General features: G+C 30.0%; 2 protein-coding genes across 2 annotated transcripts; both read right to left on the bottom strand.

Annotated features, from left to right (window-relative positions):
* Nucleotides 1-7,399: 7,399 nt before the first annotated feature.
* LOC142231193 (uncharacterized) lies at nt 7,400-8,080 on the bottom strand. Its single transcript, XM_075301811.1, has 3 exons — nt 8,024-8,080; nt 7,624-7,962; nt 7,400-7,552 (listed from the first exon to the last, which is right to left on the bottom strand). Exons 1-3 carry the CDS (start codon nt 8,078-8,080, stop codon nt 7,400-7,402), a joined length of 549 nt encoding a protein of 182 aa, XP_075157926.1.
* Nucleotides 8,081-23,695: 15,615 nt separating this feature from the next.
* Nucleotides 23,696-55,349, bottom strand: LOC142228003 (putative cytochrome P450 313a4). Its single transcript, XM_075298272.1, has 8 exons — nt 55,146-55,349; nt 45,861-46,061; nt 45,607-45,795; nt 37,538-37,607; nt 31,044-31,176; nt 24,607-24,759; nt 24,111-24,546; nt 23,696-24,046 (listed from the first exon to the last, which is right to left on the bottom strand). The coding sequence occupies exons 1-8, from the start codon at nt 55,297-55,299 to the stop codon at nt 23,871-23,873; spliced, it is 1,512 nt and encodes a 503-aa protein (XP_075154387.1). The 5' UTR covers nt 55,300-55,349; the 3' UTR covers nt 23,696-23,870.
* Nucleotides 55,350-72,089: the final 16,740 nt, after the last annotated feature.

Here is a 72,089-nt window from a genome sequence, read left to right as displayed (position 1 = left end):
ATTTTCTATAGAAAAAAAAAATCACAAAATATTCTATAGAAATACAATGTGACAAAATTTTCTATAGAAATAAAACTTAGAAAAAACATTTTTATAAATAAAATTTTGCCAAATTTTCTATAGAAGTAAAATTTTGGCAAAATTTACTATGAAAATAAATTTTTGACAAAATTTTCTATAAAAATAAAATGTTGACAAAAATTTTCTATAGAAATAAAATTTTGACAAAATTTTCTGTAGAAATGAAATTTTTATAGAAATAACATTTTGGCAAAATTTTCAATAGAAATAAAATGTTAACAAAATTTTCTATAGAAATAAAATTGTGACAATATTTTCTACAGAAATAAAATTTTGAGAACATTTTTTTCTGCAGAAATAAAATTTCGACGAAATTTTCTTTAGAAATAAAATTGTGAGAAAAATTTTTCTGCAGAAATAAAATTTTAATAAAAACTTCTATAGATATATATTTTTTTTAGAAAAAAATTATGAAAAAAATAAGACTGTGTTGTGTGTGATGGTAGTGTTTTCGTAAAATGTTCTCAAAATTTCCACCAACATTTTATGCTCAGAGGCCAGGAATAAAATGTTTCTAAAATCCATAGGAATAAAATGTTTCTAAAATTTTCCATATATATAAAATTTTGAAACAAAAAAAAAAAATTATAGAAATAAAATTTTGTCAAATTTTTATAGAAGTAAAATTTTTGACAAAATTTTCTGTAGAAATTAATTTTTTATAGAAATAACATTTTGACAAAATTATGGAAATAAAATTAAAAAAAATATATAGAAACAAAGTTTTGAAAACATTTTCTATAGAAATAAAATTTTCACTAAATTTTCTATAGAGAATTTTGATAAAATTTTTTTATAGAAATAAAATGTTAGCAAAACTTTTTATAGAAAAAAAATTTGACAAAATTTTCTATGAAAATAAATTTTTGGCAAATTTTTCTATAAATATAAAATTTTGACAAAATTTTCTATAGAAATAAAATGTTGACAAAATTTTCTATAGCAAAAAAATGTTGACAAAATTTTCTATAGAAATAAAATTTTGAGAACATTTTTTCTGCAGAAATAAAATTTCGACGAAATTTTCTTTAGAAATAAAATTGTGAGAAAATTTTTTCTGCAGAAATAAAATTTTAATAAAATCTTCTATAGATATAATTTTTTTTAGAAAAAAAATTATGACAAAATAAGATTTTTCTTGTATGGTAGAATTTTGGTAAAATTTTCTCAAAATTACAACCAACATTTTATGCTCGCAGGCCAGAGTTTCTTATTGATTTGCTTTTAATTTAGCACAATGAATACAATCGAATATCTTCAAGGATGCCAAATGTGATTGAAATTGGTTTGGATTAAAAAATAGCTCCCATACAACAGGGTTGATAAAGGTTAATTTTTACTTTTTTGTCGGATAGAAAGAATAGAAGCATCGTCTATATGCTCAGACAGACAGACGGTCATCGTTATATCATCCTAGAATTCCTCCCTGATCAAGAATATATATCTACACCGAAAGAATTCTATTCGTTAATTTTACGAAGAATTCTTCATTAACTATTCTTCCTGAATTCTTCATTAAAATAACGAAATTTTCATTCATTTTCGTAAATTTTACGAAGAACATTTTACGAATATACGAAACTTCTACGAAATATTCTACATTAACTTTTCTTCGTAAAAAGTTCGTACTTTTAACGAAACTTTCTTCATATGTCATGAATTTTGTGAAGAATTTTTTACGAAACATTCTGCGTTAAAATTTCTTCATAAAAAGTACGAAACATTTTCTTTGAAATAACGAAGAAGTTTCATTGAAGTTGTAAAATTTCGCGTTCGCGCCATTAAATTGTCTTTTATAATGTGCTTGAATGTATTCCTTTATTCTATTTTTTATGCAAGTCTATGCTACTTCTCATTTGGGTGATAGCGCGCTATGAATAAAAGTGAAGCAATAAAACTAAAAATTATTCAAAAACTTAAGATGTAAAGTAGTGATGTCATTTTTCACACTTGCAACTACAACCAAATGCACTTTCAACTATAAATTTTTTTCTAAAAGTTCGAACATTTTTCAGAAAAAAGTACGAAAGTTTTTCATAAAAAGTACGAACATTTTTCATAAAAACTACGAAAATTTTTCATAAAAAGTACGAAACATTTTCATAAAAAGAACGAAATTGTTTCATAAAAAGTACGAAGATTTTTCATAAAAAATACGAAGATTCTTCATAAAAAGTACGAATTTTTTTCTTACAAACTACGAAAATTTTGGAAGAACTTTTCTTCGTAAAAAGTACGAAATATTTCGTACTTTTAACGAAAAGTTTCTTTGGTTGTAAAACAATGACAAATTTCGTACTTTTAACGAAATTGTTCGTTCTTTTTACGAAGAAAATTCTTTCGGTGTAATTAATATAGCCGGAAATCGATATTTCTATATGTGACAAACGGAATGAAAAAATTATTATACCCGCATAACTATCGTATTGTGATTTTTATAATAAAAGAAATTGTTTTTCACTTTCAATGAAAGGTTAACACTAAGTTGGCATTTTACGCCTAAAAATGCCGGTCCCTGGAAATTCGTTATAAACAAGTTTGACTGTATTTCCATGCATTTGTATATTTTAATATATTTTAATTAATTTCAATAATGCATAAACATATAATGAGTTGCTGGTTGTTTTAAAAAATGGGGTGGAAAAGGTTGGGTTTGCTTAACCTTGGTTGAAAGTGAGATCACCGAAAGTAATATGATATATTCGTATAGCTTACATAGCATAAGGATATAAATACAAAGCGAATGGCCCCAGCAAAAAATATTTCACAAATATTTGTTTTAAGGGCATTCCGGGATTCCCTATTGATTTTTCCCACTTCCATGACTAAAACTATCAAATCATTTTTATTATAGATCTACTCCTGATGAAGCAATTCAATGTTATTGAGAAATATTGAAGAATAAAGAAACCAATCCATACGATCTTAAGCTTGGTTAATTATTTTCTACTGAATAAAAGAAAAATCGAATAAAATCCAAAATTTCTGAAATAAAATTTTGACAAAATTTTTTATAAAATGAAATTTTGACAAAATGTTCTATAAAAATAAAATGTTGACAATATCTTCTATAGAAATGAAATTTTGACAAAGTTTTCTATAAAAATAAAATTTTGACAAATTTTTCTATAGAAATAAAATTTTGGCAAAATTTTCTATAGAAATAAAATTTTGACAAAATTTTCTATAAAAATAAAATTTTGAGAAAATTTTCTATAGAAATAAAATTTTGAGAAAATTTTCTATAAAAATAAAATTTTGAGAAAATTTTCTATAGAAATAAAATTTTGAGAAAATTTTCTATAAAAATAAAACTTTGACAAAATTTTCTATAGAAATAAAATGTTGGCAACATTTTTTATAGAAATAAAATTTTGAGAAAATTTTCTATAGAAATAAAATTTTGGCAAAATTTTGTATAATTTTCTATAAAAATAAAATCTTTATCGTATAAAAAATTTTTATAGAAAGTTTTGATAAAATTTTCTATAGAAATGAATTTTCCTTGGGAATGAATTTTTTAAAATTTTCCTATAGAAAATAATATTTTGACAAAATTTTCTATAGAAATAAAATTTTGACAAAATTTTCTATAGAAATAAAATTTTGACAAAATTTTCTATAGAAATAAAATTATGAAAAAACTTTTATAAAAATAAAATTTTGATAAAATTTTCTATAGAAATAAAATTTAGACAAACTTTTCTATAGAAATAAAACATAGACAAGATTTTCTATGGAAATACAATTTTGACAAAATTTTCCATAAAACAAAATTTTGACAAAATTTTCTATAAAAATAAAATTTTGACAAAATTTTCTATAGAAATAAAATTTTGACAAAGTTTTCTATAACAATAAAATTTTGGCAAATTTTTCTATAGAAATAAAATTTTGACAAAGTTTTCTATAAAAATAAAATATTGACAAAATTTTCTATCGAATAACATTTTGACAAAATTTTCTATAAAAATAAAATTTGGACAAAATTTTCTATAGAAATAAAATTTTGACAAAATGTTCTATAGAAATAAAATTTTGACAAAATTTTGTATAAAAATAAAATTTTGACAAAATTTTCTATAGAACTGGAATTTTAACAAAATTTTGTATAGAACTGGAATTTTGACAAAATTTTCTATAAAAATAAAATTTTGACAAAATTTTCTATACAAATAAAATTTTGACAAAATTTTCTATACAAATAAAATTTTGACAAAATTTTCTATACAAATAAAATTTTGACAAAATCTATATATATAAAATTCAAATTATGTTTGTTTATTTGTTTGTTTGTTTATTTGTATGTTCCGGGTTGGCGCGAAAATGGCTGAACCGATTTACTTGAAACTTTCAGAGATCGTGGGGGGCACTCATGTGCTGAAAATAGGGTACCTCATTTTTTGACATATGGTCGCGGAGAGGAACCTCCCCTTTGTCCGACTTTTTGAAAATTAAACCAAACTTGACCGATTTGCACGAAGTTTTCAGGGATAGTAGGGGGTGATCCCTAGACAAAGATTCGCAATTTTTTTTTTCGAAATTTGATCGGGAGGGGGTATCTCCCCTTAAGCGACTTTTTGTTTGTTTGTGTGGTCCGAGTTGGCTACGAAACGGCTGAACCGATTTACTTGAAACTTTCAGAGATGGTAGGGGGCGTTCATGTGGTGAAAATAGGGTACCTCATTTTTTGACACCTGGTCGCGGAGGGGGACCTCCCCTTTGTCCGACTTTTTGAAATTTGGACCAAAGTTGACCGATTTGCTTGAAATTTTCATTGAAGGTTGGGGTTGGCATCTAGACAAAGATCCGCTACTTTATATTTCGATATTTGATGGCGGAGGGGGGCCTCCCCTTTGTTCGACTTTTTTTAAAGTACAGTGAAAAAACTAAAATTCTCTAAATTATCTGAGATTTACAGAGAACATGTGATGAGGTTATGGAATTAATATGGGGTACCCGATGATTTCATATGTGGATGGGGAGGGGGACCTCCCCCTTGCCCTACTTTTTGAAACTTGGAACAAAATTATGCGATTTGCTTGAAATTTTCATTGAATGTTGGGGTTGGCATCTAGACAAAAATCCGCTATATTATTTTTCGATATTTGGTCGGGGAGGGGGACCACCCCTTTGCCCGACTTTTTTTTAAAGTACAGTGAAAACAAAACTAAACTCCCCCGACTGAAATTTTACGGAAAAAATGGGTGAGGTTATGAAAGTTATATCAGGTTCCTGATTTTTTGATAAAAATAAAAGGGCATAGGGAGACATCCGCTTCTCTTAAGTACATGCAGAGAAACAAACTTTACCGAGTTACTTGAAATTTACAGAACACTTTGGAGAGATCGTAACCTCCGTCAACCGTAATAGTTGATACCTGATTTTGTGATATTTGGACGGAAGAGAGGCCGCCCCTTTAGGCTTATAATTTGCTTGACATTTTCTGGGACGTTTACAAAAGATACGCTTTTCGACATTTGGTCGGGGAGGAGGCCCTCCTCTAAAACTGCAAAAAAAAAAATTAAGTTTTCTTGAAATTTACAAAAGCAGTGGGGGAAGGTTATGAACGAAGATGCAACCTTCCTTACCCCACACTTGAAGGAAAGTTTCAAGAAATTTCAGGGAAGGTTAGGGGTGCTATTCACTACGGTGTTTGTCGATATTGTATCGGGGAAAGTGACGTCCCTTTAAAACAATAGAGCAAAATTTAAACATCGCCGATTTACTTGAAATTTACAGGGAACGTGGGAGGAGTTGATTAAATTTATACATGATTTTTAAATTAGTATATGATTTTTCGATATATGGTTGGGGAAGGGGTAACTTGAAATAAACTTTGTCGATTTACTTCGATAGAATTTATAGGAACCATTGAGTAGTTGCGAAATTAATATAGGGTACGTGATAGTCCGATATCAGGTCGGAGTGGAGCGATGGTGGGGGGAGGGTTGCCTTTTGTCCGTTTTTTTTTTCTTAAATTGAAAGTAGAGGGTTGTCCGAAAATGGGAACTCGGTACATAATTTTTGATTTTTGCACAGGCTTCTGCCAGACTTCTTTTTAGTAAAGAACTTAAATTTACATGAAATTGGCAGCCAACGTAGAGGGTGCATCATTTTCCAACATTTTAGCAAATGTTAATGTGGTAAAATTTTTTACTATTTTTGCTTTTTCCGATTTATTGGATGGGAAACAGTAATTCTTTGTATGTTATTATAATATAGTGCTTAATTTTCAGATATGTTGAGGAGAAGGATACCTTTCCTTGACAAACCACACTTAAAATTCACAAGAAATATACAAGATTGTCCAACTACTTGAATACAGAACATTATTAAAAAAATTTGGAGGAAAGGGCACACCCTCTCCCGCCATATTTGTACCTATAAACGAAAAATCAATTAGTCCGTTTTGTTTAAAAGAATTGAAATCTTTTCGAATTTGTTTTCAGCACGAAGGATATAGTTGACTAAGTTAACGCAAAATGTTCCTCCAAATACGCTTCGGAAGGCGCAGCGAAGCGGGCCGGGTTACGCTAGTTTTCTATAGAAATAAAATTTTGACAAAGTTTTCTATAAAAAGAAAATTTTGACAAAATTTTCTATAGAAATAAAATCTTCGCAAAATTTTCTATAGAAATAAAATTTTGACAAAATTTTCTATAAAAATAACATTTTGAGAAAATTTTCTATAGAAATAAAATTTTGAGAAAATTTTCTATAAAAATAAAATTTTGAGAAAATTTTCTATAATAATAAAATTTTGACAAAATTTCCTATAGAATAACATTTTGACAAAATTTTCTATAGAAATGAAATTTTGAGAAAATTTTCTATAGAAATAAAATTTTGACAAAATGTTCTATAGAAATAAAATTTTGACAAAATTTTGTATAGAAAAAAAAAATGAAAAAAAAAATTCTATAGAAATAAAATTTTGACCAAATTTCCTATAAAAATAAAATTTTGACATAATTTTCTATAAAATAAAATTTTGACAAAATTTTCTATAGAAATAAAATTTTGACAGAATTTTTTATAAAAATAAAATTTTGACAAAATTTTCTGTAAAAATATAATTTTAACTAAATTTTCTATAGAAATAAAATTTTTACAGAATTTTTTTTTAAAATAAAATTTAAAAAAAAATTTTCTATAGAAAAAAAAATTTGAAAAAAAATTTATATAGAAATAAAATTTTGACAAAATTTCCTTTTTTCTGTGTATATATGGCTATGCCAGACTATAGCTTTTTGCCATTAAGCTAAATATATCGTCAAAAATATCAATCGTTAAATAATTATTTTTTCATTAAATCCTATCGCGGTATTGTGGCTCCTTTTATTATAATTGATACCAACGTTTTACGATTTTCATAGATATTTAAGGTATAATTGAATTGCAATAGTGGCGTATATGAAGGGAAAATGTTATTAGTAACTGTAAAATTAGCTACCTTATACATATGATTCTGAAACAAAAAAAAATACAAAAAACAAAATGTTTTACTCATTTCCAATTTGTACAATTTTTAAAACTTACCGCCTGTACGGGACATGTATAAGGCAAATTACTCGACCTAGTCAATTCAATGAGAAGAGTTTTCAATATGGGATTTGTACTGAGGTGATTTAAAGCGTCACAAGCATTCATTTTAACATTTAGAAATTGTACCACCTTTTGTCCCTTTGTCGGCCTTAAATCCAATAGAATCTCAGCCTCAGCATTTTTGGCCAATTCATGGTCCAATACGAACATTATACTCAAAACGAACTTATTCCTTTCCACTTTCTCGAGATCACAGCTATGTTCGATGACAGTTTTGCTAATATTCCCACAGTCCATGCTGAGCAATTCAAAATTGATTGTACGTTTTGCTGCCTGTAACAATATATTCAATCAGGATACGGAGGGAGAAAAAAATCTTCTTCTAGCTTTTTACCTCTATGGTGTGTAGCCAGATTAGTGTGATTGCAACGATACATTTTTTCGGCAACATTCTATTATGGAATTCGTAAACAAAGTGATGATGCGGATATATTTTGCTTTTATTTTAGAGTCACGGTCCATTGGCTTGATAGTTTTCTAAACAAAAATTAATTTTTGAATCGTTTGTAGTGTTTCATGGTAAGTCAAGTGGGGGTGGGGGCTGACACGTATTGTTACCAAGTTCACACTGGTTCATTTGATAAACCACCAATGGCAGCTATATGCACGCACAGAGAAAACGTGTTTAGACATGTTTAACGAAGCGTTTTAATGCTTACGCAGAAAAAAACATTTCCGTAGTTAAACTAACGCTAAATTTTTATTGAAAAAAAAAATATATTTGTTTGTAGTTAAAATTTTATTATTTCGAAATTTTCCACAGTCCAATAAAGTTTTTCCTTTCTTTTAAGTATGTCTCAACCATTTTACAAACTAAACGTGGGTAAAAGTTCAATATCCCAGCCAGTGTTGCCAGAAGTAGAGGGAATTCCTCACATGTAGGTTTTTTTCTAATATTTTGTAGGGGCGTAGGGGCACAATGTAGAGACTTTTTCACTAAACACAATTTTTAATATTTGTTACATTTTGGTGGCTCTAGAGGAGGAAATTAAAGCCCGTAAGGCTTGATCTTTAACAATGTGTGGTAACAACGGTTAGTACTTGTGCCTAAAAAAATCTACCAGAATTTAAAGAAGATCACAAATCTACCAAACAAATATTTCTATAAAATTGTATCAAAATTTTATTTTATTAGAAAATTTTGTCAAAATTTTATTTCTATAGAAAACATTTGTCAAATTTTTATTTCTATAGAAAATTTTGTCAAAATTTTCTTGCTATCGAAAATTTGGTCAACATTTTATTTCTATAGAAAATGTTGCCAAAATTTTATTTCTATAGAAAATTTTGTCAAATTTTATTTCTATGAAAAATTTTGTCTAAATTTTATTTCTTTAGAGAATTTTGTCAAAATTTTATTTCTATAGAAAATTTTGTCAAAATATTATTTCTATTGAAAATTTTGTCAAAATTTTATTTCTATAGAAAATTTTGTCAAAATTTTATTTCTATAGAAAATTTTGTCAAAATTTAATTTCTATGGAAAATTTGGTAAAATTTTTATTTCTATTGACAATTTTGTCAAAATTTTATTTCTATAGTAAAATTTTGTTAAAATTTTATTTCTATAGACAATTTTGTCAAAATTTTATTTCTATAGAAAATTTATTCAAAATTTTATTTCTATAGAAAATTTATTCAAAATTTTATTTCTATCGAAAATTTGGTCAAAATTTTATTTCTATCGAAAATTTGGTCAAAATTTTGTTTCTATAGAAAATTTATTCAAAATTTTATTTCTATAGGAAATTTTGTCAAAATGTTATTTCTATAGAAAATTTATTCAAAATTTTATTTCTATAGACAATTTTGTCCAAATTTTATTTCTATAGACAATTTTGTCAAAATTTTATTTCTATAGACAATTTTGTCAAAATTTTATTTCTATAGTAAAATTTTGTCAAAATTTTATTTCTACAGAAAAGTTTGTCAAACTTTTATTTCTATAGAAAATTTTGTCCAAATTTTATTTCTATAGACAATTTTGTCAAAATTTTATTTCTATAGACAATTTGGTCAAAATTTTATTTCTACAGAAAAGTTTGTCAAACTTTTATTTCTATAGAAAATTTTGTCAAAATTTTATTTCTGTAGAAAACTTTGTCAAAATTTTAGTTCTATAGAAAATGTTGCCAAATTTTAGTTCTATAGAAAATTTTGTCAAAATTTTATTTCTATTGAAAATTTTGTCAATGTTTTATTCCTATAGAAAATTTTGTCAAATTTTATTTCTGTAAAAAATTTTGTCAAAATTTTATTTCTATAGAAAAATTTTGTCAAAATTTTATTTCTATAGAAAATTTTGTCAAAATTTTATTTCTATAGAAAATTTTGTCAAATTTTTATTTCTATTGAAAATTTTGTCCAAATTTTATTTATGTAGAAAATTTTGTCAAAATTTTATTTCTATCGAAAATTTGGTCAAAGTTTTATTTCTTTAGAAAAGTTGGTCAACATTTTATTTCTATAGAAAATGTTGCCAAAATTTTATTTCTATAGAAAATTTTGTCAAAATTTATTTTCTATAGAAAATTTGGTCAAATTTTTATTTCTATTGACAATTTTGTCCAATTTTTATTTCTATAGACAATTTTGTCAAAATTTTATTTCTATTTGTTACATTTTGGTGGCTCTATAGGAGAAAATTAGAAGCCGGTAAAGCTTGATCTTTAACAATGTGTGGTAACCACGGTTACTAATCATGCCTAAAAAAATCTACCAATATTTAAAGAAGATCTTACCATAAATCTATCAAACAAATATTTCTATAAAATTGTGTCAAAATTTTATTTTATTGGAAAATTTTGTCAAACTTTTATTTCTATAGAAAATTTTTAAAAAATTTTATTTCCATAGAAAATTTTGTCAACATTTTATTTCTATAGAAAATTTTGTAAACATTTTATTGCTATCGAAAATTTGGTCAACATTTAATTTCTATAGAAAATTTTGTAAACAGTTTATTGCTATCGAAAATTTGGTCAACATTTCATTTCTATAGAAAATTTTGCCAAAATTTTCTTGCTATCGAAAATTTGGTCAACATTTTATTTCTATAGAAAATGTTGCCAAAATTTTATTTCTGTAGAAAATTTTGTCAAAATTTTATTTCTATAGAAAATTTTGTAAAATTTTTATTTCTATAGAAAATTTTGTCAAAATTTTATTGCTATCGAAAATTTAGTCAACATTTTATTTCTATAGAAAATATTGCCAAAATTTTATTTCTATAGAAAAATTTGTCAAAATTTAATTTCTATAGAAAATTTGGTCAAATTTTTATTTCTATTGAAAATTTTGTCCAAATTTTATTTCTGTAGACAATTTTGTCAAAATTTTATCTCTATGGAAAATTTGGTTAATATTTTATTTCTATAGAACATTTTGTCAAAATTTTATTGCTATCGAAAATTTAGTCAACATTTTATTTCTATAGAAAATATTGCCAAAATTTTATTTCTATAGAAAATTTTGTCAAAATTTAATTTCTATAGAAAATTTGGTCAAATTTTTATTTCTATAGACAATTTTGTCAAAATTTTATTTCTATAGACAATTTTGTCAAAATTTTATTTCTATCAAAAATTTGGTCAAAATTTTATTTCTATAGAAATAAAATTTTGTCAACGTTTTATTTCTATAGAAAAATTTTGTCAAAATTTTACTTCTATAGAAAAATGTTGTCAAAATTTTATTTCTATAGACAATTTTGTCAAAATTTAATTTCTATAGATTTTTTTTTTCAAAATTGTTTTTGCTGTAGAAAATTTTGTCAACATTTTATTTCTATAGAAAATTTTCTCAAAATTTAATTTCTATAGAAAATTTGATCGAAGGTTTATATTTATGGAAATTTTTGTCAACATTTTATTTCTATAGAAAGCTTTGTCAAAATTTTCTTTTCAGAAAAATGTCAACATTTTATTTCTATAGAAACTTTGTCAAAATTTTATTTCTATAGAAAATTTTGTCAAAATTTTATTTCTATAGACAATTTTTCCAAATTTTATTTCTATAGACAATTTTGTCAAAATTTTATTTCTATAGTAAAATTTTGTCAAAATTTTATATAGACAATTTTGTCAAAATTTTATTTCTATAGAAAATTTTGTCAAAATTTTATTTCTATAGAAAACTTTGCCAAAATTTTAGTTCTATAAAAAATTTTGTCAAAATTTTATTTCTATAGAAAATTTTGTAAAACTTTTATTTCTATAGAAAATTTTGTCAAAATTTTATTTCTATAGAAAAATTTTGTCAAATTTTATTTCTATAGAAAAATTTTGTCAAAATTTTATTTCTATAGAAAATTTTGTCAAAATTTTATTTCTATGGAAAATTTTGTCAAATTTTTATTTCTATTGAAAATTTTGTCCAAATTTTATTTATGTAGAAAATTTTGTCAAAATTTTATTTCTATCGAAAATTTGGTCAAAATTTTATTTCTTTAGAAAATTTGGTCAACATTTTATTTCTATAGAAAATGTTGCCAAAATTTTATTTCTATAGAAAATTTTGTCAAAATTTAATTTCTATAGAAAATTTGGTCAAATTTTTATTTCTATTGACAATTTTGTCCAAATTTTATTTCTATAGACAATTTTGTAAAAATTTTATTTCTATTTGTTACATTTTGGTGGCTCTATAGAAGGAAATTAGAAGCCGGTAAAGCTTGATCTTTAACAATGTGTGGTAACCACGGTTACTAATCATGCCTAAAAAATCTACCAATATTTAAAGAAGATCTTACTATAAATCTATCAAACAAATATTTCTATAAAATTGTGTCAAATTTTTATTTTATTGGAAAATTTTGTCAAACTTTTATTTCTATAGAAAATTTTTAAAAAATTTTATTTCCATAGAAAATTTTGTCAACATTTAATTTCTATAGAAAATTTTGTAAAGAGTTTATTGCTATCGAAAATTTGGTCAACATTTCATTTCTATAGAAAATTTTGCCAAAAATTTTCTTGCTATCGAAAATTTGGTCAACATTTTATTTCTATAGAAAATGTTGCCAAAATTTTTTTTCTGTAGAAAATTTTGTCAAAATTTTATTTCTATAGAAAATTTTGTAAAATTTTTATTTCTATTGAAAATTTTGTCCAAATTTTATTTCTGTAGACAATTTTGTCAAAATTTTATTTCTATGGAAAATTTAGTCAATATTTTATTTCTATAGAAAATTTTGTCAAAATTTTATTGCTATCGAAAATTTAGTCAACATTTTATTTCTATAGAAAGTATTGCCAAAATTTTATTTCTATAGAAAAATTTGTCAAAATTTAATTTCTATAGAAAATTTGGTCAAATTTTTATTTCTATAGAAAATTTTGTCAAAATTTTATTGCTATCGAAAATTTAGTCAACATTTTATTTCTATAGAAAATATTGCCAAAATTTTATTTCTATAGAAAAATTTGTCAAAATTTAATTTCTATAGAAAATTTGGTCAAATTTTTATTTCTATTGAAAATTTTGTCCAAATTTTATTTCTGTAGACAATTTTGTCAAAATTTTATTTCTATGGAAAATTTGGTTAATATTTTATTTCTATAGAACATTTTGTCAAAATTTTATTGCTACGAAAATTTAGTCAACATTTTATTTCTATAGAAAATATTGCCAAAATTTTAGTTCTATAGAAAATTTTGTCAAAATTTAATTTCTATAGAAAATTTGGTAAAATTTTTATTTCTATTGACAATTTTGTCCAAATTTTATTTCTATAGACAATTTTGTCAAAATTTTATTGATATCGAAATTTTGGTCATCATTTTATTTCTATAGAAAAATTTTCTATAGAAATAAAATTTTGTCAGCGTCTTATTTCTATAGAAAAATTTTGTCAAAATTTTACTTCTATAGAAAAATGTTGTCAAAATTTAATTTCTATAGAATTTTTTTTTTCAAAATTGTTTTCGCTGTAGAAAATTTTGTCAAAATTTTATTTCTATAGAAAATTTTCTCAAAATTTAATTTCTATAGAAAATTTGATCAAAGGTTTATTTTTATAGAAAATTTTGTCAAAATTTTATTTCTATAGAAAGCTTTGTCAAAATTTTCTTTTCAGAAAAATGTCAACATTTTATTTCTATAGAAACGTTGTCAAAATTTTATTTCTATAGAAAATTTTGTCAACATTTATTTCTATAGAAAATTTTGTCAAAATTTTTTTCTATAGAAAATTTTGTCAAAATTTTATTTCTATAGAAAATTTTGTCAACATTCTATTTCTATAGAAAACTTGGTCAAAATTTTTCTATCGAAAATTTGGTCAAATTTTTATTTCTATAGAAAATTTTGTTTTCGACTTTTTCAACATTAAGAAAAATCCATTTTTCGATTTTTTCTAAATTTGGAAAATGTTAGACTTTTTCAGATTTTGGTTCCGGGCAATTTTTCCAAAAGTTGAAAATTTCGGCTTTTGGAATTAATGGTTTTTTGAATGTTTTGAAAAATCGACGTTTTGAGAATTTGGAAAAGTCGTCTTTTTGAGTTTTCTACATTTTGAAAATTTCCAAAAATCGATATTTTAAATTTTCGACTTTTTGACTATTTTGGAGAAGGCGTATTCAACTGTTTAAATTTTTCAAAATTTTAAAAGTGGATTTTTTTTAATTTTCGACTTTTTGAACATTTAAAAAAGTCGACTTTTGAGTTTTCTTTTTTTTTTGACTTTAGTTTTTTTTATTTTTTTTGAAACTTATGGATTTTTTGAAATTTTTGAAATTATGCTTGTCGAGATTTTGACGTTTTCAAAATTTGAAGAGGTCGACTTTTCGGTTTTTCCGAAATTTGGAAAATTTGAATTTTCGACTTTTTGATAAATTGGAAAAATTCAACTTTGCGAATTTTTGTGGACTTTTGAAAATTTTGGAATGAGGACTTTTGAGTTTCAACATTTTAAAAATATGGCAATGTCGACATTTCAAAATTTTTCGAAAATCGACATTTTTAGTTGTCAGCTTTTCAAAATTTGTAAAAGCCGATTTTAGAGTTTTCGGCTCTTTGAACATTTGAAGAAGTCGCTTTTTCGAGTATTCAAATTTGTTCAAAATTTCGAAAAGAAGGACTATTCGTGTTTTCGTCTTTTAGAAAAGTCTATTTCCGAGTTTTTGGCTATTTAAAAATGTGGAATAGACGCTTTGAAACTTTGAAAAAACCAACTTTTAAAGGATTTAGAATTCGACGTACAGTGGTTCCAAATCGTGTTTTGGGATTTTTGCAACTTTTGAATGCATTAAAATGTTAACAACATTTTTTCTTTGTGAGAAAGCAGAGTTGTTTTCCTCTAAACTAAACGTTCGTATTAGGGATCTATAAATCGAAAATCGATTAAACGAGTATTCGGATTTTGGCATAAAAATCTAAGATAATCGAAATCGATTATTAACCTAAAAATAATCGTAAAATCGATTTTAGATTTTTAACTATTTTTATACCCTCCACCATAACTTTGTCATTCCGTTTGTAACACATCGAAATATTGCTCTAAGACCTCATAAAGTATATATATTCTGGGTCGTGGTGAAATTCTTAGTCGATCTGAGCAGAGTTGACCTCCGGAGCCGCTTGGAAGGGCAAAATTCATCCGATTCGGTTAACATTTGGTACGTGATGTCAGTATATGGTATCCAACAACAATGCAGGAATTGACTCATATCAGTCCATAATTAAATATAGCCCCCATATAAACCGATCCCCAGATTTGACTTCCAGTGCCTTTTGGAAAAGCAAAATTCATCCGATATGGCTGAAATTTGGTACGTGGTGGTAGTATATGATATTTAACAGACATGGCAAACGTGGTCCATATCAGTTCGGGCTCAAATTTTGGCTATCCCAATATCTGGAAAGGGGATTCGTTTTGTGGGGTTAAGGCGAACAAGATTCCGACATTTTTTTTTTGCCACATATAAGTTGCGGTCACTCTATGAATTTGAACTTGAACCGATTTAGAAAAAATTGTATACACTTTCACAAAATCTAACTTTGTGGGACGAAACACAATTTTAGTAACAAACAAATAAGGAAAGCCTGAAGTCGGTCGGGGCCGACTATAATATTCTCTGCACAACTTCGTATTTAGATCTACATTTCGATAAAATCTCAAATTCTTCAAATTTGTTGAGTGCTTTAGTTAAAGGCCTATATTCCCATAACTAATATTTAAAACTGACTCGATTTGGACAATATTTGTCAGACTTCTACAAAATCTTGGGCACAGTATGGCGCAGGGTATAAATATGGGAAATATTTATAATATTTTAGAAATTGTTCAAAAATGCATTTATAATTCATCAGTCGATTCATAAGCAGTGAGCATCAGTAAGAAATAAAATTTGCTATAGAAATAAAATTTTGAGAAAATTTCCTATAAAAATAAAATTTTTAAATTTTATTTTTGAGAAAATTTGCTATAGAAATAACATTTTTAGAAGCCACCGTGGTGCAATGGTTAACATGCCCGCCTTGCATACACAAGGTCGTGGGTTCGATTCCTGCTACGACCGAACACCAAAAAGTTTTTCAGCGGTGGACTATCCCACCTCAGTAATGCTGGTGACATTTCTGAGGGTTTCAAAGCTTCTCTAAGTTGTTTCACTGGAATGTGGAACGCCGTTCGGACTCGGCTATAAAAAGGAGGTCCCTTGTCATTGAGCTTAACATGGAATCGGGCAGCACTCAGTGATAAGAGAGAAGTTCACCACTGTGGTATCACAATGGACTGAATAGTCTAAGTGAGCCTGATACATCGGGCTGCCACATAACCTAACCTAACCTAACCTAACATTTTTAGAAAACTTTCTATTGGAATACAATTTTGAGAAATAAAATTTTGACAAATTTTTTTTTATAAATACAAATTTGACAAAATTTTCTATAGAAATAAAATGTTGACATAATCTTCCATAGAAATAAAATTTTGACAAAATTTTCTATAGAAATAAGTTTTAAAAATAATTATCAATAGAAATAAAATTTTGCAAAATATTCTATAGAAATAAAATTTTGCTAAATTTCCCATAGAAATAAAATTTTACAAAATTTTCTATAGAAATAAAACGTTGACAAAATTTTTTATAGAAATATAATTTAGACAAAATTTTCTATAGAAATAAAATTTTGACAAAATTTTTTATAGAAATAAAATTTTTACAAAATTTTCTATAGAAATAAAATTTTGACAAAATTTTCTATAGAAATAAAACGTTGACAAAATTTTGTATAGAAATATAATTTAGACAAAATTTTCTATAGAGATAAAATTTTGACAAAATTTTTTATAGAAATAAAATTTTTACAAAATTTTTTATAGAAATAAAATTTTACAAAATTTTCTATAGAAATAAAACGTTGACAAAATTTTCTATAGAAATAAAATTTTAACAAAAATTTTTATAGAAATAAAATTTTTACAAAATTTTCTATAGAAATAAAATTTTGACAAAATTTTTTATAGAAATAAAATTTTGACAAAATTATAGGTAGGTATATGGTCTTAAAATAAAATTAAAAAAAAAAAAACAAGTAAGGAAAGTCTAAAGTCGGGCGGGGCCGACTATATTATACCCTGCACTACTTTGTAGATCTAAATTTTCGATACCATATCACATCCATCAAATGTGTTGGGGGCTATATATAAAGGTTTGTCCCAAATACATACATTTAAATATCACTCGATCTGTACAGAATTTGATAGACTTCTACAAAATCTATAGACTCAAAATTTAAGTCGGCTAATGCACTAGGGAGGAACACAATGTTAGTAAAAAACAAGTATATACGGTCGTAAGTTCGGCCAGGCCGAAGCTTATGTACCCTCCATCATGGATTGCGTAGAAACTTCTTCTAAACACTGCCATCCACAATCGAATTACTTAAGTTGCGGTAACGCTTGCAGATGGCAAGGTATCTTAAAACCTCCTAACACCATCTTCTAAATTGTATGTAAGTCCATACGTGGTATAAATTAAATCAAAAAAGATCGATCCAATACGTATATAATTCAGTTTGACAAAGTAGACATAAAATTTTGACAAAATTTTCTACAGAAATAAAATTTTAACAACATTTTCTATAGAAATAAAATTTTCACAAAATTTTCTATAGATATAAAAATTTTGACAAAATATTCTATAGAAAGAAAATTTTGACAAAAATTTCTACAGAAATAAAATTTTAACAAAATTTTCTATAGAAATAAACTTTTGACAAAATTTTCTATAGAAATAAAATCTTGGTAGATTATTTGTGGCTCGAGTGGCAACCATGATAACGAACCGAATAAAATTTGAACAAAATTTTCTATAGAAATAAAATTTTGACAAAATTTTCTATAGAAATAAAATTTTGACAAAATTTTCTATAGAAATAAAATTTTGAAAATGATGAAAATTTTATTATGAACCGAATAAAATTTGAACAAAATTTTCTATAGAAATAAAATTTTGAAAATGATGAAAATTTTATTATGAACCGAATAAAATTTTAACAAAATTTTCTCTAGAAATAAAATTTTGACAAAATTTTCTATAGAAATAACATTTTGACAAAATTTTCTATAGAAATAAAATTTTGGTAGATTATTTTTGGCTCTAGTGGCAACCATGATTATGAACCGATATGGACCAATTTTTGTGTGATTGGACCAATTTTGGTATGGTTGTTAGCGACCATATACTAACACCACGTTCCTAATTTGAACCGGATCGGATGAATTTTGCTCCTCCAAGAGGCTCCGGAGGTCAAATCTGGAGAACGTTTTATATGGGGGCTATATATAATTATGGACCGATATGGACCAATTCTGGCACGGTTGTTAAAGATCATATAGTAACACCGTGTTCCAAATTACAACCGGCTTGGATGAAATTTGCTTCTCTTGGAGACTTCGCAAGCCAAATCTGGGGATCGGTTTATATGGGGGCTATATATAATTATGAAGCGATGTGGACCAATTTTTGCATGGTTGTTAGAGACCATATACCAACATCATGTACCAAATTTCAGCCGGATCGGATGAAATTTGCTTCTCTTTGAGGCTCCACAAGCCAAATCTGGGGATCGGTTTATATGGGGGCTATATATAATTATGGACCGATATGGACCAATTTTTGCACGGTTGTTAGAGAGCATATACCAACATCGTGTACCAAATTTCAGCCGGATCGGATGAAATTTTCTTCTCTTTGAGGCTCCGCAAGCCAAATCTGGGGATCGGTTTATATGGGGGCTATATATAATTATGGACCGATGTGGACCAATTTTTGCATGGTTGTTAGAGACCATATACCAACACCATGTACCAAATTTTAGCCCGATCGGATGAAATTTGCTTCTCTTTGAGGCTCCACAAGCCAAATCTGGGGATCGGTTTATATGGGGGCTATATATAATTATGGACCGATATGGACCAATTTTTGCATGGTTGTTAGAGAGCATATACCAACATCGTGTACCAAATTTCAGCCGGATCGGATGAAATTTTCTTCTCTTTGAGGCATCGCAAGCCAAATCTGGGGATCGGTTTATATGGGGGCCATATATAATTATGTACCGATGTGGACCAATTTTTGCATGGTTGTTAGAGACCATATACCAACACCATGTACCGAATTTCAGCCGGATCGGATGAAATATGCTTCTGTTAGAGGCTCCACAAGCCAAATCTGAGGGTCCCTTTATATGGGGGCTATACGTAAAAGTGGACCGATATGGCCCATTTTCAATACCATCCGACCTACATCGATAACAACTACTTGTGCCAAGTTTCAAGTCGAGAGCTTGTTTCGTTCGGAAGTTAGCGTGATTTCACCAGACGGACGGACGGACGGACGGACGGACGTACGGACGGACGGACGGACGGACATGCTTAGATCGACTCAGAATTTCACCACGACCCAGAATATATATACTTTATGGGGTCTTAGAGCAATATTTCGATGTCTTACAAACGGAATGACAAAGTTAATATACCCCCATCCTATGATGGAGGGTATAACAAGTAAGGAAAGTCTAAAGTCGGGCGGGGCCGACTATATTATACCCTGCACCACTTTGTAGATCTAAATTTTCGATACCATATCACATCCGTCAAATGTGTTGGTGCTATATATAAAGGTTTGTCCCAAATACATACATTTAAATATCACTCGATCTGGAAGAATTTGATAGACTTTTACAAAATCTATAGACTCAAAATTTAAGTTGGCTAATGCACTAGGGTGGAACACAATTTTAGTAAAAAAAAATATGGGAAACATTTAAATCTGAAGCAATTTTAAGGAAACTTCGCAAAAGTTTATTTATGATTTATCGCTCGATATATATGTATTAGAAGTTTAGGAAAATTAGAGTCATTTTTATAAATTTTCGACTAAGCAGTGGCGATTTTACAAGGAAAATGTTGGTCGAAATCAGAAAAACATATATATGGGAGCTAAATCTAAATCTGAACCGATGTCAACCAAATTTGGCACGCATTACTACAATGCTAATTCTACTCCCTGTGCAAAATTTCAACTAAATCGGAGTTAAAAATTGGCCTCTGTGGTCATATGAGTGTAAATCGGGCGAAAGATATATATGGGAGCTATATCTGAATCTGAACCGATTTCAACCAAATTTGGCAAGCATAGCTACAATGCTAATTCGACTCCCTGTGCAAAATTTCGACTAAATCGAAGTAAAAGATTGGCCTCTGTGGTCATATGAGTGTAAATCGGGCGAAAGCTATATGTGGGAGATATATCTAAATCTGAACCGATTTCAACCAAATTTGGCACGCATAGCTACAATGCTAATTCGACTCCCTGTGCAAAATTTCAACTAAATCGGAGTTAAAAATTGGCCACTGTGGTCATATGAGTGTAAATCGGGCGAAAGCTATATATCGGAGATATATCCAAATCTGAACCGATTTCAACCAAATTTGGCATGTATAGTTACAATGCTAATTCTACTCCCTGTGCAAAATTTCAACTAAATCGAAACAAAAAATTGGCCTCTGTGGGAAAATGAGTGTAAATCGGGCGAAAGCTATATATGGGAGCCATATCTAAATCTGCACCGATTTCAACCAAATTTTGCATATATAGTTACAATGCTAATTCTACTCCCTGTGCAAAATTTCAACTAAATCGGAACAAAAAATTGGCCTCTGTGGGCAAATGAGTGTAAATCGGGCGAAAGCTACATATGAGAGCTATATCTAAATCTGAACCGATTAGGCTAATATTTTGCGAGTTTTGCGAGACCCATAAAATATTCGGATGTACGGAATTTGAGGAAGATCGGTTGATGTACACGCCAATTATGACCAGATCGGTGAAAAATATATATGGCAGCTATATCTAAATCTGAACCGATTTTTTCCAAAATCTATAGGGATCGTCTTTGAGCCGAAACAGGACGTTATACCAAATTTTAGGACAATCGGACTAACACTGCGAGCTGTACTTTGCACACAAAAATACTTCAACAGACAGACAGACAGACAGACAGACAGACAGACAGACAGACAGACAGACAGACGGACATCGCTAAATCGACTCAGAATTTAATTCTAAGCCGATCCGTATACTAAAAGGTTGGTCTATGATTACTCCTTCTTGGCGTTACATACAAATGCACAAACTTATTATACCCTGTACCACAGTAGTGGTGAAGGGTATAAAAATTGGCCTCTGTGGGCAAATGAGTGTAAATCGGGCGAAAGCTACATATGGGAGCTATATCTAAATTCAACCAAATTTGGCACGCATAGTTACAATGCTAATTCTACACCCTGTGCAAAATTTCAACTAAATCTGAGTTAAAAATTGGCCTCTGTGGTCATATGAGTGTAAATCGGGCGAAAGCTATATATGGGAGATATATCCAAATCTGAACCGATTTCAAGCAAATTTGGCCCGCATAGTTACAACGCTAATTCTACTCCCTGTGCAAAATTTCAACTAAATCGGAGTAAAAAATTGGCCTCTGTTGGCAAATGAGTGTAAATCGGGCGAAAGCTACATATGGGAGCTATATCTAAATCTGAACCGATTTGGCTGATATTTTGCAAGTTTTTCGAGACCCATAAAATATTCCGATGTATGGAATTTGAGGAAGATCGGTTGATATACACGCCAATTATGACCAGATCGGTGAAAAATATATATGGCACCAATATCTAAATCTGAACCGATTTTTTCCAAAATCAATAGGGATCGTCTTTGAGCCGGACCCTATACCAAATTTTAGGCCAATCGGACTTAAACTGCGAGCTGTACTTTGCACACAAAAATACATCAACAGACAGACGGACAGACAGACAGCCAGACAGACAGACGGACATCGCTAAATCGACTCAGAATTTAATTCTAAGCCGATCCGTATACTAAAAGTTTGGTCTATGATTACTCCTTCTTGGCGTTACATACAAATGCACAAACTTATTATACCCTGTACCACAGTAGTGGTGAAGGGTATAAATATGGGAAACATTTAAATCTGGAGCAATTTTAAGAAAACTTCGCAAAAGTTTATTTATGATTTATCGCTCGATATATATGCATTAGAAGTTAAGGAAAAATAGAGTCATTTTTACAACTTTTCGACTAAGCAGTGGCGATTTTACAAGGAAAATATTGGCATTTTGACCATTTTTGTTGAAATCAGAAAAACATATATATGGAAGCTATATCTAAATCTGAACCGATTTCAACCAAATTTGGCACGCATAGCTACAATGCTAATTCTACTCCCTGTGCAAAATTTCAACTAAATCGGAGTTAAAAATTGGCCTCTGTGGTCATATGAGTGTAAATCGGGCGAAAGCTATATATGGGAGATATATCCAAATCTGAACCGATTTCAACCAAATTTGGCACGCATGGTTACAATGCTAATTCTACTCCCTGTGCAAAATTTCGACTAAATCGAAGTAAAAGATTGGCCACTGTGGTCATATGAGTGTAAATCGGGCGAATGCTATATATGGGAGCTATATCTAAATCTGAACCGATTTCAACCAAATTTGGCACGCATAGCTACAATGGTAATTCGACTCCCTGTGCAAAATTTCAACTAAATCGGAGTTAAAAATTGGCCACTGTGGTCATATGAGTGTAAATCGGGCGAAAGCTATGTATGGGAGGTATATCCAAATCTAAACCGATTTCAACCAAATTTGGCACGCATAGCTACAATGCTAATTCTACTCCCTGTGCAAAATTTCAACTAATTCGGAGTTAAAAATTTGCCTCTGTGGTGTTCAACCAAATTTGGCACGCATAGCTACAATGCTAATTCTACTCTCTGTGCAAAATTTAAACTAAATCGGAGCGAAAAATTGGCCTCTGTGGTCATATGAGAGTAAATCGGGCGAAAGCTATATATGGGAGCTATATCTACATCTGAACCGATTTCAACCAAATTTGACACGCATACCTATAATGCTAATCTACTCCCTGTGCAAAATTTCAACCAAATTGGGGTAAAACTCTGGCTTCTGGGACCGTATTAGTCCATATCGGGCGAAATATATATATGGGAGCTATATCTAAATCTGAACCGATTTCTTCCAAAATCAATAGAGATCTATTCTGAGCCAAAACACATACTTGTGCCAAACTTGAAGTCGATTGGACTAAAACTGCGACCTAGACTTTGATTACAAAAATGTGTTCACGGACAGACGGACATCGCTATATCGACTCAAGAGCCCACCCTGAGCATTTTTGCCAAAGACACCATGTGTCTATCTCGTCTCCTTCTGGGTGTTGCAAACATATGCACTAACTTATAATACCCTGTTCCACATTGTGGAGCAGGGTATAATAAAATCGATTGTTCGAAATATTTCAAATAAATTGTTATGGTGGGGGACATTAAAATGGATCGATACAGCCCTTCTGCTAGTCTAACATTGTAGGAAAAATAAAATTATCGCCGTAAGTTGCTTATCATTTACAGTCAAATCGGACATTGATCGAATAAATAACGCAATGGAAACTAATTTGCGTAAAAACTTGTTTATTTAGAAGTGAAGTGTGAAGTGTTTTGAATAATTTAGTTTATCCGGAATCGGAGTCGAGCAAAATTTTTACGACTCCGACTCCAGTAAAATCTGCAGAATCCGACTCCAAGACTCCAACTCCACAGCCCTGATTGGGACTACTGGACAAGGGTTAATTCGGTTTGCATCTTTTTCTTCTCTGTACTGTGACATCTGGATGATTTATTATTTGTAGGACAATATGATTTTCAAATTGGATATCTTCCATTTTTGCGGTTGTGGAAAACTTATAACGCTTCAGTATTCTGGCCAAAGTGACCTTAATATTAATTTCGGCATATCGCATTCCTAAAAGAACCAAAAAAATTAAATTACTTTCTATGCTCCTTAAAACTCCTTGAATTTCGTTTACCTATGCAAAAACGATTGCCTTTTGTAAATGGCAAAAAAGCATAAGGATGTCTCGTCTCATTATTGCCGGGCAAAAAATGGTCTGGATTAAATTTATCCGCATCATCACCCCATGTCTCTTTGTTACGATGAGTGTTGTATATATCGATCACAATATTAAGACCATCTGGCAATACAACACCGCTACTTAGTTTCAGACTTCCACCTTGTAACTTACGACCGGCTTGTGGTACCACTGGCCAAAGTCGCATGGCCTCATTTGCAATCATGCCAAGGTAAGGCAATTTACTTAAGTGGTCATAGGTCACGGTAAAATTTCCCTCGTCATCTTCGGGGAATACTTCACAAATTTCTTCATAGGCCTGTTGCTGGATCTCCGGATGCATTGCTAGCAAAAGTAAAATATTATAGGTGGTGGATGAGCTCGTTTCGAAAGCCTACAAAACAAAGTAAAAAAAATGAAAAAAATAAATCAATCCAAATATATTGCAACCTACACCAAATATAACATCCTTTAGAACTCCCATTCCTTCATTTGTTGTAAGTGTATTTTCCTTGATGCTTATATCCACGGTTTCCAACAAAATGTTCCGAAGAGTATCCACGTAACTGGGGTCTGTTCCACGTTTTTTCTTATAAGCGGAAATGCTCTGAAATGTGTAGAAAGTGAAAAGAACAATAAGAATAACTATTTACGAATCAGTCTAATGTAGGAGACAGGGTGGCTGGTATTTGTTGCTACTAATTTCAAATTGATTGCATTTCTAAACCGCACGTCGGACAGCTGACAGATTTATTTCAGTTACAGATCATTATACCCTTCACCACTACTGTGGTACAGGGTATAATAAGTTTGTGCATTTGTATGTAACGCCAAGAAGGAGTAATCATAGACCAACCTTTTAGTATACGGATCGGCTTAGAATTAAATTCTGAGTCGATTTAGCGATGTCCGTCTGTCTGGCTGTCTGTCTGTATGTCTGTCTGTCTGTCCGTCTGTCTGTCTGTTGATGTATTTTTGTGTGCAAAGTACAGCTCGCAGTTTTAGTCCGATTCTCCTAAAATTTGGTATAACGTCCTGTTTCGGCTCAAAGACGATCCCTATTGATTTTGGAAAAAATCGGTTCAGATTTAGATATAGCTGCCATATATATTTTTCACCGATCTGGTCATAATTGGCGTGTACATCAACCGATCTTCCTCAAATTCCGTACATCCGAATATTTTATGGGTCTCAAAAAACTCGCAAAATATCAGCCAAATCGGTTCAGATTTAGATATAGCTCCCATATATAGCTTTCGCCCGATTTACACTCATTTGCCCACAGAGGCCAATTTTTTGCTCCGAGTTAGTTGAAATTTTGCATAGGGAGTAGAATTAGCATTGTAGCTATACGTGCCAAATTTGGTTGAAATCGGTTCAGATTTGGATATATCTCCCATATATAGCTTTCGCCCGATTTACACTCATATGACCACAGAGGTCAATTTTTAACTCCGATTTAGTTGAAATTTTGCACAGGGAGTAGAATTAGCATTGTTACTATGCGTGCCAAATTTGGTTGAAATCGTTTCAGATTTGGATATATCTTCCATATATAGCTTTTGCCCGATTTACACTCATATGACCACAGAGGCAAATTTTTAACTCCGATTTAGTTGAAATTTTGCACAGGGAGTAGAATTAGCATTTTAACTATGCGCGCCAAATTTGGTTGAAATCGGTTCAGATTTGGATATATCTCCCATATATAGCTTTCGCCCGATTTACACTCATATGACCACAGAGGCCAATTTTTTGCTCCGATTTAGTGGAAATTTTGCACAGGGAGTAGAATTAGCATTGTAGCTATGCGTGCCAAATTTGGTTGAAATCGGTTCAGATTTAGATATATCTCCCATATATAGCTTTTGCCCGATTTACACTCATATGACCACAGAGGCTAATTTTTTACTCCGATTTAGTTGAAATTTTGCACAGAGAGTAGAATTAGCATTGTAGCTATGCGTGCCAAATTTGGTTGAAATCGGTTCAGATTTAGATATAGCTCCCATATATATGGTTTTCTGAATGGTCAAAATACCAACATTTTCCTTGTAAAATCGCCACTGCTTAGTCGAAAAGTTGTAAAAATGACTCTAATTTTCCTAAACTTCTAATACATATATATCGAGCGATAAATCATAAATAAACTTTTGCGAAGTTTCCGTAAAATTGCTTCAGATTTAAATGTTTCACATATTCTTTTACTAATATTGTGTTCCACCCTAGTGCATTAGCCGACTTAAATTTTGAGTCTATAGATTTTCTTGAAGTCTATCAAATTCTTCCAGATCGAGTGATATTTAAATGTATGTATTTGGGACAAACCTTTATATATAGCCCCCAACATATTTGACGGATGTGATATGGTATCGAAAATTTAGATCTACAAAGTGGTGCAGGGTATAATATAGTCAGCCACGCCCGACTTTAGACTTTCCTTACTTGTTTTATTTTATTTTTTTATTCAAAGATTACAAAAGCATCTGCATTAATTGCATTCACAAATAAATTTATTTCTGATGGACTTCAAGCGTGATACTGTGATTACTTTATATTTGACTAAAAAGCCAACAAGTGCCTACTGTTAAGGCCCTTCAGCATTTAAATCTATTGTTTTTCGTATCACTTCTCGTTATCATGATATTGACAGTGTCAGAGACAATAAAAAGACAAGAGGACGAAACTGTGAAGCGTAACTGCGTCAGAAGGTGCCAGTCATTAGGAAAATTGCTATAATGTCATGCAGTTTTTGTCGGCGCTTCTCTCAAATATCATACAGTTTGCGTCTGCGCTGCCCAGTTCAGTTATCTGCCGGCTTTAAGAAACGTAGGAAAAATAGGATTTAGAACCTACTTTGTAGTAACAAAGTTCTTTTATATAAATCTTTTCATTCTATTAAATTTTTTGCCACATAATTTGAAATTATAACTGCCGATGCCTTAATAAAGATTTTTTTTCAAAAAGCGCTTCGATCGCAACGTAGGTTATACCAAAGCTGCAGGCATTGTGCAACATCTAACGGTTGACATTTGTTTTTTTTTTTGTAGAAGAGAAATTTTCGTCCTCTTGTCACCTTAATACTCTCTGGCAGTGTTGCTTCCAATGTTGCCACAGTTGTTGGAATTCTTGATGCTTTGGTTGATTTTGCAAAACATTTCTCTCCAACTAAAAGGTTCTTCAAATTTAATTGAATGTTGACCAAATTTTCTACAGAAATACAATTTTCCAAAAAAATTCTATAGGAACAAAATTTTGACACAATTTTCTACAGAAATACAATAAAAAAATATATAGAAATAACATTTAATATTTAAAAAAAATTTTGAGAAAGTTTTCTACAATACTAAAATTTTGAGAAAATTTTCCATATAAACAAAATTTTCTATGGATATTTTGCGAAAATTTTCTATAGAAATATTTAGATTTTTAAAAAATTTTCTATAGAACTAAAATTTTGAAAAAATTTTCTATAGAAATAAAAATTTGAAAAAAATTTTCTTCAGAAATAAAATACTTGAAAAAATTTTCTTTAGAAATAAAATTTTGACAAAATTTTCTATAGAAATAAAATTTTTACAAAAGTTTCTATAGAAATAAAATTTAGACAAATTTTTCTATAGAAATAAAATTTTGCCAACATTTTCTATAGAAATAAAATTTTGACAAAAGTTTCTATAGAAATAAAATTTAGACAAATTTTTCTATAGGAATACAATTGTGGGAAAATTTTCTATAGAAATAAAATTTTGACAGACTTTTCTATACCAAGAAATGAATACAAAAAAAAAATAAATTTTTTAGAAAATTTTCTCTAGAAATAAAATTTTGAGAAAATTTTCTATAGAAATAAAACTTTGAGAAAATTTTCTATAGAAATTAAATTTTGACAGGATTTTTATACAAATAAAATTTCGACAAAATTTTCTCTAGAAATAAAATTTTGAGAAAATTTTCTATAGAAATTAAATTTTGACAAAATTTTTTCTAGAAATAAAATTTTGAGAAAATTTTCTATACAAACAAAATTTTGAGAAAAATTTCTATAGAAATTAAATTTTGACAGGAGTTTTATAAAAATAAAATGTTGTCAAAATTTTCTATAGAAATAAAATTTTAAAAATAATTTCTATGGAAATAAATTTTTGACAAAACTTTCTAAAAAATAAAATTGTATATTTCTGATTGATTTAATCGACCTATAGGCGAAACTATGATAAGTATTGCTAAAAATGAAATTAAATTTTAAGAAAATTTTCTATAGAAATAAAATTTTGAAAAACTTTTCAATAGAAATAAAATTTTGAGAAATTTTTCTATAGCAATAAAATTTTGAGAAAAATTTCTACAGAATTTTTATACAAATAAAATTTTGATAAAATTTTCTATAGAGATAAAATTTTGAAAATAATTTCTATGGAAATAAATGTTTGACAAAACTTTCTAAAGAAATAAAATTTTGACAAAATTTTTAATAGAAATTAAATTTTGACAAAATTTACTCTAGAAATAAAATTTTGAAAAATTTTCTATATAAATAAAATTTTGAGTAAAATTCCTATAGAAATTAAATTTTGACAGAATTTTTATACAAATAAAATTTTGACAAAATTTTCTATAGAAATAAAATTTTGAAAATAATTTCTATGGAAATAAATTTTTGACAAAACTTTCTAAAGTAATAAAATTTTGACAAAATTTTCGCTAGAAATAAAATTTGGAGAAAATTTTTTCTAGAAATAAAATTTTGAGAAAATTTTCTATAAAAAAAACTAAATTTTAAAAAATTTCAAAAGAAATAAATTTTTGACAAATTTTTCCATAAAAATAAAATTTTGAGAAAATTTTCTGTAGAAATAAAATTTTGAGGAATTTTTCTATAGCAATAAAATTTTGAGAAAAGTTTCTATAGAAATTAAATTTTGACAAGATTTTGTCAAAATTTTATTTGCATCAATAAAATTTTGACAAAATTTTTTATAGAAATAAAATTTTGAAGATAATTTCTATGGAAATAAATTTTTGACAAAACTCTCTAAAATAATAAATAAAAAAATAGAATTTCTATTAAAATTTTTAATAGAAATTAAATTTTGACAAAATTTTATATAGAAATAAAATTTTGAGAAAATTTTCTATAGAAATGAAATTTTGAGAAATTTTTCTATACCAATAAAATTTTGAGAAAAATTTCTATAGAAATTAAATTTTGAGAAATTTTTCTATACCAATAACATTTTGAGAAAAGTTTCTATACAAATTAAATTTTGACAAGATTTTGATGCAAATAAAATTTTAACAAAATTGTTTATAGATATAAAATTTTGAAGATAATTTCTATGGAAATAAATTTTTGACAAAACTTTCTAAAGTAATAAAATTTTGACAAAATTTTTAATAGAAATTAAAATTTGACAAAATTTTCTCTAGAAATAAAATATTGACAAAATTTTCTATAGAAATAAAATTTTGAGAAATTTTTCTATACCAATAAAATTTTGAAAAAAATTTTTATAGAAATAAAATTTTGTAGATAATTTCTATGGAAATAAATTTATGACAAAACTTTCTAAAGTAATAAATTTTTGACAAAATTTTTAATAGAAATTAAATTTTGACAAAATTTTCTATAGAAATAAAATTTTGAGAAAATTTTCTGTAGAAATAAAATTTTGACAAAATTTTCTATAGAAATAAAATTTTAAGAAAAATTTCAATAGAAATAAAATTTTGACAAATTTTTCCATAAAAATAAAATTTTGAGAAAAATTCTATAGAAATTAACTTTAAAAAGATTTTTATACAAATAAAATTTCTAGAAAATTTTCTATAGAAATAAAATTTTGAAAACAATTTCTGTGGAAATAAGTTTTTAACAAAATTTTCTATAAAAATAGAATTTTGACAAAAATTTTCTATAATAATAAAATTTTAAGTAGATTGTACATAAATGAGTTTAAAACAAGTAAGGAAAGTCTAAAGTCGGACGGGGCCGACTATATTATACCCTGCACCACTTTGTGGATCTAAATTTTCGATACCATCTCACATCCGTCAAATGTGTTGGGGGCTATATATAAAGGTTTGTACCAAATACATACATTTAAATATCACTTGATCTGGACAGAATTTGATAGACTTCTACAAAATCTATAGACTCAAATTAGAAATCTAAAGGAAATTAGAAATCTAAAGGTATTTTAGGACCATAAAGAGGTGTGTCGAAAATGATCCGTATCGGTCCAAGTTTTGGTATAGCCCCTATATAGACTGATCGCCCGATTTTAGATTTCGTAGTTTGTACCAAATTTGTCTGAAATTGGAATTGTAGAGGTATTTGAGGAACATTAAGAGATGTGTCGCAAATTTTGAGTATTGGTCCATGTTTTGGTATAGCCCCAATATAGACCTACATCCCGGATTTATTTCTTAGGCTGCTAGAATCTGTAGTTTTTATCCACTTTGCCTGAAAATGTAAATATGCTGGTATTTTCAGACCCTCAAAATTTTGTATGGCATTTATTTTTACCGGTCCATTATGTAAGATATAGATCGATCTACCGATTTCACTTCTTGAGGGTATAGCAGGAGCACTGATCATAAAAATTGCTTGGAAATAAAAGTAAAATTTCCAGATTTTGATAACGAGGAGTATGACCAAAGAAGCATGAGTTGTTCACTAATTTACGTGCACAGGGGGTTCAGCTAGCATTCTTACCAAGTTTAAAAGTTTTCCCTTCATCGCAGAAAGTCCCACACTACTTTCGTAAAACTTTTCAAAAATTTATTGGGAATTTTTGGAAAAGCGAAATCATCCTAATTTGCAAACAAGAGCCACGAAACTACTGACAACACTGTTTGTGATATTGAAGTTTGTAAAATTGCACTTACCTCTGTCAAAAAGTCATTGACATAACGCATGAAGGCACATTCATTCTTGTATTTCGTCTTTTGCGCCCATACACGTGAAATAGGTAGTACATAAATGACATTGCTGGTAAATTCAGAAATATATTCCAATAAACTGATAAATAAAAGAATAAAAATTTTCACATTTAGTCAAAACAAAATAAATAAATAAACAAATAAATAAAAAATACATCACATACTAAAAGGTGATACGGTCAAAATTTGGTCAATATAAACTTGACGTATTTCTTTCAATTTTGCATTTAAAAAAACTGAACACCCCCCATTTTGAAGGTGTGTGTGTGTAGAATGTTGCTCCTATTTGATTTTGGAATTCACTCTTCAGTTGTCAAAATGCCGTCCAAGCAATAAGAGCAGCGTATCAAAATTTTGCTCGCGCATCGCGAAAATCCGAACTACTCGCACGCAAAGCTGGCAAAATCGCTAAAAGTTGCCAAATCAACCGTTACATATGTAATTAAAGTGTTTGGGGAACGTTTGTCGACAGCCAGGAAGTCTGGATCGGGGGGAAATCGAAAACCGGAAGCCGCTGAGACGACAAAGAGAGTTGCCGGTAGTTTCAAGCGAAACCCTAACCTCTCTCTCCGAGATGCCGCAAATAAGCTGGGTGTATCGTCTACAACCGTGCATCGAGCCAAAAATCGAGCCGGACTATCGACTTACAAGAAGGTAGTGACTCCAAATCGCGATGATAAACAAAATACGACGGCCAAAGCCCGATCCCGGAGGCTGTACACGACGATGCTGACGAAGTTTGACTGTGTGTTAATGGACGACGAAACCTACGTCAAAGCCGACTAAAAGCAGCTTCCGGGACAGGACAGGTTTTATACGGCAAAAGGAAGGGGAAAGGTAGCAGATATTTTCAAGCACATAAAAATGTCAAAGTTCGCAAAGAAATATCTGGTATGGCAAGCCATCTGTACTTGTGGCTTGAAAAGCAGCATTTTCATAGCTTCCGGGACTGTCAACCAAGAAATTTACGTGAAAGAGTGTTTGAATAAACGTCTGCTGCTTTTCCTGAAGAAACACGGTTGTTCCGTACTGTTTTGGCCGGATTTGGCATCTTGTCATTACGGTAAAAAGGCCATGGAGTGGTACGCCGCCAACAACGTGCAGGTGGTTCCCAAGGACAAGAACCCTCCCAACACGCCAGAGCTCCGCCCAATTGAGAAATACTGGAAAAACTCGGGTGTATTACGAGTTAACAGCTGCAAACACCGCTCAGAATCATCAACACATTGTTGTTTTTGGTCAAATGTGAGCTCGCGCGGCACCCATTTTGCACAGAGCTTCCGCATATCCAAATATTGATGAATGATATGACCAACACGTTCCTTTAATATCTTTAAGGCCTCTGCTATCTCGATCAACTTCATTTTACGGTCATTCAAACTCATTTTGTGGATTTTTTTGATGTTTTCGTCGGTAACCACCTCTTTCGGGCGTCCACTGCGTTGACCGTCCTCCGTGCTCATTTCACCACGCTTGAATTTTGCATACCAATCAATTATTGTTGATTTCCCCGGGGCAGAGTCCGGAAACTCATTATCAAGCCAAGTTTTTGCTTCCACCGTATTTTTCCCTTCAGAAAACAGTATTTTATCAAAACACGAAATTCCTTTTTTTTTAAATTTTTTTCACAATGACAAAAGTTGCTTCACAAAAGACGCTCTATCTCACAAAATAATTGACTTACAGACGTCAAATTTTGACACGAATCATTTGAAAATTGGTACTATATAAAAATAATATGCATTTAATACTAGCGACGCCATCTATGTGTCAGACCGGGGACTTATCAGCCAACCTGTTACGTCCTATGCAACTAAATATCAATAATTTTTAGCATACTTACTTTCTTTTTCCACTGGCCCCCATGAGATTTATGGGTGATTATAGCAGTTCGCCAGATTTATCTTTAGCATCGCCTGGTCTGATATATGACGTTTCCTGGCAACCCGTCATTTCATTGGGTTCAGACCACCTCCCCATAATTCTCACCATTAACCGACCCTCCTATTTCATAACCTCTGAATGCCGGACGTTTATCAGTCAAAAGAAAGCCAACTGGGAAGGTTTCAGAGAATATACAGATCGCCGCTTCAGTGAGCTCCCGTCCCCCTCTCATGTTCATGTTGCCCAGAGGGTGTTCCGGGACATCATCAATGCAGCAGCAGCTCGCTTCATACCCGCTGGTCCAATTGCCCAAGTGAGGCCCAACCTCCCAGCCGAAGCGGCGGGACTCGCAGAACGCTGTCTTGCTTACCCAGCTGATCCTAGGATCAGGGAACTGAATCTAGAGATTAGTAAGATAGTCGACGAGCACAAGAGGAACACTTGGTTAGAGCACCTGAAGCAATGTATCTTAGGCACAGCAACTGGTCAACAGTGAGAGCCCTCTCGAACCCCGCTACAAGGGATGATGGGATTTCAGTCACCTTTGGCGACGTGACGGTGACTGATCCAAAGAGATGCGCCAGATTTTTCAACCGGCAGTTTGTCGAGCACCCCGAGAGTGGTAGAGCGAAAAGGAGAGCCACTCGTCGCATACGTGGTCTCCGAGCCGATGACACGCCACAATTTTCCACAGTTGAATTTACCAATGTAATCAACAGCGCGAAACCATGCAAGGCGCTGGGCCTCGACTGAATTTCAATGCTAATGCTGAAGCATCTGGGAATACTGGGAGTTGAGTACCTGACCAGACTCCTCAATTTGTCCTTAGAATCACTCATTATACCCGATGTCTGGAAGATGGGTAGGGTGATTCCACTACTGAAGCCAGACAAAGACTCGAGTAAAGGTGAATCGTACAGACCAATATCCCTTCTCTCGCCAGTAGCCAAGACACTTGAGGCACTACTCCTCCCCAGCCTTGTGGAGAATTTTCCAGCTGCCCACCATCAACATGGATTGCGTAAGTTACATGGGTAGGGTGATTCCACTACGGAAGCCAAACAAAGACTCGAGTAAAGGTGACTCGTATAGACCAATATCCCTTCTCTCGCCAGTAGCCAAGACACTTCAGGCACTACTCCTCCCCAGCCTTGTGGAGAATTTTCCAGCTGCCCACCATCAACATGGATTCCGTAAGTTACATGCATGCCATTTCAGCACACATCAATATGGGACTCAATCAGCCCAAGTTGTGTCACAGGACGGTTCTCGTGGCGCTTGACCTATGAAAGGCATGCCACACTATTTGAGGACATCGAGAATACCTCCCTACCGACAGAAACCAAGTGTTGGATGCTGAATTATCTGTGCGTACGCCAATCGTATGTGTAATTCAGGGACAGGAAGTCAAAACCCCTTGGATTTAAACAGGGAGTTCCCCAGGGTGGGGTGATATATCCGGCCCTGTTTAATCTCTACCTCTCCTCGATTCCACACCCTCCTGACGACGTCGAGATTGTATCATATGCGGACGATTGTACAATCAGGTCATCCGGGTCAATTGTTGACGACATATGTGATGGATTGAACATCTACCTCGCTGATCTTTCCAGTTATTTCACTGCAAGAAATTTGAGGATATCTCCCACTAAATCCTCAGCCACACTATTCACTATATGGACGGCGGAAGTACACAGGCAGTTGAATGTCAGAGCCGATGGCGAAATAATTCCAACCACATATTACTCCAAGGATTACACCCTGGCAAAACCACTTTTCGACAAAAAGTTTGAAACTCAAATTCCCAACGGTGAGGCGTGGTGTACACAGACCCCGGGGAATGAAAGATATATAGATTTCTATACTGATGGCTCCAAATTGAATGGACAAGTGGGGTTCGGAGTATATTCTAAAGATCTGGAAATTCGAATAGCGAAAAGATTACCTAATCACTGTAGTGTTTTTCAGGCTGAAATATTGACAATAAGAGAGGTGGTGAATTGGCTGAGAAGTAATGCTCCAAGCAATATTGGCATTAATATATACTCAGACAGTCAACCTGCAATAAAATACTTGGACTCTGTGTTCCTTAACTCGAAAACGGCCATAGACTGCCGCAAATCTCTCAACGAGATGGCTGAGCAGTACAATATTCACCTAATATGGGTGCCTGGCCATAGGAACATACCGGGGAACTGCGAAGCAGATGTGTTAGCAAGGCTAGGAACTACCTTACATATTCCAGGGGAACTAGAATCTGTTGGTATGCCTCTGGCCACCTGCAAGCTCTTACTGCGTGAGAAGGCTGTTAAGATGGCCAATATTCGATGGGAAAATTGCAAGGGTTGTAGCGACACCAAGCAAATATGGCCCCATTTAAACTTAATCCGCACACTAGATATGCTAGTGTTCTCAAGCCGTCAGATAGCACTCCTGACATCTGCTATAACGGGTCGCTGCCTGATAGGCGAATTTGCAAAAACTATAGGGGCGAAGTATAATGACTATTGTATAAGCTGTCATGATGTGGAGGAAAAGCAATCAATTAAACACCTCTTGTGTGAGTGTCCTGCTTTTTGTGTAAGGCGTAAGCGAATTTTAGGAGCATATAGCTTTAGATTGCTGGCTGACCTGGAAAACGTTAACTTAAGCAGTTTGTTAATGTTTTTGGAGCAATCTGGTTGGTTCCACAAAAGTAAATAATAGAGAAGGTTCAATGGTTAAGACTAGAAGTGCCCATATGTAATAGGTACTTTTAGTTAAATGTGGTATCACAATGGACTGAATAGTCTAAGTGAGCCTGAAATTTAATCGGGCTGCCACTTTAACCTAACCTAACCTAACCTACTCCAAGACTGTCGGGGTCACATTCGACAGCCTTTTCAAGTCCCCCCCATGACACTGCAATTTGTGACAAGCTCCGCGGTAGAAACAAGGTCCTCAAGTCGCTTGCCGTTGGCACTTGGGGTATGGACAAAGAAACCTTGTTGATTACATACGAGTATAAGGAAACTGGCCGGTCAGTGGTAAACTATACAGCGCCAGTGTGGACACCTCAAACGAGCGACACGCAGTGGAATAACAAACAGACTTGTCAGAACGCTGCCCTTGGAGCTGCAACAGGATGTCTCCGCAGTACACCCCTGGATCACCTTTATGCGGAGACCAAGATCATCCCAGTGCGTCGACACAATTACATATTGTCAAAGCAGTACCTCCTGGGTCGCTATCGAAGTGTCATCCAAATCACCATCTTGTGGATAGACAACCTCCACCCAGGAATGTAAGGTTTGATCTTCAGAAGCTACAAAGTTAATCCTGTTCTCGGAGTCCGACCGCCACCCATAGCACCGGAGGAGACAGACCTCCCACGGCAGACCAGGATAGTTTTAGCCCAACTAAGATCAGGCAAGTGCAGTCGCCTCAATTCCTACTTATCAGTGATTGATAGCAGCGTAGCTGACGTGTGTCCCATCTGTAATTAAGGGCCATATGACACTCGTCACCTTTTGGCTTGCCCAGCTAAGTCTAACCGTCTCACCACCAGATCACTGAGTTCCTTGATCTGGCTACTAGTTGAACTACATAAGCATAGAACAAAATGGATAAAACTACATTAAAAACTGTTACAACAACAAAGATTTTCAATATTCTAGATATAAGTTTTGATTAAATAAAGAAATTAGTATTCATTTGGAATCCAAGCAGAAACAGTACGTTTTTTGATTTGAGATTTCAAATGGAGCTCACTGCAATTGTTGTCAATGACAATTAATTGTACAATGCCGTATCGGACCATTGGATGGTATAGCCCCCATATAGATCGATGTCCCAAATTGATAAAGTCAATTTGGGACATCGTCTGGATATCCGATTTTTATACCCTCCACCATAGGGGTATATTAACTTAGTCATTCCGTTTGCAACACATCGAAATATTGCTCTAAGACCCCAAAAAGTATATACATTCTGGGTCGTAGTGAAATTCTGAGTCGATCTAAGCATGTCTGTCCGTCCGTCCGTCTGTTGAAATAACGCTAACTTCCGAACGGAACAAGCCATCGACTTGAAACTTGGCATAAGTAGTTGTTATTGATGTAGTTCGGATGGTATTGCAAATGGGCCATATCGGACCACTTTTACGTATAGCCCCCATATAAACCGATCCCTAGATTTGACCTCCGGAGCCTCTTGGAGGAGCAAAATTCATCCGATCCGACTGAAATTTGGTACATAGTGTTGGTATATGGTGTCTAACAACCATGCGAAAATTGGTCCACATCGGTCCATAATTATATATAGCCCCCATATAAACCGATCCCCAGAGTTGGCTTGCGGAGCCCCAAAGAGAAACAAATTTCATCCCATCCGGCTGAAATTTCGTACATAGTGTTGGTATATGGTCTCTAAAAACCATGCTAAAATTGGTCCATATCGGTCCATAATTATATATCATTTATAACTTTGAATAGAGTGAAAGCAATTTTAAAAAATTCGCTGCCCTGTGGTATTGCATTAGCCCTATCGATGTTGACTTGTATTGTGTGCGTACTTACTCTGAAACTTGTTTAGCCAGGTCCGGGACATCTATAGTGGTTTTGTCTACATCTCTACCAGTTATTGTCTCTGGATGTGAACAAAAAGAAATTGTTTAAAATTAGTAAATAGAAGATTTTTGTTTGATTTTTTTGGATTTTTTTTAAGAAAGAAAGTATTTCGTACAAAAATAACCCCCAAATTTGGTTTGCGATCGCTCTAAGAGAAGCAAATTTCATCCGATCCGGCTGAAATTTGGTACATGGTGTTAGTATATGGTCTCTAACAACCATGCAAAAATTGGTCCATATCGGTCCATAATTACATATAGCCCCCATATAAACCGATCCCCCGATTTGGCTTGCGGAGCCTCTAAGAGAACCAAATTTCATCCGATCCGGCTGAAATTTGGTACATGGTGTTAGTATATGTTCTCTAATGACCATGCAAACATTGGTCCACATTGGTCCATAATTATATATAGCCCCCATATAAACCGATCCCCAGATATGGGTTGCGGAGCCTCAAAGAGAAGCAAATTTCATCCGATCCGGCTGAAATTTGGTACATGGTGTTGGTATATGTTCTCTAATGACCATGCAAAAATTGGTCCATATCGGCCCATAATTATATATAGCCCCCATATAAATCGATTCCCAGATTTGGCTTGCGGAGAGTCAAAGAGAAGCAAATTTCATCCGATCCGGCTGAAATTTGGTACATGGTGTTGGTATATGTTCTCTAATGACCGTGCAAAAGTTGGTCCAAATCGGTCCATAATTATATATAGCCCCCATATAAATCGATCCCCAGATTTGTCCTCCGGAGCGTCATGGAGGAGCTAAATTCATCCGATCTGGTTGAAATTTAAAACATGGTGTTAGAATGTGGTCTCTAGCAAACACGGAAGAATTGGTCCATATCGGTCCATAATTATATATAGTCCCCCATATAAACCGTTCCCCAGATTTGATCTCCGGAGCGTCTTGGAGGAGCAAAATTCATCCGGTTGAAATTTGCAACGTGGTGTTAGTATAAGGCCGCTATAGTTATATATAGCCGATCCCCAATCACACAAAAGTTGGTCCATATCGTTTCATATTCATGAGCCAAAAATAATCTACCAAAATTTTATTTTTATGGAAAACATTGTCAAAATGTTATTTCTATAGAAAATGTTGTCAAAATTTTATTTCTATAGAAAATGTTGTCAACATTTTATTTCTATAGAAAATTTTATCAAAATTTTATTTCTATAGAAAATTTTGTCAACATTTTATTTCTATAGAAAATTTTGTCAAAATTTTATTTCTATAGAAAATTTTGTCAAAATTTTATTTCTATAGAAAATTTTGTCAAAATTTTTATTTCTATAGAAAATTTTTTCCAAATTTTATTTCTATAGAAAATTTTTTCCAAATTTTACTTCTATAGAAAATGTTGTCAAAATTTTATTTTGTCAAAATTTTATTTCTATAGAAACTTTAAACTTAATTATATACGTATTTAGTCGGCCTTTTTTAGTTTAATATATACTACGTATGGACTAATTTAGAAGACGGTGTTAGGAAGTTTTAAGATACCTTGCCATCGGCAAGTGTTACCGCAACCCAAGTAATTCGATTGTAGAAGTTTCTACGCAATCCATGGTGGAGGGTACATAAGCTTCGGCCTGGCCGAACTTACGGCCGTATGTACTTGTTTTCTCTAATATTTAGCGTCTGGTTGGGACGTATGGGCACAATGTAGGGACTTTTTCACTCTACACCATTTTTAATAATTTTTACATTTTGGGGGCTTTACAGGAGGAAATTAGTGTGTTAACTACGGATTTGAAGAAAATCTTACCAGAAATCTACCAAACAAATATTTCTATAGAAAATTTTGTCAATATTTTATTCCTGTCGAACATTTTGTCAAAAGTTTATTCTAATTGAAAATTTTGTCAAAAGTTTATTCTTATTGAAAATTTTGTCAAAATTTTATTCCTTTCGAAAATTTTGTCAAAATTTTATTTCTACAGAAAATTTTGTCAAAATTTTATTTCTATAGAAAATTTTCCCAAAATGTTATTCCTATAGAAAATTTTGTCAAAATTTTATTTCTATAGAACATTTGTTCGAAATTTTATTTTAATAGAAAATTTGTTCAAAATTTTAATCTTATTGAAAACTTTGTCTCAATTTTAGTTCTATAGAAAATTTTCCCAAAATTTTTTTTCTATAGAAAATTTTCTCAAAATTTTATTTCTATAGAAAATTTTCCCAAAATTTTATTTCTATAGAAAATTTTGTCAAAATTTTATTCCTCTCGAAAATTTTGTCAAAACTTTATTTCTGTAGAAAATTTTGCCAAATTCATCCGGTTGAAATTTGCAACGTGGTGTTAGTATAAGGCCGCTATAGTTATATATAGCCGATCCCCAATCACACAAAAGTTGGTCCATATCGTTTCATATTCATGAGCCAAAAATAATCTACCAAAATTTTATTTTTATGGAAAACATTGTCAAAATGTTATTTCTATAGAAAATGTTGTCAAAATTTTATTTCTATAGAAAATGTTGTCAACATTTTATTTCTATAGAAAATTTTATCAAAATTTTATTTCTATAGAAAATTTTGTCAACATTTTATTTCTATAGAAAATTTTGTCAAAATTTTATTTCTATAGAAAATTTTGTCAAAATTTTATTTCTATAGAAAATTTTGTCAAAATTTTTATTTCTATAGAAAATTTTTTCCAAATTTTATTTCTATAGAAAATTTTTTCCAAATTTTACTTCTATAGAAAATGTTGTCAAAATTTTATTTTGTCAAAATTTTATTTCTATAGAAACTTTAAACTTAATTATATACGTATTTAGTCGGCCTTTTTTAGTTTAATATATACTACGTATGGACTAATTTAGAAGACGGTGTTAGGAAGTTTTAAGATACCTTGCCATCGGCAAGTGTTACCGCAACCCAAGTAATTCGATTGTAGAAGTTTCTACGCAATCCATGGTGGAGGGTACATAAGCTTCGGCCTGGCCGAACTTACGGCCGTATGTACTTGTTTTCTCTAATATTTAGCGTCTGGTTGGGACGTATGGGCACAATGTAGGGACTTTTTCACTCTACACCATTTTTAATAATTTTTACATTTTGGGGGCTTTACAGGAGGAAATTAGTGTGTTAACTACGGATTTGAAGAAAATCTTACCAGAAATCTACCAAACAAATATTTCTATAGAAAATTTTGTCAATATTTTATTCCTGTCGAACATTTTGTCAAAAGTTTATTCTAATTGAAAATTTTGTCAAAAGTTTATTCTTATTGACAATTTTGTCAAAATTTTATTCCTTTCGAAAATTTTGTCAAAATTTTATTTCTACAGAAAATTTTGTCAAAATTTTATTTCTATAGAAAATTTTCCCAAAATGTTATTCCTATAGAAAATTTTGTCAAAATTTTATTTCTATAGAACATTTGTTCGAAATTTTATTTTAATAGAAAATTTGTTCAAAATTTTAATCTTATTGAAAACTTTGTCTCAATTTTAGTTCTATAGAAAATTTTCCCAAAATTTTTTTTCTATAGAAAATTTTCTCAAAATTTTATTTCTATAGAAAATTTTCCCAAAATTTTATTTCTATAGAAAATTTTGTCAAAATTTTATTCCTCTCGAAAATTTTGTCAAAACTTTATTTCTGTAGAAAATTTTGCCAAATTTTATTTCCATAGAAAATTTTGTAAAAATTTAATTTCTATAGAAAATTTTCCCAAATTTTTATTACTATAGAAAATTTTGTCCAAATTTTATTTCTATAGAAAATTTGTTCAAAATTTTATTTCTATAGAAAATTTGTTCAAACTTTTATTTCTATAGTAAATTTGTTCAAAATTTTATTTCTATAGAAAATTTTGTCAAAATTTTATTTCTATAGAAAATTTTGTCAAAATTTTAGTTCTATAGAAAATTTTGTCAAAATGTTATTTCTATAGAAAATTTTGTCAAAATTATATTTCTATAGAAAATTTTGTCAAAATTTTATTTCTATAGAAAATTTTCCCAAAATTTTATTTCTATAGAAAATTTTCCCAAAATTTTATTTCTATAGCAAATTTTCCCAAAAGTTTATTTCTATAGAAAATTTTGTCAAAACTTTATTTCTATAGACAATTTTCCCAAAATTTTATTTCTATAGAAAATTTTGTCAAAACTTTATTTCTATAGAAAATTTGTTGAAACTTTTATTTCTATAGAAAATTTGTTCAAAATTTTATTCATGTCGAAAATGTTGTCAAAATTTTATTTCTATAGAAAATTTTCCCAAAATTTTATTTCTATCGAAAATTATGTCAAAATTTTATTTCTATAGAAAATTTAATTTTTTCATTTTTCAAATTCTTCTTTATTAATTTGATTTTTAAATACAATTCATTTAATGAGATTTTATCACAGTAGATATTACAACAAATGAGACTCTGGCTGGCAATATAAGCTATGTCATTTAAGATACATATTATTAAAGGCAAAACTGGTTAAAGACCTTTATATGAAATTAAACAAAAGTCAAATATTGTTGAAAATTAGCATGCATGCAGAAGATTATCTAATTCAATAACCTAAAACAAACATATATTTTCAATTTGATAATTTAATAGTAAAAAAAGAAATATTTTAATATACTCGCACTACACAAGACCTTATCAAACAATAAGGGGAAGTTTCAATTTTGGAAAAATAATTTAAATTTAGCCTTTTGATGAAATCACAAATTTTCTCATATCCAGTTTCATTATGAAGTAATGAAGTAGAGTATCTCCAATTCTTTCCATTGATAATTTTTAAACATCTAATTTGTACAATCTGTAACTTCTCCAAATGGGTCTTTGCAGCTTTGTACCAAACTGGACATGCATATGTTAAAATAGGTCATATGATACCTTTGAACAGTAGATTCTTATTTTTATGATTCAGTAGAGACTTTCTACACAAAAGCGGCCACAACGCCCTTTACGATTTTAACGATTTGTTACGGATCTCTTCTAAGTGTTTCTCATAAGTTAATTTTTTATCTAACGTGACCCCCAGATACTTGACACTATCAGCTACCGTAATCGTTTCATCTCCAAACTTAAGCCGTCGATGCGGCTTCCTTTTAGGGGATTTATTATAAGGAAAAATAATCGCCTGCGTTTTACTGGGATTTATTTTAATCTTCCATTTCGAAAAATACCTATTGCAAGACGCCAGTCCTTTTTCCATTTTCTTCAAAAGCGCTTTAGTTACCTTACTAGTAGTAATAATCGCAGTATCATCTGCATAATAAGCAACTTGCATGTACGATGGAGGAGAGAAATCCGATGTGTATATTGAGTAAAGCAAAGGCGAGAGAACGGAACCTTGTGGCAAACCAGTAGAAAGAACTTTTTCGTCCGAGTTGATGTTGTTGACAGAGACGATAAAAGATCTCCCATCAAGAAAATCAGAGATAGTTCTGCTGAGATAATTTGGCACGTTTCCTCGAATTAATTTATAAATAAGACCCTTATGCCATACAGTGTCAAAAGCTTTTTCTATATCAAGGAGGACAAGTCCTGTATTGCGTCTGTTGTTACCAATAATATTTCCAATTCTAGTGATTTGATGCACACAACTATGACCGCTTCTGAACCCAAACTGCTCATTACATAATATCGAATTGTCCTCCGCGAAACTGAAAAGCCGTGAATGGATAGTTTTTTTCGTATACTTTGGAAAGATTACTCAGTAAGCTGATGGGCCTATAATTTCTCGGGTCAGTTTTCGATTTATTTGGCTTAAGAATGGCAATAACCTTAGCTTTCTTAAAACACTCAGGAAAATAATTTAGCGAAAGACAACTGTTGAAGAGCAACACCAAAAGTTTTAGTGCTTTTTCAGGCAACTGCTTTATCAATACATTTGATATGCCATCAAATCCAGAAGATTTAGACGCTTTAAGGCCAGAAATTATGCTGAAATTATTATTCCTTTCGAAAATTTTGTCAAAATTTTATTTCTACAGAAAATTTTGTCAAAATTTTAGTTCTATAGAAAATTTACCCAAATTTTTATTTTTATAGAAAATTTTCCCAAAATTTTATATTATAGAAAATTTTCTCAAAATTTCGTTACTATAGAAAAGTTTCCCAAAATTTTATTTCTATAGAAAATGTTCGCAAAATTTTATTTCTATAGAAAATTTTTCAAAATATTATTTCTATTGAAAATTTTCTCAAAATTGTATTTCTATAGAAAATTTTCTCAAAATTTTATTTCTATAGAAAATTTTCCAAAAATTTTATTTCTATAGAAAATTTTCCCAAAATTGTATTTCAATAGAAAATTTTGTATAAATTTAATTTCTATAGAAAATTTTCCCAAATTTTTATTTCTATAGAAAATTTTCCCAAATTTTTATTTCTATAGAAAATTTTGGTCAAAATTTTATTTCTATAGAAAATTTGTTCAAAATTTTATTTCTATAGAAAATTTTGTAAAATTTTATTTCTATAGAAAATTTTCCCAAAATTTTATTTCTATAGAAAATTTTCCCAAAATTTTATTTCTGTAGAAAATTTTGTCAAAATTTTATTTCTATAGAAAATTTTGTCAAAATTTTATTTCCATAGAAAATTTTTTAAAATTTTTATTTCTATAGAAAATAGTCGCAAAATTTTATTTCTATAGAAAATTTTTCAAAATATTATTTCTATTGAAAATTTTCTCAAAATTGTATTTCTATAGAAAATTTTCTCAAAATTTTATTTCTATAGAAAATTTTCCAAAAATTTTATTTCTATAGAAAATTTTCTCAAAATGTTATTTCTATAGAAAACTTTCTCAAAATTTTATTTCTATAGAAAACTTTCTCAAAATTTTATTTCTACAGAAACATTTCTCAGAATTTTATGTGTATAGAAAATTTTCTCAAAATTTTATTTCTATAGAAAATTTTCTCAAAATATTTTTTTGATATAAACTTTTAACAAAATTTTATTTCTATAGAGATTTGATTTAGCAAAACATCAAGAATTCTGCCAATCTACCAAACAAAAAAATCTACTATTTTGGTAGAATTCGATCAACTGTGGCAACCGTGGTGGTAATGCAAATTTATTTTTACTAGTCTACATTGCATTTTCATACATTTTAAGATAATAAAGCACATAGAACTTATTTCTTTTAATTTAACGAAAAATATTGTAGGGGAAATTGTAGGGAAAATTTTTTTGGGAATGTAGGGGAAAGTAGGGAAGATTTTTTTTCCTTGTAGAGTAAACAGAAAATTGTCCATGGTAACACTGGTCCATTGTGATGCCACAGGGGCTCTACTTGTCTCTTATCAATGAATTCTGACTTCCTAACACGGTTACCACGCAAAAATTTATATCTATAGTAAATTTTGTACAAATTTTATTTCTACAAAAAATTTTATTTAAATTTTATTTGGTCATCATTTTATTACAAAATTTTGTCAACAATTTATATCTCCGGTAAATTTTGTCAAAATTCTATTTCTACAAAAAATGTTTTATTTTGTCATATTTTATTTCTATAGAAAATTTTGCTAAAATTTTATTTCTATGAAAGGTTTAAGAACCTCTTAATTGAGGATATAGATGCTGTGGAACAAAAACTATGTCTCTTCAATCCTTTAAAAAGATATAGAGCCCAACATCTAACATAAAATGTTTACAATTGAAGTACGAAGAAGTTAGGGCACATGGCAAAACGAATATTGACATAGGCTTACCACGGCCATTATGGTACGGGAAAACTTTAATCCCCATTATAACCTGACCTGTATCTAATATAGTCAAAAAATAACAGCGATATATCAAAGTCATTAATTTAAATAGCATTATTTTTAATTACATACAATAATAATGAATTTCTTCTCATATGGCAAAATTTGCGATTTTCAATAAAAGTTAACCTTTCAAACCCGCTTCGACGAAGAGTTTTCAAAGGAAACTATTATATTTGATTCGTGGTGGTGGGTATTTAGGATTCGGCCCGGCCGAACTTACTGCTGTATATACTTGTTTGTGTGTACTTCATAACTTTATTACTTACCAAAAGCCGTTCGAATAGTGTATTCACGTAAGGCATACAAAAGTGGAGTTTTTCTATTATTTTCAATGTATTCATCGATAGTATTGAACAGAGGATCCATCTTATTATTGAATGTGGGTAAGAATGATAGTAAATTCGAATTTTTAAATGAAGTATTTGCAATTTTTCGTTGTCTACTCCAATGCTCTCCTAAACATAACAAAGATTAAGACATTTAAGACTTTTTAAATTTATTTTTATATACAAAATCTTACCTTGTGATGAAATTAATCCATTGCCAAATGCATGCGCAAATCCATCATATATGACATCCGATTTGGATATGCAAAGTTTTGAAGTGAGAATATTTTTAATTGTTTCCGGATCGCTGGTTATAAAGAAAAGATGCGGTCCAGTATATTCCATTACATTTTTCCCATATTCGACAGCAAGTTCAGTAAATTTCTCCAGAATAACTGTAGAAGAAAAAAAATTTAAGATTTTTTTTTTTAAAGTGACAGCAACGAAAAGTATTAGACCGTGACCGCGTTCAATTATTAGGCATATCGATCATCTTGTTATTAAATTGTGAGTCTATTTAGTGATGTCCGTCTGTATGTATTTTTGTGGGATGAAAAGACAGAGCTAGTACTTTTCACCAGGAGGAGAAAGCTTATCGATTACAAGTCTCCTGAATTCCAGGGCACGAAGTTGAGCCTCTCAAAATCAGCAAGGTACTTGGGAATTCTTTTGGATACCAAACTTAACTGGATGGAGAATACTGTGGATCGCATAAAGAGGGCCTATGCGGCATTATACTCATGTCAGAAATTGGTCGGGCAAAGATGGGGAATGAGGCCTTCTCTTTTTGGCTGGCTTTATACAGCGGTTGTAGGACCTGTGGCCACATATGGTTAACATGTTTGGTGGACAATCGTGAGACACCAAAATCATATGTCGAGAATAAATAGGACTGCACTTATTTATATGACAGGCGCTATGAGGATCACAGCCAGTGCCGCTTTGGAGGTACTGATGGGAGCTATAGCATTCGATTTACACGTAAGGAAGACAGCAGAGCTGACACTTCTGAGACTTAAGAGCTTCAATACGCTGGACAGGACTGAAATTCTTGCCGGGCATTATAGAGAGACGGACCATATGGCCAGCGAGCATGTTTATCATCACAAACCAGCACACAAGTATAGAGGAGTGGGAAGACAGGAGGATACTCTTCGGAACCCTGAACATGTATACGGACGGATCAAAGATGGAGGACGGAACGCGCAGCGGAAACTATAGCAGTGAACTGGCAATAAGAGAGTCTTACACGCTGGATAGTGATTGCAGTATTTTTCAGGCTGAAATTTCTGCGATGACAAAGGCCGATCCCAAGATTTGGCTTGCGAGCCTCTTGGGGGAGCAAAATTCACCCGATCCGGTTGAAATTTGATACGTGGTGAAATTTGGTACATTGCGCTAGTATATGGCCGCTAACAACCATGCCAAAATTGGTCCATATCGATCTATAGTCATATTTAGGCGATCCCCAAAAATAATCTAACAAAATTTTATTTCTTTAGAAAATTTTGTTAAAATTTTATTACTATAGAAAATTTTGTCAAAATTTTATTACTATAGAACATTTCTCAAAATTTTATTGCTATAGCAAATTTTGTCAAAATTTTATTACTATAGAAAATTTTGTCAAAATTTTATTACTATAGAAAATTTGTCAAAATTTTATTACTATAGAAAATTTTGTCAAAATTTTATTACTATAGAAAATTTTGTCAAAATTTTATTACTATAGAAAATTTTGTCAAAATTTTATTACTATAGAAAATTTTGTCAAAAATTTATTACTATAGAAAATTTTGTCAAAATTTTATTACTATAAAAAATTTTGTCAAAATTTTATTACTATAGAAAATTTTGTTAAAATTTTATTACTATAGAAAATTTTGTCAACATTTTATTACTATAGAAAATTTTGTCAAAATTTTATTACTATAGAAAATGTTGTCAAAATTGTATTACTATAGAAAATTTTGTCAAAATTTTATTACTATCGAACATTTTGTCAAAATTTTATTACTATAGAAAATTTTGTCAAAATTTTATTTTTTTGAAAATTTTCTCAAAATTTTATTACTATAGAAAATTTTGTCAAAATTTTATTACTATCGAACATTTTGTCAAAATTTTATTACTATAGAAAATTTTGTCAAAATTTTATTTTTGTGAAAATTTTCTCAAAATTTTATTACTATAGAAAATTTTGTCAAAATTTTATTACTATAGAAATTTGTCAAAATTTTATTACTATAGAAAATTTTGTCAAAATTTTATTACTATAGAAAATGTTGTCAAAATTGTATTACTATAGAAAATTTTGTCAAAATTTTATTACTATAGAAAATTTTGTCAAAATTTTATTACTATAGAAAATTTTGTCAAAATTTTATTACTATAGAAAATTTTGTCAAAATTTTATTACTATCGAACATTTTGTCAAAATTTTATTACTATAGAAAATTTTGTCAAAATTTTATTACTATAGAAATTTGTCAAAATTTTATTACTATAGAAAATTTGTCAAAATTTTATTACTATAGAAAATTTTGTCAAAATTTTATTACTATAGAAAATGTTGTCAAAATTGTATTATTACTATAGAAAATTTTGTAAAAATTTTATTACTATAGAAAATTTTCTCAAAATTTTATTGATATAGAAAATTTTGTCAAAAGTTTATTACTATAGAAAATTTCTCAAAATTTTATTACTATAGAAAATTTGTCAAAACTTTATTACTATAAATAATTTTGTCAAAATTTTATTACTATATAAAATTTTGTCAAAATTTTATTACTATAGAAAATTTTGTCAAAATTTTATTACTATAGAAAATGTTGTCAAAATTTTATTACTATAGAAAATTTTGTCAAAATTTTGTTTCTATAGAAAATTTTCTCAAAATTTTATTACTATAGAAAATTTTATCAATGTTGAACATGTATGAACATGTATACGGACGGATCAAAGATGGAGGACGGAACGCGCAGCGGAAACTATAGCAGTGAACTGGCAATAAGAGAGTCTTACACGCTGGATAGTGATTGCAGTATTTTTCAGGCTGAAATTTCTGCGATGACAAAGGCCGATCCCAAGATTTGGCTTGCGAGCCTCTTGGGGGAGCAAAATTCACCCGATCCGGTTGAAATTTGATACGTGGTGAAATTTGGTACATTGCGCTAGTATATGGCCGCTAACAACCATGCCAAAATTGGTCCATATCGATCTATAGTCATATTTAGGCGATCCCCAAAAATAATCTAACAAAATTTTATTTCTTTAGAAAATTTTGTTAAAATTTTATTACTATAGAAAATTTTGTCAAAATTTTTTTACTATAGAACATTTCTCAAAATTTTATTGCTATAGCAAATTTTGTCAAAATTTTATTACTATAGAAAATTTTGTCAAAATTTTATTACTATAGAAAATTTGTCAAAATTTTATTACTATAGAAAATTTTGTCAAAATTTTATTACTATAGAAAATTTTGTCAAAATTTTATTACTATAGAAAATTTTGTCAAAATTTTATTACTATAGAAAATTTTGTCAAAAATTTATTACTATAGAAAATTTTGTCAAAATTTTATTACTATAAAAAATTTTGTCAAAATTTTATTACTATAGAAAATTTTGTTAAAATTTTATTACTATAGAAAATTTTGTCAACATTTTATTACTATAGAAAATTTTGTCAAAATTTTATTACTATAGAAAATGTTGTCAAAATTGTATTACTATAGAAAATTTTGTCAAAATTTTATTACTATCGAACATTTTGTCAAAATTTTATTACTATAGAAAATTTTGTCAAAATTTTATTTTTTTTGAAAATTTTCTCAAAATTTTATTACTATAGAAAATTTTGTCAAAATTTTATTACTATCGAACATTTTGTCAAAATTTTATTACTATAGAAAATTTTGTCAAAATTTTATTACTATCGAACATTTTGTCAAAATTTTATTACTATAGAAAATTTTGTCAAAATTTTATTTTTTTGAAAATTTTCTCAAAATTTTATTACTATCGAACATTTTGTCAAAATTTTATTACTATAGAAAATTTTGTCAAAATTTTATTTTTTGGAAAATTTTCTCAAAATTTTATTACTATAGAAAATTTTGTCAAAATTTTATTACTATAGAAATTTGTCAAAATTTTATTACTATAGAAAATTTGTCAAAATTTTATTACTATAGAAAATTTTGTCAAAATTTTATTACTATAGAAAATGTTGTCAAAATTGTATTACTATAGAAAATTTTGTCAAAATTTTATTACTATAGAAAATTTTGTCAAAATTTTATTACTATAGAAAATGTTGTCAAAATTTTATTACTATAGAAAATTTTCTCAAAATTTTATTACTATAGAACATTTTCACAAATTTAATTACTATAGAAAATTTTATCAAAATTTTATTACTATAGAAAATTTTCTCAAAATTTTATTACTATAGGAAATTTTGTCAAAGTTTTATTTCTGTAGAAAATATTGTCAAAATTTTATAACTATAGAAAATTTTCTCAAAATTTTATTACTATAGAAAATTTTGTCAAAATTTTATTACTATAAAAAATTTGTCAAAATTTTATTACTATAGAAAATTTGTCAAAATTTTATTACTATAGAAAATGTCAAAATTTTATTACTATAGAAAATGTTGTCAAAATTTTATTACTATAGAAAATTTTGTCAAAATTTTATTACTATAGAAAATTTTCTCAAAATTTTATTGATATAGAAAATTTTGTCAAAAGTTTATTACTATAGAAAATTTCTCAAAATTTTATTACTATAGAAAATTTGTCAAAACTTTATTACTATAAATAATTTTGTCAAAATTTTATTACTATATAAAATTTTGTCAAAATTTTATTACTGTAGAAAATTTTGTCAAAATTTTATTACTATAGAAAATTTTGTCAAAATTTTATTACTATAGAAAATTTTGTCAAAATTTTATTACTATAGAAAATGTTGTCAAAATTTTATTTCTATAGAAAATTTTCTCAAAATTTTATTACTATAGAAAATTTTATCAATGTTTTATTACTATAGAAAATTTTGTCAATGTTTTATTACTATAGAAAATTTTGTCAAAATTTTATTGCTATAGAAAATTTTGTCAAAATTTTATAACTATAGAAAATTTTGTCAAAATTTTATTACTATAGAAAATGTTGTTAAAATTTTATTAGTAAGAAAATTTTCTCAAAATTTTATTACTTTAGAAAATTTTGTTAAAATTTTATTACTGTAGAAAATTTTCTCAAAATTTTGTCAAAATGTTATTACTATAGAAAATTTTCTCAAAATTTTATTACTATAGAAAACTTTGTCAAAATTTTATTACTATATTAAATTTTGTCAAAATTTTATTACTATAGAACATTTTCACAAATTTAATTACTATAGAAAATTTTATCAAAATTTTATTACTATACAAAATTTTATCAAAATTTTATTACTACAGAAAATTTTGTCAAAGTTTTATTTCTGTAGAAAATATTGTCAAAATTTTATAACTATAGAAAATTTTGTCAAAATTTTATTTTTTTTTCTTTCTTTCTTTCTTTTCTTTATTTGCTTTCCCATGCACAAGACCACTTGAGTCTCATATTTCAGCATGAGAAGTTTAAAATCATAATGTACAATTAAATAAATATAATATAATTACAATATTAGGTTTCATGAAAAAAAAATTTTTATATTTAAAAAATTAATCAAAATAGATCTATAAGCAAATAACCTTAATATTTTATATTGAAAAACTGATTACAGACTGAAAAAAAAACACTATTAGAATTTAAGTTTGACAATTGTAAAAAGAGGAGAAAAATAACAACAATTAAAATAAGATTTATAAAATTTATAATTACAGATAATGGATAAAGAATATTAAAATTGAAAATATGAAAAAGAAAAACAAAAACAAAAAATTGAACGAAAATTTTATAACAAATAAAAGAAAGTTATAAATAAAAGTACATATTGCATAAAAATAAGGGTACATATTGCATGAAAACGAAAACAAATTTTAAGAATTAAAACTAGCTAGCAAACAGTTTAGAGTAAAATAAAACAAATGATAAAGAATCTTGTTTAATTATTACTCAAAAACGAGATAACATTTTTCTTAAAGGCATCTGCATTACTTATACATTGGATATTATAAGTAAGTGAGTTCCACAGACGGATGGAGTTAATAAAAAATTGCCACTCAGAGACCAAACAGCTATGACGAAGCAAAATTAATCTTTTTCCTCTATTAAATCTTGAAAAACGCAGGCGTTGAAATAAATGCACCGGGTGACCACTATAAATAATCCTATGCAAGAAAATAAGGACTCTTAACTTAAGTAGATTGTGAAATGTCATGTCATACAAGCATACTGAGAAAGCCGAAACACTGTCATATCTTCGTATACCATATACGTAGCGGGTAATGCTATTGAACGTCCTATTCATTCTCTGCATACTTAGGGCATCGCACTTAGCAAAAAGTTCACATCCGTAAAGCATAATGGACATCAAGAATGACTTGGCTAAGATAACCCTTATTCTTAACGGAGTACAACGTTGTGACTGCCATAGTGTCCGAAGTATTGAATATACACGGCCACACATAGCGGTAATATGGTCAGACCACGTCAGAGTGCTGTTGAACATCACCCCAAGATTTCTGGCACGCTCCACTATCCCCATCGTCTGATTATCTATCCTTATATCAACATTAACTCTAGACCTCACTGTTCGCCCTTTAATCACCAAACACTTAGATTTCATTGGGTTAATAGTAAGACCATTGGCCTGTGCCCACATTGATATCCTCCCAAGATCCTCATTCAATAGAGCCTCACAACTACCAATTGATGATGGTTCGCACCCTATATATAACTGAACATCATCAGCATACATTCGCATCCGACAATGTCTCACCTGCGTAGGTAGATCATTAGAGTATAGGGAGAAGAGCAAGGGTCCTAATATTGAACCTTGCGGAACACCTCTGCTTACCAACCGCACCTGTGATTGCCTGTCCCCAATCCTGACATATTGATACCTATCCGAGAGGTATGATGAAATTAATCTTGCCGACGTGTTTGAAAACCCAAAGAAATTGCGTAATTTAGCACAAAGTAAATCGTGGTCTACGGTGTCAAATGCTTTAGAATGATCTAAAAGCACTAGCAACACATATTTCCTTTCATCCATAAAGCGCCTGATATCCTCCGACACGTCAACAAGGGCTGTAATACAACTATTCTTCCGTCGAAATCCAGACTGTGAGTCCGTTAACAAGGCATTCGTACGCAAGTACTCATCCATTTGATCCCTCAACACACGCTCAAGTGCCTTTGATAGAAATGGCAGAATCGCTACGGGTCTGTAATCTCCGCTTGTCTTCGGTACAGGAACTATCCGTGCTACCTTCCACCTACTTGGATAATAACTATTGGTTATTATCCTATTAAATATGAAGGTAATAAAGGGGAGGAGTTCACGCAATATTTATTATTATAGAAAATTTTGTCAAAATTTTATTACTATAGAAAATGTTGTTAAAATTTTATTAGTAAGAAAATTTTCTCAAAATTTTATTACTTTAGAAAATTTTGTTAAAATTTTATTTTCTCAAAATTGTATTACTTTAGAAAATTTTGTTAAAATTTTATTACTGTAGAAAATTTTCTCAAAATTTTATTTTTATAGAAAATTTTCTCAAAATTTTATTACTACAGAAAATTTTGTCAAAGTTTTATTTCTGTAGAAAATATTGTCAAAATTTTATTACTATAGAAAATTTTGTCAAAATTTTATTACTATAGAAAATTTTGTCAAAATTTTATTACTGTAGAAAATTTTGTCAAAATTTTATTACTATAGAAAATCTTGTCAAAATTTTATTACTATAGAAAACTTTGTCAAAATTTTATTACTATATTAAATTTTGTCAAAATTTTATTACTATAGAACATTTTCACAAATTTAATTACTATAGAAGATTTTATCAAAATTTTATTACTATAGAAAATTTTCTCAAAATTTTATTACTACAGAAAATTTTGTCAAAGTTTTATTTCTGTAGAAAATATTGTCAAAATTTTATTACTATAGAAAATTTTCTCAAAATTTTATTACTATAGAAAATTTTGTCAAAATTTTATTACTATAGAAAATTTTGTCAAAATTTTATTACGATATTAAATTTTGTCAAAACTTTATTACTATATTAAATTTTGTCAAAATTTTATTACTATAGAACATTTTCACAAATTTAATTACTATAGAAAATTTGTCAAAATTTTATTACTATAGAAAATTTTCTCACAATTTTATTACTATAGAAAATTTTCGCAAAACTTTATTACTATAGAAAATTTTCTCACAATTTTATTACTATAGAAAATTTTCGCAAAACCTTATTACTATAGAACATTTTCGCAAAACTTTATTACTATAGAAAATTTTGTCAAAATTTTATTACTTTAGAAAATTTTCTCAAAATTTTATTATTTTCTAAAAATTTTATTTCTATAGAAAATTTTGTCAAAATTTTATTTCTATAAAAATTTGGTCAAAATTTTATTACTATACAAAAGTTTTTTATTACTATAGAAAATTTTCTCAAAATGTTATTACTATAGAAAATTTTCTCATAATTTTATTACTATCGAACATTTTCTCAAAATTTTATTAATATAAAAAATTTTCTCAAAATGTTATTACTATAGAAAATTTTCTCAAAATTTTATTACTATAGAAAATTTTCTCCAAATTTTATTACTATAGAAAATTTTCTCAAATTTTTATTTCTATAGAAAATTTTCTCAAAATTTTATTTCTATAGAAAATTTTCTCAAAATGTTATTACTATAGAAAATTTTCTCAAAATTTTATTTCTATAGAAAATTTTCTCAAAATTTTATTTCCATTTGTTTTGTTTTGTTATTGTTGGTTTTGTTCTTTAAGCATTGTTGTTGTTTTTTATTGCAGCTTATTTCTATAGAAAATTTTCTCAAAATTTTATTACTATAGAAAATTTTCTCAAAATTTTATTCATTGTCTTCATTTAAACTTAACAAACAATTAAAAATTCTCGTAATTTGCAACCCCTTCCCAAAAGAACTTCCTTGCATATGAAAAAGTCAACTGACACAGGTTCAAATCCACGACTCGTAGTTTTATTTTAATTGTTCTTTTACTTTTTTTATTGATTTTCTCTGCTCTTTTTATATTTAATTGTCCAATTTTAATTTTTGTTTTAAACGGCTAAATAGCGTATTTTCTAAGATTTGTACAAAAGAACTTCATCGGAAGAGGAAATAATTATGGAAGATCCCGGCATGCTCTTAAAAAGAATTGTTTGTGAAACAACTTTTATTTTTTTTTTTTTTTGCTGGGCTATTAAACTTTTCAATTCACAGACACTGATAACTTTGTTTCTCATTTTCACTTTCAATAACAAATCACCTTTAGCTCCCCACAAAGGTCCAAATCCCAAAACTATTTGGTATTTTTTATGTGGAAAATGCTTGATCAATGCAATGAAATGTCGGTCCTTCCAACGTTTATAGATCCATGCGGATATTAGGATCACTAAAAGGCAATACAAATAGGAAATCATTTTTAATTACACGTTAATGTGTTTGAAATAATATCGACGAAACCACTGAAGAATGGTGCAGCGTGGTAAGGAATATTTATAGATAGTTGTGTCAATCATTTTGTATTAAAAAAAAAAAAACAAAAAACAAACAAAAACAAGCATATACGGCCGTAAGTTCGGCGAGGCCGTATCTTATGTACCCTACTCCATGGATTGTGTAGAAACTTATACTAAAGACTGTCATGCATAATCGAATTACTTGGGTTGCGATAATACTTGCCGAAGGCAAGGTATCTTAAAACTTCTTAACACCGTCTTCTAAATTGTAAGATCCCTACCGGAAATGGATCAACCACAGGACCGGTACAGGACTAGTCCCTGGTGTGTATGGACCGGTAGTAATTCTGGTCATAGTCCATACGGGGTATATATTAAACAAAACAAATATATACGGCCCTAAGTTCGGCCAGGCCGAATCTTATGTACCCTCCACCATGGATTGCGTACAAACTTCTACTACAGACGGTCTTCCACAATTAAATTACTTGGGTTGCAGCCGATGGCAAGGCATCCTAAAAATTCTTAACATCATCTTCTAAATTGTAAGTTAGTCGATGCGGGATATATAGTAGACAAAAGAAAGGTCGATTAAATATGTATATATTCAGTTCTTGATCGGTATATATATAGGGAAGAAATAATTACGAACCGATATAAACTTTTGTACGGTAATTATAGAGCCAGAATTGAAATATGGGGGTCGCTTTATATGAATGGCACATTTTTTACTAATTGGTAGATTAGTAGAATTAGTGATGTTTTGGAAGATTTTGCAAAATATTCCTCTCCAACAATGAAATGCTTCATAAATTTTCTATAGGAATAACATTTTGACAAAATTTTCTACAGAAATTTTCTATAGAAGTAAATTTTCAACAAAATTTTGTATAGAAATTATATTTTGACAAAATTTCCTAAAGACATAAAAGGTTGACAAAATTTTCTATAGACAAAATTTTCTATTGACAAAATTTTGTATAATAATAACATTTTTACCAAATTTTTTATAGAAATAAAATTTTGACAACATTTTGTATAGTAATAACATTTTTACCAAATTTTTTATAGAAATAAAATTTTGACAAAATTTTCTCTAAAAATAAAATATTGACAAAATTTTGTATAGAAATTATATTTTGCCAAAATTTTCTACAGAAATAAAGTTTTGACAAAATTTTCTATAGAAATAAAGTTTAGACAAAATTTTGTATAGTAATAAAATTTTGACAAAATTTTCTATAGAAATAAAATATTGACAAAATTTTCTACAGAAATAAAATGTTTACAAAATTTTCTATAGAAATAAATTTTTGACAAAATTTTGTATAGAAGTTATATTTTGCCAAAATTTTCTATAGAAATGAAATTTTGACAAAATTTTCTATAGAAATAATATCTTGACAAAATGTTGTCTAGTAATAAAATTTCCACCAAATTTTTTATAGAAATAAAATTTTGACAAAATTTTCTACAGAAATAAAATTTTGACAAAATTTTCTATAGAAATAAAATTTTAATAACATTTTCTTCAGAAATAAAATTTTGAAAAAATTTTGTATAATAATAAAATTTTGACCAAATTTTTTATACAAATACAATTTTGACAAAATTTTCTACAGAAATAATATCTTGACAAAATTTTCTACAGAAATAAAATGTTGACAAAATTTTCTATAGAAATAAAATCTTGACAAAATTTTGTATAGAAATTATATTTTGCCAAAATTTTCTATAGAAATAAAATTTTGACAAAATTTTCTATAGAAATAAAATCTTGACAAAATTTTGTATACTAATAAAATTTTGACCAAATTTTTTATAGGAATAAAATGTTGACAAAATTTTCTATAGAAATAAAATCTTGACAACATTTTCTACAGAAATAAAATTTTGACAAAATTTTCTACAGAAATAAAATTCTGACAAAATTTTGTATTCTAATAAAATTTTGAACAAATTTTCTATAGAAATAAATTTTTGTATAGAAATTATATTTTGCCAAAATTTTCTATAGAAATAAAATCTTGACAAAATTTGGTGTAGTAATAAGCTGTTGACCAAATTTTTTATAGAAATAAAATGTTGACAAAATTTTTTATAGAAATAAAATCTAGACAAAATTTTGTACAGTAATAAAATTTTGACAAAATTTTCTATAGAAATAAAATTTTGACAAAATTTTCTATGAAATATGAAATATTTTTCTGAATTGAAATATGGGGGTCGCTTTATATGGATGCTGTATACAATTATGAACACGAGTCTATCAAAAATGGCAGATTTTTTACTAATTGGTAGATTAGTAGAATTCTTGATGTTTTGGAAGATTTTGCAAAATATTCCTCTCCAACAATGAAATGCTTCATAAATTTTCTACAGGAATAACATTTTGACAAAATTTTCTATAGAAATAAAATTATGAAAAAATTTTCTATGGAAATAAAATCTTGACAAAATTGTCTATAGAAACAAAATTTTGACAAAATTTTCTATACAAATAAAATTTTGACAAAATTTTCCATAGAAATACAATTTTGACAAAATTTTCTATAGAAAGAAAATTTTGATAAAATATCCTATAGAAATAAAATTTTGATAAAATTTTCTATAGAAATAAAATTTTAATAACGTTTGCTTTAGGAATAAAGTTTTGAAAAAATTTTGTATAGTAATAAAATTTTGACCAAATTTTTTATACAAATAAAATTTTGACAAAATGTTCTATAAAAATAAAATTTGACAAAATCGTCTACAGAAATAAACTGTTGACAAAATTTTCTATAGAAATAAAATCTTGACAAACATTTTGTATACTAATAAAATTTTGACCAAATTTTCTGTAGAAATAAAATTTTGACAAAATTTGTATAGTAATAAAATTTTGACCAAATTTTCTATAGAAATAAAATTTTGACAAAATTTTCTATAGAAATAAAATCTTGACAAAATTTTCTATAGCAATAAAACTTGACAAAATTTTCTGTAGAAATAAAATTTTGACAAAATTTTCTATAGAAATAAAATCTTGACAAAATCTTGTATACTAATAAAATTGTGACCAAATTTTTTATAGGAATAAAAGTTGTTATCGGCTTTACACTATCGAAATGTACAAAATTTCAACCGGATCGGATGAATTTTTGCTCCTTTAAGAGGCTCTTGTGGTCAAATATGGGGATCGGTTTATATAGGGGCTATATATAATTATGAACCGATATGGACCCATTCTGGCATGAGTGCTAGAGACCATATACTAACACCACGTACCAAATTTCAACCGTATCGGATGATATTTGCTTCTCTTAGAGACTCCGCAAATCAAATCTGGGGATGGGTTTATATAGGGGCTATATATAATTATAGACCGATATGGACCAATTTTTGCATGGTTGTTAGAGACCATATACCAACAGCATGTACCAAATTTCAGCCAGATCGGATGAAATTTGCTTCGCTTTGAGGCTTCGCAAGCCAAGTCTGGGGGCCCGTTTATATGGGGGCTATACGTAAAAGTGCACCGATATGGCCCATTTGCAACACCATCCGACCTACATCAATAACAACTACTTGTGCCAAGTTTTAAGTTGATAGCTTGTTTCGTTCGGAAGTTAGCGTGATTTCAACAGACGGACGGACATGCTTAGATCGACTACGAATTACACCACGACCCAGAATATATATATTTATGGAGTCTTAGAGCAATATTTCGATGTGTTATAAATGGAATGCCAAAGTTAATATACCCCCATCCAATGGTGGATGGTATAAAAAGGCCGACGTATATAATTCAGTTTGACAAAATTTTCTATAGAAATAAAATTTTGACAAAATTTTCTATAGAAATGAAATGTTGATAAAATTTTCTATTGAAATAAAATTTTGACCAAATTTTCTATAGATATAACATTTTGACCAAATTTTATATAAAATTTTTACAAAATTGTTTTTCTATAGAAAATTTTATCAAAATGTTATTTCTATAGAAAATTTTGTTAAAATTTTATTTTGATTTATCTACAGAAAATTTCGAAAGTACCATGAAGTACAACTGTGGCAACCGTGACTATATGGTAGTCTTTGTAAGCGGATATAAAACTAAAAAAAATATAATATTGACAAACAAAATTTTAAAATTTTATTTTCTTTAAATTTCAGTTCACTCTTGATAATAATCCTCCAATGGTATTTTTGTTGAAATTTATTAAAAAGTACTTTTGTCGCTCAAAAAATACCTATTTTTTAAAATTGTATTTTCCATCCCTGCTATGTGGTGTAGAAGAGAGGTGTGCACGTGACGCGAAATTGTCGTGAATCACGAAAAATTTCTTGAATCACGCGTGAGTGGTGAGTAGCGCTGATGGCAACGGCGTGAGTGTGCATGAACGTGATTAACAAACCAAAAGTTGTGCGTGAGCGTTAGTCACGAAAATAATTTCTTCGTGAGTTTGCGTGAATAACAAATTTCGGAAAAATACGCTTACGAAAAAAAATCCCGCCCACTGACATAAAACGGTTACGAGATGAATTCATTTACAATTTTAGAGACACCTGGGATGTTAAGAATTTAATAACGCTCTCGATTTTAATCATGCTCATGTTTTTAAACACGTTCCTAAGGTAAATTAGTCATAAAAGTAATCGTGAGCCACGACATTTTTCATGAGTCACGGTGAGTCACGGTTTCGTGAGTCACGACATTTCGTGCGTGAGTGTGAGTGAGTAGAAATTTTCTTTTCCTGAGTGTGAGTGACCGTGAGTCCTACTTAACAATATCGTGCGTGAGTAAGATTTTTCCATCGTGAGTGTGCGTGAGTAAAATATTACTCATGTGCACTCCTCTAGAATAGAATACAAAAACTGCATGCATTGATTCATTTTAATGTCAAGAGCTGAAATTATGAATATACAAATAATTACTGCATATCGTTTCGCTTACATTTCGAATATGACCTACCCAGAATGCGTAATACAGAAATGTACTTATTATAATATAGTAAAAAAACACATATAGACATAACTATATGATAAACTATTAAAAAAATTTAAATTAACAAGTAAGGAAAGTTTAAAGTCGGGCGGGGCCGACTATATTATACCCTGCGCCACTTTGTGATCTACATTTTCGATACCATATCATATCCGTTAAATGTGTTGGGTTTGTCCCAAATACATACATTTAAATATCACTCGATTTGGGCAGAATTTGATAGACTTTTACAAAATCTGTAGACTCAAAATTTAAGTTGGCTAATGCACTAGGGTGGAACACAATGTTAGTAGAAACAAGTATATACAGCAGTAAGTTCGGCCGGGCCGAATCTTAAATACCCACCACCATGAACCAAATATTAGGGTTTCCTTTGAAATTTCATGAGGGCTTGAGGACTTGAGGACACTTCCCGAAGATAAATTTAAAGATTTCACCTATGAAGACTATATCAGATTCTGGATTTATAAGAACCATTTTTGTTTGAGTTTTAGAGGAATCATTGACATCTCTTGTAAGTGTGCAAGAAAATTATAAAATAACGTCTTGATTTGAAATCTTAAATCTGTAGAAGTAAAATCTGGAAATTTTACATTGAGTTTCAAGCAATTTTCATGATCAGTGCGCCTTCTACACCCTCAAGAAGTGAAGTCGGTCTATATGGAGGCATTACCAAATGGACCTATAAAAACTTAATCCGATACACATTTTTGTGTGCAAATCGAAAAAAACTACGGTTTCTACAAACCTAAGGGGGTAAATTGGGAAATCGGTCTATATGGGGGCTATACCAAAATATGGGCTGATACTCACCATTTTCGGTACACCTCTTTATGGTCCTAAAATACCTCTAGATTTCCAATTTCAGGCAAATAGGATAAAAACTTCGGATTCTAGAAGCCCAAGAAGTAAAATCGGGAAATCGGTCTATATGGGGGCTATACCAAAATATGGACCGATACTCACCATTTTCGGCACAACACTTTAAGGTCCTGGAATACCTCTAGATTTCCGATTTGAGGCAAATTAGGCAAAAACTACGGTTTCTATAATCCCAAGAAGTAAAATCGGAAGATCGGTCTATATGGGGACTATATCAAAACATGGACCGATACTCACCATTTTCGGCACACCTCTTTAAGGTCCTAGAATACCTCTAGATTTCCGATTTGAGGCAAATTGGGTAAAAATTACGGATTCTTGAAGACCAAGAAGTAAAATCGGGAGATCGGTCCATATGGGGACTATATCAAAACATGGACTGGTACTCACCATTTTCGGCACACCTCTTTAAGGTCCTAGAATACCTCTAGATTTCCGATTTGAGGCAAATTGGGTAAAAATTACGGATTCTTGAAGACCAAGAAGTAAAATCGGGAGATCGGTCTATATGGGGGCTATATCAGAACATGGACAGATACTCACCAATTTTGGCAAATTGGGTAAAAACTACGGATTCTAGAAGCCCAAGACTTAAAATCGGGAGATCGGTCAATGTGGGGGCTGTATCAAAACATGGACCGGTGCTCACCATTTTCTACACACATCTTTATGGCCCGAAAATACCTCTAGATTTCCAATTTCAGGCAAATAGGATAAAAACTTCGGATTCTAGAAGCCCATGAAGTAAAATCGGGAAATCGGTCTATATGGGGGCTATACCAAAATATGGACCGATACTCACTATTTTCGGCACAACTCTTTAAGGTTAGATTACCTCTAGATTTCCGATTTGAGGCAAATTGGGTAAAAATTATGGATTCTAGAAGCCCAAGAAGTAAAATCGGGAGATCGGTCTATATGGTGGCTATATCAAAACATGGACTGGTACTCACCATTTTCGGTACAAATCTTTAGGGTCCAAGTCACCATTCTATGGTGGTGGGTATAATGAGATACGTTTAAATATGAGCCAATTTTGAGGCAACTTCGCAAAGGTGTATTTATAATTTATCGGTCGATAGATATGTATTAGAAGTATGGAAACATTGGAGTCATTCTCACAAGTTTTCGACTAAGCAGTGGCGATTTTGCAAGGAAAATGTTGATATTTTCTCCAATTTTGTCGAAATCAGAAAAACATATATATGGGAGATATATCTAAATCTGAACCGATTTCTTCCAAAATCAACTGGGTTCTATTCGGACCCAAAACAGGAACTTGTGTCAAATTTGAAGGCGATTGGACTCAAACTCATCACAAAAATGTGTTCTAACACAGACGGACGGACGGACGGACAGATGGACATGGCTAAATCGACTCAGGGACCCACCCTGAGCATTATTTCCAAAGACACCATGTGTCTATTTCGTATCCTTCTGGGTGTTGCAAACATATGCACTAACTTATAATACCCTGTTCCACAGTGTGGAGCAGGGTATAAAAATCTTAAAGATATGACTAAGGGTAATTTTTATACCCTCCATCATAGGATGGGGGTATATTAACTTTGTCATTCCGTTTGTAACACATCGAAATATTGCTCTAAGACCCCATAAAGTATATATATTCTGGGTCGTGGTGAAATTCTGAGTCGATCTAAGCATGTCCGTCCGTCCGTCCGTCTGTTGAAATCACGCTAACTTCCGAACAAAACAAGCTATCAACTTGAAAATGGGCCATATCGGTCCACTTTTACGTTTAGCCCCCATATAAAGGGACCCTCAGATTTGGCTTGTGGAGCCTCTAACAGAAGCATATTTCATCTGATCCGGCTGCAATTTGGTACATGGTGTTGGTATATGGTCTCTAACAACCATACAAAAATTGGTCCACATCGGTCCATAATTATATATAGCCCCCATATAAACCGATCCCCAGATTTGGCTTGTGGAGCCTCTAAAAGAAGCAAATTTCATCCGATCCGGCTGAAATTTGGTACATGATGTTGGTATATGGTCTCTAACAACCATACAAAAATTTGGTACATGATGTTGGTATATGGTCTCTAACAATCATGCAAAAATTGGTCCACATCGACCCATAACTATATATAGCCCCCATATAAAACGTTCTCCAGATTTGACCTCCGGAGCCTCTTGGAGGAGCAAAATTCATCCGATCCGGTTCAAATTAGGAACGTGGTGTTAGTATATGGTCGCTAACAACCATGCCAAAATTGGTCCAATCACACAAAAATTGGTCCATATCGGTTCATAATCATGGTTGCCACTAGAGCCAAAAATAATCTACCAAAATTTTATTTCTATAGAAAATTTTGTCAAAATTTTATTTCTAGAGAAAATTTTGTTAAAATTGTATTTCTAGAGAAAAATTTGTCAAAATTTTATTTCTAGAGAAAATTTTGTTAAAATTTTATTTCTAGAGAAAATTTTGTTAAAATTGTATTTCTAGAGAAAAATTTGTCAAAATTTTATTTCTAGAGAAAATTTTGTTAAAATTTTATTCGGTTCATAATAAAATTTTCATCATTTTCAATATTTTATTTCTATAGAAAATTTTGTCAAAATTTTATTTCTATAGAAAATTTTGTTCAAATTTTATTCGGTTCATAATCATGGTTGCCACTCGAGCCACAAATAATCTACCAAGATTTTATTTCTATAGAAAATTTTGTCAAAAGTTTATTTCTATAGAAAATTTTGTTAAAATTTTATTTCTGTAGAAATTTTTGTCAAAATTTTCTTTCTATAAAATATTTTGTCAAAATTTTTATTTCTATAGAAAATTTTTTTAAAATTTTATTTCTGTAGAAAATTTTGTCAAAATTTTATGTCTACTTTGTCAAACTGAATTATATACCTATTGATTTAATATATACCACGATCTTTTTTGATTTAATATGTACCACGTATGGACTTACATACAATTTAGAAGATGGTGTTAGGAGGTTTTAAGATACCTTGCCATCGGCAAGCGTTACCGCAACTTAAGTAATTCGATTGTGGATGGCAGTGTTTTGAAGAAGTTTCTACGCAATCCATGATGGAGGGTACATAAGCTTCGGCCTGGCCGAACTTACGGCCGTATATACTTGTTTTTTTTTTTTTATTTTTAAATAAAAATGTTACTGAATTAGTACCTACATTTAAAAAAATATAATTTTTAAGTTATTTTCTCAATTGCATAGCATAAAAATGTTTTCTTTGTAATTAAGGAAGTAAGTAAGGAAAGTCTAAAGTCGGCTGGGGCTGACTATATTATACCCTGCACCACTTTGTAGATCCACATATTCGATACCAAATCAAATCTGTGAAATGTGTTGGGTGCTATATGTTATATAAAGGTTTTTGTTTCTATATACGCACATTTAAATCTGACCCGATCTAGACAAAATTTGTTAGAATTACTAAAAAATATGGGAAACATTTAAATCAAAACCAATTTTAGGGCAACTTTGCAAAAGCGTATTTATGATTTATCGACCGATAGCTACGAAGTATTGGCAAATTGGTGTAATTTGTACCAGTTTTCGACTTAGCAGTGGCGCTTTTATAAGAAAAATTTTGATAATTTGTAAATTTTTGCCAAAATTGGAAAAAAATAGCAAATTAGGGTAAAACTCTAGCTTCCCTATCGGGCAAAAGATATATATGGGAGCTATATCTAAATCTGAATCGATTTCTTCCAAAATCAATTTGCGCCTTAAAAATATATATATACACAAGGAAAATTTAATTAAAAATTTTTCCAAAGGTGAACCATAATATGTTTGAACAATACAAACAATATTTTGTTTGGACCAATCGCGAAAACATATATATGCTTGAAGCAAAATGTGTCTGGGGTATATGTTACAGAAGCAATTTTTTTATACCCTCCACCATAGGATGGGGGTATATTAACTTTGTCATTCCGTTTGTAACACATCGAAATATTCCTTTAAGACCCCATAAAGTATATATTTTCTGGGTCGTGGCGAAATTCTGAGTCGATCTGAGCATGTCCGTCCCTCCGTCTATCTGTTGAAATCACGCTAACTTCCGAACGAAACAAGCTATTGACTTGAAACTTGTCACAATTAGTTGTTATTGATGTAGGTCGGACGGTATTGCAAATGGGGCATATCGGTCCACTTTTACGTATATCCCCCATATAAACGGGCCCCAAGATTTGGCTTGCGGAGCCTCAAAGCGAAGCAAATTTCATCCGATCCGGCTGAAATTAGGCACATGGTGTTGGTATATGGTCTCTAACGAGCATGCAAAAGTTGGTCCACATCGGTCCATAATTATATATAGCCCCCATATAAACGGACCCTCAACTTTGGCTTGCCGATCCTCTGAGAGAAGCAAATTTCATTCGATCCGGCTGATATTTGGTACATGGTCTTAGTATATGGTCTCTAATGACCATGCAAAAATTGGTCCCCATCGGTCCATAATTATATATATCCCCCATATAAACGGATCACCAGATATGACCTCCGGAGCCTCTTGGAAGACCAACATTCATCCAATTCAGTTGAAATTTAGTACGTGGTGTTAATATATGGCCCCAAACACCAATGCAAACATTGGTCGAAATCGGCCCATAATTATATATAGCCCCCATATAAACCGATCCCCAGATTTGACCTCCGGAGCCTTTTGGAAGACCAAAATTCATCTGATTCAATTGAAATTTGGTACGTGATGTTAGAATATGGTATCCAACAACCATGCAGGAATTGGTTCATATCAGTCCATAATTATATATAGCCCCCATATAAACCGATCCCCAGATTTGACCTCCGGTACCTTTCGGAGAAGCAAAATTCATCCGATCTGGTTGAAATTTGGTACGTAGTGGTAGTATATGCCATAAGTGGTCCATATCAGTCCATAATCATCTATATAGCCCTCATATAAACCGATCCAGAGATTTGGTTTTGGAGCCACTTGGAGGAGCAAATTTCATCCGAGTCAGTTGAGATTTGGTACATTGTGCTAGTATATGGCCGTTAACAACCATGCCTAACTAGGTCCATATCGGTCTATAGTTATATATAGCCCTCAGATAAATCGATCCCTAATCATACAAAAATTGGTCCATATCAAATTCATAATTCTATGTAGCCCCCATATAAGCGACCACATATTTCAATTCTGGCTCTCTACGTACCGTGCAAAAGTCCATATCGATTCGTAATTATTTGTAGAGTTACCTATACATGTGTTACCTTTTTTGTCTAATATATACCACGTATGGACTAACTAACAATTTAGAAAACGATGTTAAGAAATTTTAAGATACCACAACCCAATTAGTTCGATTGTGGATGACAGTCTTTCGTAGAAGTTTCTACGCAATCCATGGTGGAGGGTACATAAAATTCGGCCTGGCCGAACTTACGGCCGTATATACTTTTTTTTAAGGTGTAGTTGTGGTGTTAAAATATCAGTAGATTTCCAATTTCACGCAAATTGGATAAAAACTACGGATGCTAGAAGCTTAAAATGTAAAATGGGGAGTTCGGTCTATATGGGAGCTATACCAAAGCAAGGACCGATACTCACCATTTTCGGCACACCTCTTTATGGTTCTAAAATACCTCTAGATTTCTAATTTCAGGCAAATTGCATAATTACTTCGATTTCTATAAGCCCAAGACCCCAAATCGCGAGGTCGGTTTATATGGGGACTATATCAAAACCTGAACTGATATAGCCCATCGTCTCACTTGACCTGCCTGCAAACAACAAACGAATCTGTGCCAAGTTTCAGGACGATAGCGCCATTATTGAAGGCTATAGCGTCAGTACAGAACAGACAGATAGACAGACGGTCGGACATCGGTTATATCGTCTTAGAATTTCTCCCTGATCAAGTATATACATATATATATATACTTTATATAGTCGGAAATCGATATTTCGTTGTATTACAAACGAAATGACAAACCTATTATATCCCCCATCACCATTCTATGGTTGTGGGTATACATATATTTTAATTAATTTCAATAATGCATAATAATTTAATATGTGAAATAAATGGGGTGAATAAGGTTTTGGTCTTTGTTCACCTAGCTTGAAAGTGCGATCACTGCAAGTGATATGATATATTCGTATAGCTTACATAGTATAGAGATATAAATACAACCATAGCGAATGTCGGTAAATGAACACATGCCTACGTACGTTTTTCTTAGAGGAAGAAGTCCAAAATTCATTTTAAATGGATTTGATAAAACATATTCTTTTTATACCCACCATCATAGATGAGGGTATAATGAGTTTGTCATTCCGTTTGTAACACATCGAAATATCGATTTCCGAAGAAGAAGAAATCGCTCAATTAGTGTGGGTAATAAATCAAAATTCGGGAAAATCGGACAATATTATTATAAACAAGTATCAACGGCCGTAAGTTCGGCCAGGCCGAATCTTATGTACCCTCCACCATGGATTGCGTAGAAACTTATACTAAAGACTGTCATCCACAATCGAATTACTTGGGTTGTGGTATCCTAAAACTTCTTAACATCGTTTTCTAAATTGTGAGTTACTCCATACGTGGTATATATAAGAGAAAATCGATATGGACTTTTGCACGGTACGTAGAGAGCCAGAATGGAAATATGGGGGCTATATACAATTATGAACTTGATATGGACCAATTTGTGTATGATTGGGGATCGATTTATCTGAATGGCTATATATAACTATAGACCGATATGGACTTAGTTAGGCATGGTTGTTAACGACCATATACTAACACAATGACTCGGATGAAATTTGCTCCTCCAAGAGACTCCAAAACTAAATTTCGGGATTGGTTTATATGGGGGCTATATATGATAATGGACTGATATGGACCCCTTTTGGCATGGTTGTTAAATACCACGTACCAATTTCAACCAGATCGGATGAATTTTGCTTCTCCAAAAGGCACCAGAGGTCAACTCTGGGGATCGGTTTATATGGGGGCTATATATAATTATGGACCGATGTGGACCAATTTTTGCATGGTTGGTGGAGATCATATGCTGACACCATGTACCAAATTTCAGCCGGATCGGATGAAATTTGCTCCTCTTAGAGGCTCCGCAAGCCAAATCGGGCGATCGGTTTATATGGGGGCTATATATAATTATGAACCTATGTGGACCAATTTTTGCATGGTTATTAGAGACCATATACTAATACCATGTTGCAAATTTCAGACGGATCGGATGAAATTTGCTTCTCTTAGAGGATCCGCACATCAAATCTTGGGATCGGTTTATATGGGGCTATATATAATTATAGACCGCTGTGGACCAATTTTTGCATGGTTGTTAGAGATCATATGCTGACCCCATGTACCAAATTTCAGCCGGATCGGATGAAATTTGCTTCTCTTAAAGGATTCGCAAACCAAATCGGGGGATCGGTTTATATGGGGGCTATATATAATTATGGACCGATGTGGACCAAGTCTCGCATGGTTGTTCGAAACAATATGCCAACACCATGTACCACATTTCAGCCAGATTGGATGAAATTTCTTCTCTTAGAGGCTCCGCAAGCCAAATCTGGGGATCGGTTTATAAAGGGGGCTATACGTAAAAGTGGACCGATATGGCCCATTTGCAATACCATCCGACCTACATCAATAACAACTACTTGTGCCAAATTGCAAGTCGATAGCTTGTTTCGTTCGGAAGTTAGCGTGATTTCAACAGACGGACGGACGGACGGACATGCTTAGATCGACTCAGAATTTCACTACGACCCAGAATATACTTTATGGGGTCTTAGAGCAATATTTCGATGTGTTACAAACGGAATGACAAAGTTAATTGGTGGAGGGTAGAAAAAGCTACATGCAAGACTAAATACGATCGTATAATACATACAAATTTGAAACTTGAGTAGAATTGGTTATTATGGCCAAATTTGGGAAAATCGAGCGAGTATATATATGGGAACTATATATAAATCTGAACCGATTTGGATGATATTTTTCAGGTTTGGTTGATACCACAGAGTGTTACTGTGTGCTAAAGTTGAGTAAGATCGGTTAATAACTGAGGCCACTATGGTAAAAGTAACATTATAAGGGACAAATTTTCCCAAATTGGGTGACACATATATATGGGAGCTATATATATATCTGAACCGATTTGGTTGATATTTTCCAGGTTTGGTAGATGACTCAGAAGGTTACTGTGTGCCAAAGTTGAGTAAGATCGGTTACTTAATAAGGCTATTAAAACCAAATTTTCGAAAATCGGGCGATACATATATATGGAAGCTATTGCTAAATCTGGACCGATTTCGGTCAATTTTTGCACATATAGTAAGTACTACAAAAACTTTGATTTGGCCAACGTTGAGTAAGATCAGTTGATACATAAGGTACTTATGGCCAAATTTGGGAAAATCGGACAATACATATATACACACAAAAAAATTTTTTTCTGATTCAATCACGAAATTAATTGATCCAATTAATTTTTTAATTGAAATGTCTTCAATCACGAAAATGATAGTATCAATCACAGTTTTAATTGGGCATAGAAAAAAATCTTGATTAAAAAATTAATTGATTTCATTACCAAATTTCAATTAATTTTTTAATTGATTCAATTAAAAATTTAATTGATGTTGATTGCAAAACTCAATTAATTTATTAATTAAAAAAAGGTAACTATTTTCAATTACCTTTTGAATTGGCTTAGAATTTTTATTTGGATTAACAATTGATTGTTTGAAAAAAATTTTAATTGAAAATTTAAAAAAATGTTAATCACTTTTTTAACTGACTTAGTCTTCCGAATATGATTAAAAGTTTATTGTATCAATTAACTTTTTAATTAAAAATTTTAAAATTTTCAATCATTGACTTAATTAACTTAATGTTTCTATCTTGATTAAAAAGTTAATTGTACCAATTAATTTATTAATTGAAAAAAAAAATTCAACTTCAATTAACTTTTTAATTGGAAATATTTTGGTGATATTTTTTTCTGTGTATGGAAGCTATATCTAAATCTGAACCAATTTCGATGAAATTTGGCATACTTAAAGGGGGGTCAATTGGATTATTTTGTAGCAAATTTGACGCAGATCGGTTAGTAAATGAACGCAATATGACCCCATTTATCGAAATCGGGCGATACATATATATTGATATATTTGATATGCATAGCTACAATGTTATTTCTACTCCCTGTGCAAAATTTCAAGTAAATAGGATTACAAATTTGACCTCTGTTGTCATATGAGTGTAAATCGGACAAAGGATATATATGATGGGAGCGATATCTAAATCTGAACCGATTTCAACTAAAAATTGGCATGCATATCAAGAACGTTAATTCTACTCCCTGTATAAAAATTTAAAGCAAATCAGGGCAAAACTCTGACTTCTGCGGCCATATAAGTGCATATGGGGCGATACACGCAAAGAAAAAAAACGTTTGCAAAACGTGTACCGAAAACGTTTTTCTTTTGTTAGAGTTTTTTGAATTGCTTCGAAAATTTTAAACTTTTATCACCAAAAAAAAAAATCGTTTGTTACAACATTTTTATTTTTTCAATAAAAAAAGTTATTTTTGAAACAACAACACAGTCCATTTCGTTTATACACAGAAAAAAATATCACCAAAATATTTCCAATTAAAAAGTTAATTGAAGTTGAATATTTTTTCAATTAATAAATTTGTAGCGGACGTTTTCTATGATTATTTTTTTATTATATTTATTGTTTATACAAGTATTATTGTGCATTCTACGAAATTATTTGATATTTTGCAATTATTCTATTTTTATGATTAATAATTTCATCATTTGTTACATAAATTCCCTCACTTTTATCAGCAACTGTAAATGATCATTCATTTCAAATCACTATCGTTTTATAATAATTTTACTCAATTTGCTCTTAATAATATCACTCATAATAACTATCATTACTCTCTTTAACTCGACAACATAACTGAACCATTTGTTCTCTCGCATTGAATTAGTATGATTTTTATTTTCACTCATTGTAAAATCACATAAAAGAGACAATCATTTATAATTTGACTTCATTCTGCTGTAACTGTCGATGAATAAAGATTAAAAAAAAATTAAACTTTAAGCGGAACCTTGTTTTTCCCTTTAATTGGAAAAATAAAAATAACAATTGGTATTGTCCATCTTAGACGTTGATCGTCTGGTTTGGAGTTACCCTATTAAAATATATTAATATTACTCTAATCCAGCTAGAACGTTAATCGATCAGTTAGGATTGAGTACATAAAAAAAATATTATTATAAAAAATATATAATTTGAGAAGGGTGAATACCTTCTTCCTCCCAAGGAGCTATTCCCTCCTTCTACAAATTAATTGATACAATTAACTTTTTAATCAAGATAGAACATAAAGTTAATTAAGTCAATGATTGAAAATTTTAAAATTTTTAATTAAAAAATTAATTGATACAATTAACTTTTTAATCAAATTCGGAAGACTAAGTCAGTTAAAAAAAGTGATGAACATTTCTTAATCCACATAAAAACTCTAAACCAATTCAGAAAGTAATTGAAAATAGTTACCTTTTTAAATAAAAAATTAATTGGGGTTTGCATTCAAAATCAATTAAATTTTTAATTGAATCAATTAAAAAATTAATTGAAAATTGCTAATGACATCAATCAATATTTTAATCAAGAATTTTTTCTATGCCCAATTAAAACTGTGATTGATACTATCATTTTCGTGATTGAAGACATTTCAATTAAAAAATTAATTGGATCAATTAATTTCGTGATTGAATCAGAAAAAAATTTTTTTGTGTGTATCAAACACTGTTCTTTTCTGACTTTAGGTCTTTAATAATACAC

Source organism: Haematobia irritans, chromosome 3 (genome assembly GCF_050003625.1).
Source record: "Haematobia irritans isolate KBUSLIRL chromosome 3, ASM5000362v1, whole genome shotgun sequence".
Taxonomy (NCBI): Eukaryota; Metazoa; Arthropoda; class Insecta; order Diptera; family Muscidae; genus Haematobia; species Haematobia irritans.
Note: the sequence above shows the minus strand (reverse complement) of the source record. Positions and strands in the feature narration are given on the sequence as shown.

Excerpts from the sequence above, each read along its gene's own strand:
- LOC142231193 (XM_075301811.1), bottom strand. The coding sequence starts at position 8,080 with ATGTTGCCGAAAAAATGTATCGTTGCAATCACACTAATCTGGCTACAC. Across the intron at positions 7,963-8,023 it reads TCTGGCTACACACCATAGAG|GCAGCAAAACGTACAATCAA; the intron begins GTAAAAAGCTAG and ends ATATTGTTACAG. Across the intron at positions 7,553-7,623 it reads ATACATGTCCCGTACAGGCG|AATCATATGTATAAGGTAGC; the intron begins GTAAGTTTTAAA and ends TTTTTGTTTCAG.
- LOC142228003 (XM_075298272.1), bottom strand. The coding sequence starts at position 55,299 with ATGATTTCCTATTTGTATTGCCTTTTAGTGATCCTAATATCCGCATGG. Across the intron at positions 46,062-55,145 it reads ACCTTTGTGGGGAGCTAAAG|TTATTCTGGAGAAATTTACT; the intron begins GTGATTTGTTAT and ends TTTCTTCTACAG. Across the intron at positions 45,796-45,860 it reads TGGATTAATTTCATCACAAG|GAGAGCATTGGAGTAGACAA; the intron begins GTAAGATTTTGT and ends TGTTATGTTTAG.